The sequence below is a fragment of the Mobula hypostoma genome, chromosome X1 (assembly GCF_963921235.1).
Source record: "Mobula hypostoma chromosome X1, sMobHyp1.1, whole genome shotgun sequence".
NCBI lineage: Eukaryota > Metazoa > Chordata > Chondrichthyes > Myliobatiformes > Myliobatidae > Mobula > Mobula hypostoma.
This window is the reverse complement of record NC_086128.1, coordinates 31106383-31178471: the sequence shown is the minus strand read 5'-3', so window position 1 is coordinate 31178471 and position 72089 is coordinate 31106383. Positions and strand designations below refer to the sequence as shown.

At 42.3% G+C, this 72089-nt stretch overlaps 1 protein-coding gene across 4 annotated transcripts; it reads left to right on the top strand.

Annotated features, from left to right (window-relative positions):
• Positions 1-24168: 24168 nt before the first annotated feature.
• Positions 24169-71653, top strand: LOC134340105 (gasdermin-A-like). 4 transcript variants are annotated; one of them, XM_063036949.1, is made up of 11 exons: positions 24178-24242; positions 38908-39081; positions 46733-46949; positions 48477-48669; positions 53275-53428; positions 55007-55115; positions 56278-56340; positions 57612-57742; positions 60302-60476; positions 61981-62054; positions 70917-71653. In XM_063036949.1, exons 3-11 carry the CDS (start codon positions 46739-46741, stop codon positions 71133-71135), a joined length of 1329 nt encoding a protein of 442 aa, XP_062893019.1. In that variant the 5' UTR covers positions 24178-24242; positions 38908-39081; positions 46733-46738; the 3' UTR covers positions 71136-71653. The 4 variants fall into 4 exon arrangements, with proteins under 4 accessions (XP_062893022.1, XP_062893019.1, XP_062893021.1 ...); XM_063036951.1 differs by having other exon boundaries at positions 24179-24242; positions 38908-39009; XM_063036952.1 differs by lacking the exon at positions 38908-39081 and having other exon boundaries at positions 24169-24242.
• Positions 71654-72089: the final 436 nt, after the last annotated feature.

The window sequence follows — 72089 nt, the reverse complement described above, 5'->3', positions numbered from 1 at the left end:
TTTAGTCAGAGCATGAAGGGATGTGGGGAGAAGGCGGGAAATTGGGGCTGAGAGGGAAAATGGATCAGCCATCATGAAATTGCAGAGCAGACTTGATGGGCCAAATAGCCTAGTTCTGCTCCTATATCTTATGGTCTTATGATTGTATGTCCATGAAGTGATGTTAGGCACAGGAGTATCTGTACATAAGGTGATTCTGATAGGAAATGATAAATTAGTGGTGGTGTGGAGGGTTGGGTTAGTGGGTGAAGGTGTTGATCAGCATTACTGCTTGGTAAAAGTAACTGCTTTTGAACCTGGTGATCCTGGACGTAGATGCTACCTAGCATCCTCCCTGGCGGGAGGAGTGCATCAATTTGTAATTTACCTACCACCAATCAAGTCATTTTAGTGGCTTTCAATTTCTTTTCCATGTTTACCCCATTTAACCTGAGTTTAGACTCCAGCACCATGAATGATCTTCTCCCCCAGATACATTCTAATGGCTTCAAGCGATTTCATTTCCACTCTGATAATCACACAGCTCATCTCTTCTCACATCACACAAGGCACATTTTGCAATAATGTTAACAGCTCCAGACATTCACATGAATATTGAGCTAAAAATACATGCTGAAAAATTCTTGCAAGTTACCATTGCCTCAATAGAATCATTTGAGTCTCATTCATTCATTTCCTCCAGGGATCGTCAGTTTGTGCAGAGGATTGTGAGATCCTGAGATCCTGACTGTGATGCTGCATGGAGTTTAGCCATCATGGCACTTAGCTCCTGGTAGGGTCACCCACGCCAGGAGGTTCCGGACAAAGAGTGATCCAACCAAGACCTCAGCGGTGGAACTGGTAGGAGATGATGAGACATTGCAATGGCAGTGAAGCTGGAGGAAGGCTGCAGCAGTGAAGGATGCCCAGTTGTATTGCATTCCATGGCACTGGACCCTGAGCCTGACCTGTCAAGGGCCGTGTGGTGGCTGCCCGCGCATCAGCCTCCCCATGTTAAACAAAGTTTATGTACAACCAGTCTCCATTAAGGCAATCCCTCCTAACATCTTGGTTATGTGGCTCCCAGATCAGCCTTTACAACCACTTGTGAATCCACCAATAGACAACCCCTTAGGAGAATATCATATTCGACTCGAGTAATTGCACTACTACTACATTTTTTTTTAATATTAGAAGTGATAGTCCTGCATTAACTACTTAATTGATGCTCTTAAATATGTGATTCCACTCTGGTTATCATACAGTTCACATCATCTCACATCACATTTTGCAACAATTTTAACAGCTGTGGACATCCACACTTTATTCCGTTGATATTGTCCTTTAACAAGCTGAAAAATTCTTACCAATGCATTAACAGGATCTTTTGAGCTTTATTCTTTAATATTAGAAGTGATAGTCCTGCATTAACTATATCCTTGATGCTCTAAAAGATGTGACACGATTAGATGCAAAAGAGTTTTGTCAAATTTTCGCTGGAGCTGGAGAATTATGAGGAGGGATGGCCTAGACTGTGAATATTTTCAAAGGACTGAAGGAAAAATGAGGGGAGATACAGGATGAATAATGATTTATTGCCCTTAATAGAGAAGATGATAACAAGATACATGGATTTAAATTAGCTTGAGGTAAAATGGGTGGGAGTAAAAGTGAAAGTGTTTCTAACTCAAAGGGACCTGATAGCTGAAGGAATGGTGGAGGCTAAAGCACTTATCACTTCAAGTAACTAAGATGATTGATGAAACCAAGGCGGTGGACATTGTCGACGTCAAGAAGGCTAAAGAAGGCAGGGCAGTAGACTTTGTTTACATGCACCTTAGTGAGGCATTTGACAAGTCCCCACTTGGTAGCCTGATCCATAAGATTAACAATAATGGGTTTAAAGCACCTCACACTTGCTGGAATTTAATTCCCTTTGCCAACATTCCACCCAACGCTTTAACTGCTCCACATCCTGTGTGGCCTTTAATTTTCCTCACTATCCACAATTTTCATGTCATCTGCTAACTTATTAATTGTTCCTCCCACATTCACATCCATCACAACAATGGGACTTTGCATTGATACTCCGGTCCCACCAGGCTCAAGGACAGCTTTTGCTCTGCTGTTAGCAGAAACCTGAATGGATTCTTGACCTCACTATCTACCTTATTATCATTCTGCAAGTTATCGTTTACCTGCACTGTACTCTTTCGGTCACTTTTAAACTCTATTCTGCATTGTTGCTGTTTTACGTTATTCTAGCTCAGTCCACTGTGTAATAATTGATCTGTATGAACATTATGAGAGGCAAGCTTTTCACTGTATCTCAGTACAAGTGACAATAATAAACCAACACCAATATTTAGGCAGGCACTTAATCAGATAAGGCTTTGAAAGATACAGATTTAACATTGATAGGTGGAATTAGTATTGTTGGGCTGAAAAGCCAGCAAGGTCATGCTGGGCCAGAGGGCACGTTCCTGTGATACTTATCTGGATGAGAACCTGAGCCATAAAGCACAGAGAGTGGCGGGAAGTAGAACCTCAACAGCTCCATTTTTAGCCAGTGTGGAAATAAAGATGAATGGCTTCTTTCTGTGCCATAGATTTTGATGATCCATTGGTGCCAGGGATGTGGAATTTCAGCAATGAGGAAAGACCTGACAAACTGGAATTATATTTCCACCAGTGAAAGGTATGACTTGATCGAAATTTTGAGGCGTTTCAAATGGACATGAAGGTGTTACTTGATCGGCACACTCGCAGCTGGAAGACACAAACTTAAGGTAAATAACAAAAGAGCACTTTAAACATGGCTGAATAAGGATGATTTTATTGGAAGTAATCCCTGACTGTATAACTCCACCTTCAGTCAGTACTAATTTAAAGTATCTTGTGGATGAAGACTGTTTGGAGACAGATATTTCAGATAAAAACAACGGCGCATGCGCACCAACTTTAATTGTTGCTCACGAGTGCATGTACAAGTATATCATAACATTCCCCCCTTTTATCAAAACAAAGAAAAGGAACAATTGTATTAACAATTTACCTCAATTTCTCTGAAGTCTGTTTTCCAGTGTATTTTCATGGAATTAACTTTCAAAGCCTTCATTAATCATGCCTTGTGTCTCTTATGCCTGTCACAAATACATACCATTCATTATTTCCGTTTGTATGAGCATATATACAAAATATAAGACATACTAAAATTCGACTTTAACTTCAAACTACAAACTACGCAACCTCAAATAGGACATGGTCCTTCTTTGAGTATAAACATGGCAATAAAATGCCAAATAGTGTCACAGACTTACTGTTCAATTGTTCATGCAATTATTCAATGTGGGACAAAGTCTTCTAGATATTGTGGCCTGTTCACTGTGCGGCCAGAATGAGTTTTTACTGTTTTGTCTGAATCCTGTTGTTTGTTATTTGCATGTTTCAATGTTTGTGTTAGTGTTTGTGTTGTGTCATTAGTCTCTGCTGGTGTTTGGCTGTGTGCATTTGATGTGGTAGGCACACTGTGGTCATCGATCTCAGTTGCTTGACCTAGTTTTGCCTGTTCAATGTGATTAGCTTTTCAGACGGTTCCTCAGCCGTCTTTCGTAGATGTGTGTGATTATGTCAGTAGATCCCAGAAGGGGTTTAAACTGCATATGAACGGTCATCAAGGCGCCGACACACAATTGCTTTCTCCCAATTCTTTTTACCTTGCACCAGGGGTTGCATGCACACGGTATCCCCTTCATCGAGTGGGGCAAGATCTTTGGCTGATTTGTTGTCATTGTCGGCCTGCTGCTGGATGTGTTGTTTCATACGCTCGCGTTCGCGTACAACTCTGGGTTCCAGTAAACTCGCTGTTGTAGGCAGGAGCGTGCATGTGTGGCGATTCATTAAACGCTGGGCAGGACACGTGCTGAGCCCTTGCGAAGGTGTGTTGCGATGGTCTAGAAGTGCGAGGTAGGGATCTGCTCGCGATTTGTTGCTCTTTGTGAGGATCCGCTTAGCTGTTTTGACTGCTGATTCAGTTTTTCCATTCGCTCTGATATTTCCCGGGCTCAAGAACCCATTCTCATGCAAATCTGTGAAACTCCGCTGACGTGTATTGTGGCCCATTATCACCAACCACTTGTATTGGGCTACCATATCTCGCAAAATGAGTCTTCAATTTGTGAATAAGGGCTGCGCTGGTCGTATTGCAAAGAAGATCTACCTCGAAGAAATTGCTGTAATAATCAACGAGGTACTCTTTTCCTTTGAATGTAAACAGGTCAGTACCTATCTTCTCTCATGGCCGAGCAGGTACCACATGGCTCATAAGCGATTCTTCCTGCTGACTCATTTCGTATGTGCGACAAATATCACATGTAGCAATATATTGCTTGATGTGCTGCTCATGTCTGGCCAAAAAAGACATTCACGTGTGTGTCTGAGGCATCCTTCTACGCCCAAGTGTGACGAATTACTTCTTTCCTTCATTTGCTTTGCGGTATGATGACATCCTCACCTTTGAAGATTAAACCATCTTGGACTGCGAGTCCATCCCTATAGCTATAGTAAGGTGTAAGTTGCTCTGGTAGCACGTCACGTTCGCTCGGCCATCCACTGATGACTATGCGTTTCAACATCTGTAGTGTGTCATCTTTCGCTGTTTCTATGCAAATCTGCTCTAGACGCTCATCGGAGATTGGCAGGTGCAATAGCATGTTGACTTCGTTGAAGCTGTTCTCCTGGCCTGGAGTACCGCTAACTGCTCGCGATAGCGTATCCGCGAGGTGCATGAGCTTTCCTTGACAGTAGGTGATGTCCAAGTCATAGCTCTGCAGGCGAAGAAGCATTCCCTGTAGGCGCTTTGGTGTCTTCACCAATGGCTTCTTAACTATCATTTTGAGCGGCTTGTGATCGCTGAGTACTCTCGTGAAGTGGCCAAAAGTGTATTGATGAAAACGCTCAAGTGCGAAAACAATTGCGAGCATTTCCTTTTCAATCGCTGTGTAACGCGTTTCTGTGTCTGTTAGCGCTCTGCTTGCATATGAGATCGGACATCCATTCTGGAGGAGTGTTGCCCCTAGGCCTTTGTTGCTGGCGTCACATTGGATGGTTAGCTCTTCCTTAGAATTATAGTATGCTAACACCGGTGCTTCGGATGTCATCCGCTTGATCTTGGAGAGAGCATTTTGCTGCTCAGCTGACCGCTCCCATGCTACATCTGGCTTTGTCAGCTGTCTTATTGGCTCAAGGGTATCTGAGAGACTTGGTAGAAAACGGCTCAGGTAGTTGACGAATCCGATCAATCGCTGCACTCCCTGCACATTCGTGGGTGCTGGCATGTTGAGGACGTCAGTGACCTTTTTAGGATCAGGCTGAAGTCCCTCACTTGTGATGAGTTGCCCCAAAAAGGGTATCTCTGTCGCTCTGAAGACAGATTTGTTCTTGTTGAGCCTGATACACAACGCTGTAATAGCTGCTCAAGTTTCACATCATGATCGGCGATTGCCTTTTCCTGCGTTTCCCCCTTTCCGTACACCAGAATGTCGTCTGCGACGCAGATCACTCCCGGTAGTCCTTCCAGTGCCTGGTGTAGCCTGTTCTGGAAGATCTCTGATGAAACACTGGTTCCAAACGAGAGTCTGATCCATCTATACCACCGGAAAGGTGTGTTGAATGTGGTTAGCACTCTTGATTCACTGTCCAGTTTCACTTGCCGGAGTGCAGAACTCATATCAAGCTTGCTGAAAACCTTAGCCTGGTCAAGATCTGGAAAAATGTCCTCTATCACTGGAAAGGGGGTAGTGTTCTCTCCTCAGCGCTTTGTTCAATGGTCGAAGGTCAATGCATATACGAAGATTGCCGTTCTTCTTCTCTGCGACCACTAACTGGCTGACCCACCTTGTAGGTTCATGGACTGGAGCTATCACCTTGCGGTCTACCAGTTGATCAAGATCAGCTTTCACTTTCTGCTTCATAGCGTGAGGCAGATGTCATGGGGGTAACACTGTGGGTTGAACTTCCTCATCAATCTGCAGGTGGGCTACACCTGGAAGCTCCTCGAGTGCATCATCAAACACCTCTGCATACTGTTCTTCTGGTGTGCATTGTTCTTCTTTAAGTGTAGATGCATGCACCCTGCGAAAGTTGTCATCGTTGACCGTAATCAGCTTCATTTGCTGGCTGGCCCTGCTTCCCAGCAATGGTGTAAAGTCGTCAGTGACCGCGACAAGTTCCACAGAATACTTGCGGTTCGTCATGGGGTTACGCAATTTCACTCTACACATCCCTTCTGCATCCATGGTGGTCTTGTTCCACATCATCAGCTTTTTTGTGCATTGTCTTAGTGTGTGGTCTACTCCCTCCAAGTATTTGCAGGGTAAAATATTAATCCTTGCCCCACTGTTGACTTGGAAGTCTGTAGGCTTTCCATTGATGAGCAGCTGTGCGAATACGTCATCCTTTGTCTTCAGACTGTTGGCTACCAGTATGACGTTGTCGATAAACTCGGTGCTGCTGTCACTGTTGGTTTGGTCATCGCTTTGTGCTTCCACCCCATGCACGGGCTTCTGCTTGCATACCTTTGCAAAGTGATTTCGAATGCCACACGCCTTGCACACCTGTCCGTATGCTGGGTATTGTTGCTTATCTCTTGCATGTTCCGTGCCACAGTACGTGCAAGGGTTCACTTTGCTTCTGTGGCTGTTCAAGGTGCCTTTTACTCTGCCTCCACCACCAGCACCAGCCTTCTGTCCAGGATGCTTTGAACCTTTCTTGTTAGTGCAGGTTTAATCCCATGGACAGTAGCGGACCCGCTATCTGCAGCTGTACTGAATGCTTGTAGGTGTGATTCAGCCATTTCTGTGCTTTTACAGATGTCAATGCAGTTATTGAGCGATAGCTTTCTCTCTTGTAACAAACGTTTTCTGGTTTGGGAGTCGTTAATGCACAGTACGATCTTGTCTCTCAGCAGACTGTCTGACATACACAAGCAAAAATTACGTGTCTTTGCAACAGATCTAAGGCTGGCAAGAAACAATTCAAAGGTCTCACCTTGTTCTTGTTGCCGCTTGTTGAACAAGTACTGTTCATATGTCTCATTTTTCTCACTGATAGCATATCTGTCAAATGCAGCTAAAATCTTTGTGAGGTCTTGGCCTTCAGCCTCATCTGCGCACACAGAACTGTTGTAGACCTCAAGTCCTGATGGTCCAATTGTATGTAAAAATAATGCCGTCTGGTATTTGTTTGTGCAGTTGTGCTACGACAATGTAGTTAGTCCACATCTGCCGCCATGTCTTCCATCCGTCTATCATTCCGAGGTTGACCGTCACAGCTGGTGGCGGGCGGATGCCGCTGACTGGGGGAGGACTTCTGCCCTGACCATGGTTCCCCGGCACGGGGTCACCCACGAGTGCTGGGTGCCGCTGAGATTCTGCTGTCTCACCTCCAGGCATTGCTACTGCACCCGTCTCTATTTGTGGCTGGTTGCTCATCTCAGTTGGCATTTTTCTGCTCTTACATTCACCCTCCGATGTTTTAGAGCTGCCAACTGCAAGTTGAAAAAATCGATTTTCCGAGCCCCACTGCTGCCACCATGTTTGGAGACAGATATTTCAGATAAAAACAACGGCGCATGCGCACCAACTTTAGTCGTCTGCTCACGAGTGCATGTACAAGTATATCATAACAAAGACTAAATCAGAAAGATGGCATAAATAAGTGAGGCTATGTTTATTTTGGGATAGAGCCCAATGAGCCCGTGCTGCCCAATCACATCTGTGTGACCAATTAACCCTCTAATTCGCACGTCTTCGGATTGCTGGGTGAAAACCAGAGTACCAGGAAGAAATGTAGAGAACTTACAAACTTCTTACAAGCAGTGGCAGAATTGAACCTGGGTAGCTGGTGCTGTAATAGCATTAAACGCTATGCTACCATGCCCAATTTTATTCACCCTTAACAGCAATAATCTTTTGAATTATTCCAGGACACTACAGGTATTGGGCACTTTTTTTGCCCTGTGACTCTAGTGCTGAACTAACCTTATACCCAGCCTGTATCTAAATCTATATAACTTGAGGCGATGATCTTCAACTCCATAGACGCTGCCTGACCTGCTGAGTTCCTCCAGCACTTTGTGATTTTGTGTACTGCTCCCTGTTACTTATTGGTCTTCAAACTCCACGTATCTCTGCAGGTCCCCAACATATTTTAGTCACAAGAGACTCTACAAATGCCAGAAATCTAGAGTAACGCACACAAAATGTTGGAGGAACACAGCAGGTCAGGCAGCATCTATGCAGGTGATTAAACAGTCAACGTTTTGGGCTGAGACTCTTCATTGGGACTAACAGAAGAGTTTGGAAATTTTGCTGAACCTTCTTTTCAACTCTATCTTTTACAGTGGGGTCAGAGTCAGGGCTCTTTCTATCCTGGGCCTTAATATTTCTACAGGTTCTGTTAAATTCAAGTATGTTGTGCTTTGTGTTGGTAGCTTTGTTTGTGTTTGCATTTACTTGCTTTACTGAGGCTGAAACTGTAACTATATAGGGCATAATCAAAAGTTGTTAAAACAGCTGCTCTGCAGAATGATAGATGCAAACGCTGATAACCTATACAGCATATTGTTCAGTGTGGCAGGATGTATCAGTGTGAGTTTCAAAGGGAAGAACATCGAAAGTAAACAGCTAAGAAACTTAAGACCTGAAGGAAGTGAGTAATAGAATTGTGAGCATGAAACTGCTCCAGAGATACAGGAACCATGTGGAAAGGGCCACCATACGATGAAAAGCCAAGGCAATAGTGATATGAAGTGACAACATCCTGAGGGGAATGAAAGAGACATTTAGAAGAGGAAGGTTGACTAAGATCCACTGAACATAACAAGAACAGAAGAGGTTGTCCAAAGGGGAATTGAAGCTAGAACCTTCAGAGCAAAATCTCACCATATACCCATTGCCTTTGTTTATCTCTGTTATACTCAATAAATTCTCCAAATTAATTGAGCCCGCATTATACAAGTCAAAACTTTTAACTGTAGAGCACTTTGAGAATTCCCAAAGTCATGAAAAGCACTGTACAAAAAGAAATGTTTCTTTTTTATATACGAGTATGGTTGACAAAATGGAACTTAGCCTAGAATACCTAGACAGCAAATGTAAGAACATTATACCTTCTATCAACTTGTAATCACTTTAGTTGAATGTAGGTTTACACGAATTTTTAATTTAAAAAGCACTTTTGCCATCCAAAGGAACTTCTTGGAACCAGGCAAAGGTGCATGTGGATCTCAAGGACAGGTGACCGATACTTTGGTCATGCAGCCAGGTTTGAAGCAGATCTTAAAGAGAGTTGAGAGACTACTGAAATTTGGCATCTGGGCAACTGAATGCATGAGACTATTGGGGAGGCCATGGGAGAATCTCAGATGGTGATGAGGAGGTGTAGAGGAGTGAGATAAATCAGTTGGTTGAGTGGTGTCACATCAACAACCACGCATTCAACATCAGTAAGCCCAAGGTATTGGTTGTGGACTTCAGAAGTAGAGATTGGGAGAACACACACCAGTTCTCACCAGATCAGCAGAGGAAAGGGTGCCTCAGTGATAGAGGTGACAATGCACAGAACTGGAAAAAGCTACAGAGGGTTGTAAACTTAGCTACAGGCACTGGACTCCTTACCATCGAGGACATCTTCAAAAGGCAATGTCCTAAGGAGGTGAACACCGTCATTAAGGACACTCACTATCCAGGAATGCCCTCTTCTCATTACTACCACCAGCAAGAGAGTACTGGACCCTGAAGACCCACACTTAACATTTTAGGAAGAGCTTCTTTCCCTCCACCATCAGATTTCTAAATGGTCCATGAACCCGTGAACACTACCTCACTATTCCTTTTTAGCACTACTTATTTTTTTAATTGTAAATGATGTCTTGCACTGTACTGCTGCCACAAAACAACAAATTTCATGGCATAGATCAGTGATAGTAAATTTGATTCTGATTCTGACTATGAGTTAGTCTAATGGGTATGTTTCCACACTCTTTTATTCCATGACACTAACTCCTCTCCTTTGTCCTGAATTATTACTGCTTAGCACATGTCTAATGCCACCAGATATTTACTCCTCTATCTTTTCAACTAAAGAAATGTCCCAGTGATGTAAAAATAAAAATGATTCATTTAAAACTTTATTTTGTTAATATTTCTAACATTGAAACATGGTTTTAAATGAATTTATTTTTATTAATATTCAGGATTACGTTTATTTCAATAGTTTCCTACCGATTTTAATCATCTGTGATGATCATATGGTAGGAAAGGGTGTCAGAATGCAGTCTCTATGCAAGGCCAAAAGTATGTGCCGCCAATTACCAAGTCACTGCTTGCAGATGACTTCAACTATATTATTCATCATTCATTTGAAGGATGAACATGCTTAAGGAAAAAAGAAGCTAATCTACGCTTCATTCAAAGTTGTTTTGATCAAACTCTCTGCCCTGGGTCTGCAAGTCCACTGGGGAAATTGGAGGCCCAGAGTCTGCGAACCTGCAAGTCCAGTGGAGACTGGAAGCCTGGAGGAGGACTGTCCTGGGGTTGATGGACTGGCTCTGTGTGTGAGTGGGTGGGTGGATGGGAGGGAAGTGAGTGGCTTGTTTCGCTGTTGTTCTGCTCAACATTGTGGGCAAACTAGGTCTGCAGCAGAATGTGTGGTGATACTTACACCCTGCACCCAGCACATTCTTAAGTTGTGGTGATTGTTAATGTAAGCAACATATTTCACAGCATGTTTCCATGTACATATGAAAAATAAATGAATCTGAATCTGACTCGTGAAATGGCCACAGCAGTAGCACGAGCTTCAGGACTCTGAAAGTCACACAGCATTAAGATGTATATGCAACCATAGACATCCAGTGAAAGGTGAATTCGAGTGCAATCTGGGTCACTAAATTTGTATTTAATCAGTGAAGGCACATAAAACCACCTCTGCCCACAGTAAATCAGAGATCTAATCTAACCTAGACATCCCACCTCTCCCAGAACTTCCGGGAGTCTCCCGCATATTAACAGTGGCTCCCTGATGCCCGCAAATTATATACAATATCACGGAAATCAGTTTTTTTGAGAACGAGCGAGAGAAAAGCAAGAGAGAGCGCGAGAGCGACCACGAGAGAGAGCGCACACGCGAGAGCGAAGGCAAGCGAGAGAGGGAGAGCGAGCGAGAGAGAAAGCAAGCGAGAGTGCTTGAGAGCGCGCGAGCGACCACGAGAGAGAGAGAGAGAGAGGGCGAGAGCACGAGTGAGAGTGTGCCATTGCAGAGTGTTCTGAAAAAAATTAACGTATGTCACCCCAGTCTACACTAAAGTGTACCCCTGCCTAATAGGGGTCAAAATAATGACAGTGTTGCTCGCTGCGCTGTTTGGAACAATGACTTTTCTATTGCCCATGGTGGGTTAAGACTGTAAAAGACATGTTGAAGTGAGTTTAACATGTATCATTCGTTCATTAGCATAGCTAACGTTACTTAAACTAGCTGGCTGGCTGCTGAGGAGCTACTCTATTGCAGACATCCCACCTCTCCCGGAAGTCTCCCGCAAATTGATGGTGCTACCTCCCTGAAATGAGTTTTTGCAGGGTGGGATGTCTGCTAACCCAAATGGCAACTTCTGGCATGAAACTGCAGCGCTTCAACAAATCAAAATGCAGCTGCAAACCAGACCAGAGAAATGACAGAAATAAAGACCAACTTAATACCAACAGTTGGTAAATCTGCTGCATGCTTAAGGCAGGACACTTCAGCATGCTGGGATCCATTAGTCATTCACAGTCCTTGGGTAAATGTTAGATCTTAAATAAAGATTAATAACAAAAAAAATCTGGATTTTTGTTAAAGCAAACAATTCCAGAGTTGGAACTCATGGCTCTGGCCCCTTCAAATATGGCTCCAAACTGTGAGATGAACAAGATAGTATATCTCTGGCAGCCTTAATCTGCACACAGCTGGTGCCCAAATTAAAGATTAAATTTAGAGATGAAAGATTCTTTATTTGTTACATTGAAGCATTGAAGCAAACAGTGAAATGTGCTGTTTGTGTCAGTGATCAATACAGCCAAGGATGTGATTGAGATAGCCATAAGTGTCGCCATGTTTCAGTGCCAACGCATGTAGCATGCCTATAATTTTTAATTACTTACCCAGTTACAGCGCGGAATAGACTCTTCCAGCCCTTCAAGCTGCGCTGCCCAGCAACCCTCGATTTAACCCGAGCCTAATTACGGGACAATTTACAATGACCTATTAACCTACTAACCATTACGTCTTTGGACTGTGGGAGGAAACCAGGGCATCCAGAGGAAACCTACACAGTGTTGGGGAGAACGTACTAACTCCTTACAGGCAGTGGCAGGAATTGAACCCGGGTCGCTGGTGCTGTAAAACGTTGTGCTAACCACTACACATTTGTCTTTGGAATGTGGGAGGAAATTGGAGCACCCAGAGGAAACCCACGAGGTCATACAAACACCCGACAGACAGCAGAGGTAGATGAACCTCAATTTCTGGCACTGAGCATTACACTAACCACTATGCTACCCTGCCACCCACCAGTTAACAAATCTGTAATATACCAGGTCACTGCTCAGAATAATGTATACCCTTTTACCTAAGGCTTTGAATGTTACACATAACCTGGAAAATGGTGGAATCAACTTCCATTGGAACTTTCAAAAGAAAGGAGATTGCTGAGTAAGTTGGAGACTTTATGTGTCAGTTTTAAAAAGCAAGTGGGACCTATTGGGACTTGTCTGCAGAATGCTAGCATGCTTGGGTTAGTAGTTACTTAGCAAGGGCCAATAAAAAGAAGTGAAGTTTAAGTGGAGCAGCCATTGTGGGAGTGGCCATTGGTGGAGTAGGCAGTGTTAGAGTGGTCAGAATTTGTCTCAACCCGCTTGAGCGAGAACAGGTGCAGGCTGGAACTTAACTTTGAGAAGTTAGAGGTATAACAAGCGTAGGCAAGATGGAAGTTCAGGCTGCTCCTGTGAGATGTGGGATTTCAGGATACCTAACAGTTACCCTGATGACTACATCTGCAGGAAGTGCATCCAGCTTCAGCTCCTAACTGACAAGGTCAGGGAACTGGAACTGGAGCTGGAGCTGGCTGTACTCAGGACCATTCGCAAGGCTGAAAACCTCATAGATGAGTCTTTTACTGAGGCGCTCACACCCAGAGTGCAGGTTTCAGATAGTAGGTGGCTGACTACCGGAAGTAAAGGGAGTAAGCAGTCAGTGAAGGGTTCTCCCATGGCTATTTCCCTCAGCAACAAGTATAACCCTTTGGATACTGCTGGGCACAGCAGCAGCAGCCAGGCCAGTGGCGCTGTGGCCAGCTCCGAAGCTGCTCTGAGGCTCAGCAGAGAAGCGTAAAGTCAGGAAGAGCGATAATGATAGGAGACTCGATAGCTAAAGGGATGGACAGCAGATTCTGTAGCCACAAGAGAGAGGCTGGGATGGTTTGCTGCCTCCCAGGTGCTAGGGTCAAGGATGTCTCAGAGCAGCTGCAGAAGGAAGGTGAGCAGCCAAAGGTCATTGTGCACATTGGCACTAATGACATAGGTAGAAAGGGGGAAGAGGTCCTGCACAGTGAATATGGGGAATTAGAGAAGAGGCTGAGGAGCAGGACCTGCAAGGTAGTGATCTCTGGATTACTCCCAGTACAACGTGCTAGTCAGGACAGGAATAGGATGATGGTACAGATGATAGAGTGGCTGAGGAAGTGGTGCACGGGGCAATGTTTCAGATTTCTGGATCTTTTGGGATCTCTTCTGGGGAAGGTATGACATGTACAGAAAGGGTGGGTTACACCTGAACCCAAGAGGGACCAATATCTTAGCGAGAAAGTTTGCTGTTGGGGAGGGTTTAAACAAAGTTGGCAGAGGGAATGGGAATGAGAGTGGTAGGGCTGAGGATGGTGCAGTTGGTATACAAGCCAATGCAGTGTGTAGTGAGACTGTGAGGAAGGACAGGCAAATGATAGAGCAAAATTGCAGTTCGCGAGAAGAGTTAAAGTGTAACATGGGGGCAAAATGGAAAAGAGTAATGAATACAGGACTGAAGGTGTCATATTTCAATGCACGCAGTATATGGAATAAGGTAGATGACCTCGTATTGCAGCTGGAGATTGGCAGGTATGATGTCGTGGGCATCACTGCGTTGCGGCTGAAAGAAGATTATAGCTGGGAGCTGAAGATCAAAGGATGTACATTGTAACATACAAGGATATATGGTGTATTGCTGTAATCCACATCCTGGCTGCTGTTTGGAGGCCTGTATACAACTGCCGTTAGGGTCTTTTTACCCTTGCCATTTCTTAACTCAACCCATAGAGACCCTACACCTTCCAATCCTATGCCATCCCTTTCTAATGATTTAATATTATTCCTTATACACAGGGCCACAGCACCCCCTCTGCCTACTAACCTATCTTTCCAATACACCATATATCATTGTAGGTTCAGTTCCCAATGGCACCTATCCTTTAGCCAAGTTTCGGAGATGGCCACATCATACTTGCCAATCTGTAGCTGAATTTGAAGATCGTCCATTTTATTTCTTATGCTGTGCGCATTTAGATATAACATTTTCAGTCCAGTATTTGCTTCTTTCTGTTTTAACTGCACCACGCCTCTATTGCCCTGTAACTCATCCCACTGACTGTGATTATACCTCATCTCCTGCCCGTCCTTTCTATCATTTATGTTGCACGCTATTTTTAATTTATTTCTGTTTTCCTCTTCCTCAGCCCTATCACTCCGGTTCCCATTCCCCTACCAAATTAGTTTAAACCCTCCCGAACAGCTCTATTAAACTTGCCTGCTAGGATTTTGGACCCCTTTGGGTTCAGGTGTAACCCATCCTTTTTGTACAGGTCGTACCTCCCCCAGAAGAGGCCCCAGTGATCCAGGAACCCAAATCCCTGCGCCCTACATCAGTCTCTCAGCCATGCATTAATATGCCTGATCATGCTATTCTTGCGCTCGTTAGCACATGGCGCAGGCAGCAATCCTCTGGGCTCAGTGATAGTCACACAGAGGGGAGCCCCTCTCTGACAGCAGATTGATACCACTAGCAATCAGAAGGCAGGCTGTTGGCGCTCGCCTTCCTCATTTGCCTTGATGTTTCAATCTCCCTCATTGCTTTAATCAGAGAATTGGTGAAATGGAGTCAAACATTGGCTCACTCCCATCGTCCCACAGCTTTTTCACCTCGAGGCTTGTGCTTGCTGCCTCCCAGAATCCTCTCAGAGACAGCCAAGGGCTGGATCACCCAAATGATCTCCAAACTGCAAATCACAGCCTCCAACAGTTCCAGAAACACATTCAAGATGAAAAACAAAAGAAGTGAAATAAATAGTTTTGTGGTCTATCTGCTCTGATAACGTTATACATATTATATATATTATGTATTATATTCAGGCGCCATCTACCTCATAATGTCCTTGCACCTTATTGTCTGCCTGCACTGCACATTCTCTGTAACTGTAACACTTTATTCTGCACTCTGTTATTGTTTTTCCCCTGTACTCCCTCAGTATACTGATGTGAAATGATCTCTATGGATGACATGCAGAACAAAAGTTTTTCACTTCGTGCAAAGCACATTTATTGTCAAAGAATGTAGAAATTATACATCTGAATAGTTATCTGTTATGGGCAGTCACCATGAAAGAAGCCCGAATTACCCAATTTTAAAAAAGACCAAAAACTACTGCACAGAGAAAGAGAGAGAGAGAAAAAACAGACATCATGCAAACAATGGAAGCAAGCCAACAGCATCGCAAACCAGACTAAGTCCCAGATCTGCAGCCGGAACAGGCCCAAGGCTCAGTCCCAGTCATCACACCAGCAGGGCAGAAATGCACAGCAGAACTTCAGTTCAGAGCTTCGGTGCCGCAGAGAAAGGAATAAATATATGACGATGGTAAACCAATTACCAGTCACACTTACCATTTCATGTCTCGATGCCAGATCCTCCATGATTTACATCATCAGGTTCTCCCAAAATTCACAAAACTATATTCCCTTAATATGCCCTCAAAACACAGATTGAGTGGCACAGTGACACAGCTAGAAGAGCTATCGTTGCATAGCTCCGGTGATCCTGGTCCACTTCTGATTATTTGTACTATCTGTGTGGAGTTTGCATGATCCCCTGTGACCATGTAGGTTTCCTCTGGATTCTCTGGTTTCTTTCCATATTCAGGTTGGTGGGTTATTTGACCACTGTAATTATCCCTAGTGTGTAGGTGCGGGGTAGAATATGGGCAGAGTTGATGGAAGCATGGGGAGAATAAATAAAATGGGATTCATGTAGATCATAAGACCACAATGAATAGGAGCAGAATTAGGCCATTCAGCCCATTGAGTCTGATCTAACATTCTATCATGGCTGATTTATTTTCCCACTCAACCCCATTTTCCTGTTTTCCCCCCATAACCTTTGATGCCTTTACTAATCAAGAACCCACCAATCCTGCTTTAAACATATGCAATGACTTGGCCTCCACAGCCATTTGTGGCAACGTATTCCACAATTTCACTACCCTCTGACAAAATAAATTCCTCCTTATCCCTGTTCTAAAGGGACGTCCTTCTATTTTGAGTCTGTGCCCTCTAGTCCTAGACTCATCCACTATAGAAAACATCCTCTCCATGCCCACTCTATCTAGGCCTTTCAATATTTTGTATATTTCAATGAGTTCCCTCCTCATTCTTCTAATCTCCAGTAAGTACAGGCCAGAGCCATCAAATGCTGCTCATCCATTAACCCTTGGATTCTTGGGATCATTCTCGTAAACCTCCTTTGGACTCTCTCCAATACCAGCATATCCTTTCTTTGATATGAAAATTGGCTGATGACAGGTCCTGACACAATGGGCCAAAGGGCCTGTTTCTATGCTGTATGACTTAGTCCTGATTATCACAGAATCAGCACACTTGTGACAGACTAGTGTGCTATCAGATTGATTATACGACTTATCCAGAGCCTGTTCTATTGATCTAAAGATGCGAGTTCACATTCCACAACAAAGTTTTAAAATTTAAGTTCGAGTACTTAAGTAAACTTAAAACTTTAAAAATGACAGCCATCTGCAAATATGACCATAAAACTACTAGATGTTATTCACTAATATCTCTCAGGAAAGGAAAACTGCCATTCTTAGGTAACCTGCCTGTGATGGGCTCTTAACCACAATCTAATGGACAGGAGATAGCAATGAGAGAAGATATTATTCCATGCAAAATTGCCCTCTGGTGATTTATAGTGTGACATCCCATCAGCCTTGCTTGGCTGACATGTCAAACCTTCGGGATTACTTGGTGAATTTCAGACTTCAACCTCATCAATATTGCAGGGCTCATGGACAGGAATTCTGCAGTGGAATACAGTCCTTCCTGAGAAGCAAACAAGAAGCCGTGGTGAGATCCAAAAGAGGTTGGATTACAGGAGCCAAGGACACATCCCTTTCAGGAGAAGGATATATTCTGAAAGACCTCTTCCCCACCTGGGACCATGGCACACATTTAATCTCAGCACTGAGCCCAAGTCTTAAATACTTCAACAAGCTGTTAATGGCGACAGAGAAGCAGAGGTGAGACTAATTTGAATCAAACCTGCCAACAGCTGTTTCGTTCAGTATGTGGAAAACATCCTGCCATCTGTCGCTGTCCAGGACTTTCTGCCTCAATTAAAGATTGATTCCCCACCTCTCGATGCAGTTTTCGAATTGCCCCTTTTCCAGAGCAGGAGATTAAAACTATTTGTTAACCCTTTGTATACAGGATTATTTTCAAACGGCAATGCCTCGAGAAGGCGGCATCATCCATCATTAAGGAGTTGCATCACTCAGGACAAGCCCTCTTGTCATTGCTACCATCAGTGAGGAGGTACAGGAGCTTGAAGAGCCACATTCAATGTTTTAGGAACAGCTTCTTCCCCTCCACCATCAGATTTCTAATGGACAATGAACCAACCCATGAATACTACCTCATTATTTTTGCTCTCTTTCATACTACTTATTTAATTTAAATACACACACACACACACACACACACACACACACACACATATATATAATTATAATTTATTGCTTCTTCATGTATTGCACTGTACTGCTGTTGCAGAACAACAGATTTGTCATTCTCTGGATTCAGTATGCCCTTCATCAGTAATCCTTTATACTGAGTGGGTATAGTCATCATACAGTTAGAATCACAGGGTACCATCTCTCTTGCTGTATTCATACCAATCACTGGCTAGTGAACCTTGCATCAGTAAATAGAAATAAAAACCTGCAGATGCTGGAAATCCAAAATAAAACAGAAATTGCTTGACTGACTGTATCTGTAGAGAGAGAAGCAAAGTTAACAGACAAAGAGTTTTTAATTTTGGTTCTCGCACTAGTGTTGACAATGTTACATAATTTTGTTTTAATTCAGTCACAGAATGTCATTGGAAGAACATATCGCCTGTCTACAATAGGACAGCATGGTAACATAGTGGTTAGCGCAACATTGTACAGCACACCAGCTCTAACATCGGGGTTCAATTCCCACTGCTGTCTGTGAGGAGTTTGTACGTACTCCCTGTGGCTGTGTGAGTTTCCTCCGGGTGCTCCAGTTTCCTCCCTCATTCCAAATGCGTATGGTTTGGGGTTAGTGAGTTGTGGGCATGCTATGTTGTCACTGGAAATAGGGCCACACTTGTGGGCTGCCCCCAGCACAACCTTTGGACTGTGTTTGTCATTGATTGTCATACATGTGACAAATAAAGGTAATCTTTAAAATCTTTTTTCCTTAATTGTGCAACCTTTTACAACCCTTTCAGGAATTAATGATAAAACAGTGGATGATCAACAGGCCAGCATTGAAGTTGCGTTGGGATCTTGAAGGGTTCGGGGCTGGAGGAGTTTCCAACAACTGGGAGCACGATACTGGGGAAGAATTTTCAAATGAGAGTGAGGAAAGTCAAAGTCAGATGAAGTAAGGTTTAGTGTCTGTGGCGGCTCTGATCTGGGAGAATGCATGGTTCTCTCTGTTCAGAGGAAAAGGACTAAAACAGAAAATGCTGGAAACTCTCAGCACGTCAGGCAGCATCTGTGGAAAGAGAAAAAGAGGACGTTTCTGATCAAACATCCTGTTTCAGAACTAACAAAGAGCCCTTGAGTTTAAACATTTCCTGTTTCCCTTTTCACAGATGCTACCTGACCTGCTGAATGTTTCCAGCATTTTCTGTTTTTATTTCAGATTTCCATCATCTGCAGTTTCTATAGTCCCAGAATAAGGACACCATTCTCAACCCTCACTGCCAAATGCAGTAAAAATGCTGACAGAAGGCAGCTTCAAAATTCGCAGAACCAACTAAAGAGAGTTCAAACAGAGAACAGCCCATCATCTTGAGCTAATTTCAGCTGCCTTATTATTTGAGACAGCTGCAATGTATTCATTTGAAGCAATCAATGGTACTTCTGATTGTTTTTTTAAAAAAAGGTCCCACTTTGGAATAAGTAATTTGTAAAACAGCAGGGAATAGATCTTATAATAGTTCTTTATAATCACTGGGATGTTGGAAGCACTTCAGGAATAACGCATAACAGTGGACAATCAGGATAATAAACTTTTTTTAAAGTTGTTCTTAATTTTATTTGTTGACATTATATTTGGCGGGTCATTACGAACAATGTCAGTACTGTGTGCTATCTGGGCTTACTGGCATTGGTGAACCACTGTGGTGGGATGGGTTTTGTCTACATGGAACGGTTTCTGACAGATTTTGTTTTTATGTTGAGCACCAACTTATTTTGCCACAGTCCTGCATTTCAGTCACCAGATGAAGCACTGAGAGAGATAGTAAACGTATGTCTTTGCTTCAAGTTCCAAGTTCAAAGTAAATTTATTATCAAAATACATTCTGTATGTCACCATATAGGTACTACCTTGAGATTCATTTTCTTGCAGTAAAGTGTGTCCCTTGCTGCACTAGAAGACTTGTTAAAAGTCTATAGTTTCAATGAAGCATGTTAACGAAACAGTGTTAAAGGTATATTGCCTACTGAAAGCTCATTAAAGAAGATATGTCAAAAACATATATGTTTATTATTCAACGCTACTTGAATCATAAGATGTAGTGGCAGAAGTAGGCCTTTCAACCCAATGAGTCTGCTCTGCCATTCAGTCATGGCTGATTTATTTCAATCCCATTGTCCTGCCTTCTTCCGGTAACCCTTAACCACCTCCAGCACTTACCATTCAGAAACCCATCAATTTGTGCCTTAAGTACACCTAATGTCTTGGCCTCCTCAGCCTTCGGTGACAATGACATTGGGTAGGACAGTGCCACTGTTAGTACAAACTCTGTACCACCAGAGGCCTGGGTTTGATCCTGACCTTCTGATTTTGATTGGTTTACAGGGTGGCACAGTAGTGTAGCAGGTAGCATAACGTTTTGCAGTGCCAGCAGTCGTGATTGGGGTTCAATCCTCACAACTGTCTGAAACTGGGTTTCCTCTGGGCACTCTGGTTTCCTCCCACATTCCATAGTAAGTTGTGGGCATGCCACGTTGGTATGTTGGTACCGGAAGTATGGCAACGTTTGCAAGCTTCCCCAGCACATCCTCAGACTGTGTTAGTTGTTGACACAAGTTATGTATTTCACTATATGTTTCGAAGTACATGTAACAAATAAACCTATTCTTTAATTAATCTATAATCAATGAATTCTATAGCTTTGCCATTCTCTGGCTGAAAAATTCCTCCTCAGCTCAGTTTTAAACCTTTATTCTGAGGCTGTGCCATTGAATCATAGACTCTCCTACTAAAGGAAGTGCCCTCTACATGTCAATTCTATCCAGCTCTTTCAGTATCTTTCAAAGGATCCAGATGTCATTGGCAAGGCTAAAATTTGGTTGCCATCTCTCAATTCCACTAAAGTGCAGGTCTTGGTAACCTATTTCAGAAGGCATTTAGGTCAAGCACACTGGTGAGTCTAGAGTCACTGGTAGATGTGATCAGGTAAGTTTGCAAATTTCTTCCCACGAAGGACATTAAAAGAATCTTGTGGGTTTGAGGACTACCTGCTAATTTTGCGGTTACCTTAAGCAACAGTTTGTTTTTTTTAACTTTGGATCATGTGTCTTACAGGAAGTTTGCAAAAAAATGTTAAAGGCATCACAAGACAGGAATTCAAGACATTTTAATAGATTCATACAGCACAGAAATGGGCCCTTTGGCCCAACTGGTCCATGCTGACCCAAGCTAATTCCATTGGCCCTTTTTTGGCCCATATCCTAAAACCTTCCTGTCCATGTACCTATCCAACTGTCTTGTAAGTATTATTGTACCTGCCACAACCACTTCCTCTAGCAGCACATTCCTTTTATGTATCATGCTCCATTTATACTGTTTATACAAATAAAATTGCCTCTCAGATTCCTAGTAGATCTTTCCCCTCTCGCATTAAACTTATGCTCTGTAGTTCTTGATTCCCTAACCCTAGGATAAAGACTGAGTGCATTCAGCCTATTGGTGTCCTTCATGATATTATACATCTCTATAAGGTCCCCTCTCAATCGTCTATACTACAAGAATAAAGTCCAGACTGTCCAAACTCTCCCTATAACCCCGTCCCTTGAGGTCTGGCAACATCTATGTAAATCTTTCCTATAGCAGGGTGACCAAAACTCAATATAGTGCTTGATGTGGCCTCACCAGTATCTTGTACAATTGCAACATAATATTACTTCAGTTTAAACTGACCACAAGGGATGGAGGGTGCTGTAGCTGTCGCAGCCAGACCCCAACTTCCTTACTGCTGCAACCACACAAAGTGACTGTTTTCTCACAGTTTAATGCCGACAACTGTGAGTTGTTGCACTTTGGGAGGACAAACCTAGGCAGGACTTACACAGTGAATGGTAGGATACTGAGGAATGTGGTAGAACAGAGCAATCTAGGAATACAGATCCATGCTTCCTTGAAAGTGGCATCACAGTTAGATAGGGCATTGCCCTTTATAAATCAAAATATATAAAGTAGTGGAGATAGGATACTATGTTGAAGTTGTATAAACATTGGTGAGGCAAAATTTGGAGTAGTGTGTGCAGTTCTGGTCACCTACTTACAGGAAAGAGATAAGATCAATAATATTAACACACATAATGCTGGAGGAACTCAGCTTGCCAGGCAGCATCTAGGAAAAGAGTATAGTTGACATTTCCTTCAGCATCTTGTGTGTGTTCCTCCGGTTTCCAGCATCTGCAGATTTTCTCTTTTTTTGAGATCAATAAGATCAAAAGAGTTCAGAGAAAAATGTTGCTGGGACTTGAAGACCTGAGTTATAGGCAAAGGTTGAACAGCTCAGAACTTTATTCCCTGGAATATAGCATCGCTTTAAGTGAGAAGCAAAAGAATTAAAAGGAATTGAGGGGCAACTTTTTCCATGCAGAGGGTGGAACATGGAATGTTCTGTCAAATGAAGTGGCAGAGGTGGTTACAATCGCATCATTTAAAAAAGATGCTTCAAGAGGTATATTGTCATTGTGGCTATCCCTCGAGGTCGAGGATGATGGTCTTCGTTCTGTACAGAGCGAAGACGCCTGTGCATGTATTTGTTTAACGTGTACTTGATGTTGCATTCCAAGAAGCACACGATACTTCACAAATCAACCAACTGATTCCAATGGCATGGAAACCACGACGATCGGAGCTCATGGATTTGTTGCAGCCTTCATCCGCCTTAACAGCCGTTGAGTTCAAAGTAACTTCATCCGCCTGTTCCACCGTTGAGGTCTTGGTTGGATTATTCTTTGTCAGGGACCTCACCCTCGACCTTACCGCCATGGGTGACCCTCCCAGGAGCATAGCTCCAGACGGCATTGCTCTCGGGATCTCAGGACCACACAAGCTTCTCCACCACGACAAGGTGACAATCCACAGAGAAGAGAGGTATATGGACAGGAAAGGCTTAGAAGAAATGAGAAATGGGTCAACACAGGCAAATGGGACTAGCTCAGGTAAGGCAACTTGATCAGCATGGACGATTTGGGCCAAAGGGCCTGTTTCTGTGTGGTATGAGTCTAGCACACTATTCTGGAGATTTTTTTTGTCCTAAAGTTGAATTAATAATTCAAGAGAGGTGAAACAAAAGAACTTTTTACCAGTGGCATTACATTGTTCTAATATGAGGAAAATGAGAAAATGTTTTATTGCATGGTGTTTGTAAAAGGCTGTAATTCCATTATTTGCTCATAACCCTTGCTGTTTGTCAGTCTTTGTGTGCAGTTTTTCATAAATTCCAGTGTATTTCTTTGTTTTACCGTGATTGGCTGCTAGCAAATGAATCTCAAGGTAGTATATGGTGACATATAAGATAATAAATGTACTTTGAACTTTGTTAAAGTGAATGTGTGGAAATTGAAGTAAAACATTTGGGTCTTTTCTAGTCTCCTCTAGCCAAGTAATCTGAAGTGTCCATTCCCTGGGCTAACAAGATGGGGGGGATAGAGGAATAGAACCATAGAGGAACATCACGGCACTGAATGAGGCAATTCGGTCCATCAAATCTGTGCTGATCCAGTCAGAGCATTCTTACCAAACCCTTTCTCCTCCTCTTTCTTTGTAACTCTGTAAATAACTCTGTGTAAATAGTGCTTATTCAATGTACTGAATGCATTGATTAATTTTGCTTTAACCACCCTGACTCTTTAGGGGTGGCACGGTGGTATAGGGCAGTTACAGCACCAGCCACCCAGGATCAATTCCCACCGCTGTCTGTAAGGACTTTGTACTTCTCCTCGTGACCACGTGGGTTTCCTCCCACATTCTAAAGACCGTACTTGGGAGGTGTGGGTTCATTGGGCCGGTAGGGCCTGTTACCATGCTATATCTCTAAATAAAAAAAACTATATATATAAAACAAAATTGCAATAGCTTTGGAAGGGAAAAAACATGGGACTATAAGATTCTTTTTCAAAGTTATGACACTTTGAAAAGTGTCAAATTACCTTTAGGGCCAAATTACTTTTTTTCTATTCTGTACAGTTCATATTATCGAAGCCATTGAACTAAAAGTTGCAATCTCCAGTCTGAATTTACACCTACCTTGCGTAAGTCATCTTAACCACTTCCGGTGGAACTTCTGTCTCTTTATGTGTGTTGAAAAGAATGTAAATTTTTATCCAAGAATTAGAATGCTTGTCTCCTGTCAAGGTAAGCCTCAACGTCTCTGTTTTAGTGTGATTTGTCCTTCAAATTCTGGCTTTGTTCAAGCAGTTTTTAACATTTTATGATAGATTCTTTTATAATAAAATGATGAATTGTTCTCAGACTGGGAGGGCTGCCCTGCCTGGATGATTAAATGGCTGTAATTTGTTGAGTACTGGTAGTTTATATAGAGTTACTTCTGTTCTTTGTCACAATATGTTAACCCTGATTTAAAACAGAGTCTGTGCTAAACTGCAGCCAGCCCCTAAGGAAGAAAAGCAGAACGATTAGCAGCATGGTTTGTAAATAGAACATAGAACATGGAACAGAATAGTACAGCACAGTACAGGCCCTTCGGCCCACAACGTTGTGCCGACCCTTAAACCCTGCCTCCCATATAACCCCCTACCTTAAATTCCTCCATATACCTGTCTAGTAGTCTCTTAAATTTCACTAGTGTATCTGCCTCCACCACTGACTCAGGCAGTGCATTCCATGCACCAACCACTCTCTGAGTCAAAAACCTTCCTCTAATATCCCCCTGGAACTTCCCACCCCTTACCTTAAAGCTACGTCCTCTTGTTTTGAGCAGTGGTGCCCTGGGGAAGAGGCGCTGGCTGCCCACTCTATCTATTCCTCTTAATATCTTGTACACCTCTATCATGTCTCCTCTCATCCTCCTTCTCTCCAAAGAGTAAAGCCCTAGTTCCCTTAATCTCTGATCATAATGCATACTCTCTAAACCAGGCAGCATCCTGGTAAATCTCCTCTGTACCCTTTCCAATGCTTCCACATCCTTCCTATAGTGAGGCGACCAGAACTGGACACAGTACTCCAAGTGTGGCCTAACCAGAGTTTTATAGAGCTGCATCATTACATCGCGACTCTTAAACTCTATCCTTCGACTTATGAAAGCCAACACCCCATAAGCTTTCTTAACTACCCTATCTACCTGCGAGGCAACTTTCAGGGATCTGTGGACATGTACCCCCAGATCCCCCTGCTCCTCCACACTACCAAGTATCCTGCCATTTACTTTGTACTCTGCCTTGGAGTTTGTCCTTCCAAAGTGTACCACCTCACACTTCTCCGGGTTGAACGCCATCTGCCACTTCTCAGCCCACTTCTGCATCCTATCAATGTCTCTCTGCAATCTTCGACAATCCTCTACACTATGCACAACACCACCAACCTTTGTGTCATCTGCAAACTTGCCAACCCACCCTTCTACCCCCACATCCAGGTCGTTAATAAAAATCACGAAAAGTAAGGTCCCAGAACCGATCCTTGTGGGACACCACTAGTCACAACCCTCTACTCCGAATGTACTCCCTCCAACACGACCCTCTGCTTTCTGCAGGCAAGCCAATTCTGAATCCACCTGGCCAAACTTCCCTGGATCTCATGCATTCTGACTTTCTGAATAAGCCTACCACGTGGAACCTTGTCAAATGCCTTACTAAAATCCATATAGATCACATCCACTGCACTACCCTCATCTATATGCCTGGTCACCTCCTCAAAGACTTCTATCAGGCTTGTTAGACACGATCTGCCCTTCACAAAGCCATGCTGACTGACCCTGATCAGACCATGATTCTCTAAATGCCTATAGATCCTATCTCCCACAAAAAACATCATCCCAATTGACACCTGCAAGTTCTAGCCTTATAGCCTCATAATTTGCCCTTCTCCAATCAAAAATTTTCCTGTCCTCTCTGATTCTGTCCTTATGATAATACTAAAGGCCAGGGAGTGGTGGTCACTGACCCCCAGATGCTCACCCACTGAGAGATCTGTGACCTGACCCGGTTCGTTACCTAATACTAGATCTAGTATGGCATTCCCCCTAGTCGGCCTGTCAGCATATTGTGACAGGAATCCGTCCTGGACACACTTAACAAACTCTGCCCCGTCTAAACCATTGGAACTAATCAGGTGCCAATCAATATTAGGGAAGTTAAAGTCACCCATGGTAACAACCTGTTACTTTTGCACCTTTCCAAAATCTGCCATCCAATCTGCTCCTCTGTATCTCTGCTGCTACCAGGGGGCCTATAGAATACTCCCAGTAGAGTAACTGCTCCCTTCCAGTTCCTGACTTCCACCCATATTGACTCAAAAGAGGATCCTGCTACATTACCCACCCTTTCTGTAGCTGTAATAGTATACCTGACCAGTAATGCCACCCCTCCTTCCCTTTTCCCCCCTCTCTATCCCTTTTAAAGCACTGAAATCCAGGAATATTGAGAATCCATTCCTGCCCTCGTGCCAGGCAAGTCTCTGTAATGGCCACTAAATCATAATTCCATGTATGTATCCAAGCTCTCAGTTCATCACCTTTGTTCCTGATGCTTCTTGCATTGAAGTACATGCACTTTAGCCCTTCTACCTTACTGTCTTTACACCCTGGGCTGCTTGTCTAACTAAATCTGGGTTGACTCATTCACCACTGAAGCTCCTGAGTAGATCTCACAAGTGCTTGTGTGAACTACGTCACCGTGATGAGAGGGTGGCATGGCCGCTTAGGGTAATGCCATACAGCACCAACAATCACAAGTCAGGGTAATCAGGTCTGTAAGGAGTTTGTAACCATATGGGTTTCCTCCCATATTCCAAAGACAAACGGTTTAGAGTCAGGAGACAGTGAGTTGTGAGAATGCCATGTTGGTACCAGAAGCATGCCAACACTGTGATTGCTCCCAACACAGTCCTTGCTGACTTAATTTGTCCCGAACGATGAGCTTCACTATCTGTTTTGATGTACATGTGACAAATAAAGTTAATTATAAAATTTATTATCAGGGTACATATATATTACCACATACAACCCAGAGATTCTTTTTCCTACAGACATACTCAGCAAATACTCAGTAACTATAAACAGGAACAATGAAAAGAGCGAGCGTATAGAAGACAAAACTGTGCAAATGCTTATGTAAATAAATAGCAATAAATAATGAGAGCGTGAAAATACAAGATAAAGAGTCCTTAAAATGTGATCATTGGCTGTGGAATGAAGTATTGCAATCACTTGTGTGAACTGCGTCACAGTGACTTTGATAAGGATAAGACCTTCAGATAAAGATAAGTTCTTTAATTTTAAAGAAGAAAAGCAAAATCTTCTTGAAAGATTAGTTTCTCGAAGGAAAGAAGGCTATGGGATTGCTTAGAGTCAGTGGACTGGGCCACATTCAAGGACTCATCAGAAAATCTGAATGAATACATCACGGCGGTCATGGACTTTATAAAGGCAGTTGAGTGTGTCCCTACAAAATCATTCAGAGTTTTCTCAAACCAGAAGTCCTGGATGAACCATGAGATCCGCAAACTGCTGAGGGCCAGATGATAGACATTCAGGTCTGGTGACCAGCTAAAATACAAGAGGTCCAGGTACAATCTCTGGAAAGACATCTCATGTGTGAAGTGTCAATTCTGGACCAAACTTGAATCAATGAGGGATGCTTGACAGCTGTGGCAGGGCTTGAATGCTAGCACCTCCTACAAAGTTAAATCATGCAACATGGGAGACAGGCTTCACTTCCAGATGTGCTCAATGCTCACTTTAACCATTAAACTATGGACGCACCATCCCGAACTCCCCCAGTCCCCAATAACCCTGAGACTTCTAATTCTGAGGCCAACATGAGAGCATGCTTTTGGAGTCCACTGAAAGCATCTGGCCCAGACAGGGTACCTGGCCAAGTACTAAAGACCTGTGCTGATCAACTGCTGGAGTGTTCACTGAGATCTTTCACCTCTCGCTTTGGCAGTCTGAGATACCTACCTGCTTCAAGCAGGCTTCGCTATACCAGTGCCTATGGGGAACGTGGTGACCTGCCTTAATGACTATCATCCAGCAGCACTTGTATCCACTGTGATGAAGTGCTTTGAGAGGTTGGTGATGAAACACATCAACTCCTGCCTGAGAAGTGACTTAGATCTGCTCCAGTTTGCCTACCGTCACGAAAGGTCAACAGCAGATGGTATTTCATTGGTTTTTGACTCAACCCTAGAACATCTGGACAGCGAAGAAGCATACATCAGGATACTCTTTGTCGACTACAGCTCGGCATTCATTACTATCGTCCTCTCAAAACTAATAAGCTTCAAGACCTTTGGCCTCAATACCTCCTTATGCAACTGAGTTCTCGATTTGCTCACTTGCAGACCCCAATCAGTTTGAATTGGCAAAAACACAATCCTCCACAACCTCCATCAGCACAGGTGCACCACAAGGCAGTGTGCTTGGCTCCCTGCTCTACTCGACTTACACCTATGATGGTGTGGCTAAGCACAGCTCCAATGCCATATTTAAGTTTGCTGAAGACACCACTGTCGTTGGCTGAATCAAAGGTGGTGATAAATCAGGATATAGGAGGGAGATTGAAAATCTGGCTGAGCGATGGCATAACAACAGCCTCTTTCTCAATGTCAGTAAGACCAAGGAGCTGATTATTGACTTTAGGAGGAGGAAACCAGAGATTACAAAGTATTGGCATGTCATCTGAAACTTTGATAAAATTTTGTTGATGTGTGGTGTCCTTGAACAGAAAAGCCTACAAAAAGTAGTGAATATGGCCCAGTCCATCACGGGTAAAGCCCTCCCCACCTCTGAGCACATCTACATGGAGCACTGTCACAGGAAAGAAGCATTCACATTAAGGACCTCCAACATCCAACCCATGCTCTCTTCTCATTGCTGCCATCAGGAAGAAGATACAGGAGCCTCAGGACCTACACCACCAGTTTGAGGAACAATTATCAGCCCTCAACCATCCTGCTCTTGAACCAGGGGGAATAACCATATAACCATATAGCCATATAACAATTACAGCACGGAAACAGGCCATCTTGGCCCTTCTAGTCCGTGCTGAAAGCTTATTCTCATCTAGTCCCACCAACCTGCACTCAGTCCATAACCCTCCATTCCTTTCCTGTCCATATAACTTCACTCATCTTCACTCATCCCATCACTGAACTGTTCCCACAACCTATGGACTCATATTCAAGGACACTTCTCATGTTTGATACTTATTGTGTATTTATTAATTATTATTAATATTATTTTTTTTCTTCCTTTTTGTATTTGCACAGTTTGTTGTCTTGTGCACATTGGTTGTTTGCCTGTCCTGTTGGGTGTGGTCTTTCATTGATTCTATTGTGTACTGCGAATGCCCGCAAGAAAATGAATCTCAGGACTGTATATGGTGACATATATGTACTTTGATAATAAATTTACTTTAACCTTTGAACCTTAAGCATGGTTTGTAAATTGACTGCTTGCCTAACTAAATCCAGATTAACTCATTCACCACTGAAGCTCCCGACTAAGTATCACAAGTGCTTGTGTGAACTGAGTCACAGGGACATAAGAGCTTAACAAAAGAAAAAAAAAATGAATTTTATGTCTGCTGAATGCACCATCAATCTACAGGCCATGATACTTAGGGACTTGGGCTATATTATTGTATTTTTTTGTATCTGTATGTTTTTCTGCTAAGATAATTGTATGTGCTATCTGTGCTGTGTGCTGTGTGTGACTGTTAGTTTTGTGCTTTACATCTTGGCCCCAGAGGAATGCTGTTTGTTTGGCTGTTTTCACATGTATGGTTGAATGACAAACTTGAACTTGAACTTGCTGTACCAGTGCTGATCTATCATCTCTGTGCTACATCCCTGCACTAACCTCACATACCTTGATTCCCTTAACATCTTGAAATCAAAGGATCTTTACCTTGAATGTACTCAGAGACCTGCCCTTCGTCAGTAAAGGTTTACAAAGATTCACTATCCACTGAGTGAGAAATTTCTTCCCAGCTTCGTCTTCCCTTTAGTTTGAGATCTGATGCCTGGTTACATGGAGTCCAGCCAAGGGAAGACATCAAATTCTCATCTGCCTTGTCAAATCCTTTAACAATGGTGGCCACACAGTGCTTGCAAAGGCAAGTGACTTGACAGAGGTGAAGAGAGTTCGTCAAGAGGAAATGCTGGAGGATATTTAGGCTGCTGTGCAATAGAAATTGATAAGGAAGATAGCTGTGAGGGCTGGTGTATTTAAAGTCATAGAACAATACAACACAGATATACTGTAGGCACTTCACCTAGCAGATTCATGACAATCACAGTGTGCACCCAGCTAGTTCCAGATTCCTGTGTTCGACCCATATCCCTCTAAGTCCCATTCCTCCATGTATCTGTCCAAATGTTTCTTAAATGATACTTTCAAACCTGCCTCAACCACTTCCTGTGGCAGCTCGTTCCATGTTCTCACCATCCTCGGCATGAAAAAGTTGCTCCTCAGATCACTTTTAAATCTTTCCCCTCTCACGTTAAACCAATTCCCTTTAGTTTTGTACTCCCCTACCCTGGGGAAAAGACTGTAACCATCCACTCATAATTTTAAACATCTCTATAACATCCGTTATTCTCCTATGTTGTAAGGAATAATGACGTAGCCTAACCAACCTCTCCCTATAATTCAGGCCCTCTATTCCTGACAACATTCTCATAAATCTTCTCTGTAGAAGTGTTGATGGTCAAAAAAGTTGGCATGAATGTAGTGGGCTGAAGGACCCATTTATGTGCTGTATGCTTCTGGTTCTAATTCACACCATTGGTTTTGTTAACTTACCCATCATTCGTAAACAATCCAAACCATATGAGTTTCCTAGATAATTACTTCCATTTAACTTGGCAGGAGATCCCACAACACACACCAAATCCTTCAGGAAATCAGCAGGTCGGGCAGTGTCTATGCAGGAAATTGAACAGCCAACATTTTGAGCTGAAACCCTGATGCTACCTGAGCTGCTGAGTTCTTGTTCTTGGGTTGCTTGTGGTGCTCAAGATTTCCTGCATCTGTAGAATCTCTTGTGTCTCCAGGATGCCACAAGGTATTTCTCAAGAGTGTAAACAAAGTAATGAAGATGTGATACCAAGCCTCACGTAGGTAATCAGAATGTGAATCAGAATCAAATTTATTATTACTGACATATGAAATTTGTTGTTTTGCAGCAGCAGTAATGTGCAATACATTGAAATCACTATGCTACAATAAGAAATATAAAAAATAAGTAGTGCAAAAAGAAAGCAAAATAATGAGGTTGGGTTCATGGACTGTTCAGAAATCTGATGGCAGAGGGAGGAAGTCGTTTCTAAAACACAGGGTATCCGTCTTCAGACTCCTGTACCTCCTCCCAGATGGTAGTAATGAGAATAGGGTATGTCCTGGATGGTGAGGGTTCTTTGTGATGGATGCCGCCTTCTTGAGGTATATCCTTTTGAAGATGTCCTTCATGGTGGAGAGGCTAGTGCCTACAATGGAGCTGGCTGGGTTTGCAACCCTCTGCAGGCTTTAACACTCCTGTGCATTTGCACCTCTTTCATCAAAGGCATGGTCAAAGGGGTAGGCTTTGTGTTTTCTGAAGAAGAAAAGCGAGTTGAGGTGGACTGGGGATGGAAGGACAGATAGAGTGTTTGGGTATCTGGAGCCATGCTGGCCAATATCAGGGTGACGGAAATGGGATGGCAAGTGAGCGGAACCAGAATGCAAAAATATCAAAAAAGGTGCAGAGATGGAGAAATGTACAGAGGTGAGACCAAAAACAAGGCAAAGACAAGAATAAACCAAGCAATTTCCAGTAAGCAGGTGTGGACAATTTCCAGTGGTGATTATATTAATCACTTTTAGTATAGCGCTCATAAGTATATTTTAGTGGGGTTGCTTCTGGGGCTAATATTTTATCCTTACCTAGACTAATAGCAATTTAAGGTTGATTAGAGCTTTTCAAATGCTTATCTGCTACTATCACTAATGAATTTCTTGACAATAGTATGAATATTCTAGTAAATAATACTAAATTTGAAATGTATCATAGAGTTATTAATTTTAAATGACACAGTTGCGTTTTCCTGCTGTATATGGAAAAGAAGTTTGGAATATGCAGGAATTCAAGAAGTGCACACACCTTCGTAAATTATAGGGTTGGAGTGTGGACTCAGAGACATGATTTGTCTCACCTGGGATCTCTGCAGATTACACATGAATCTCTTATTTAAAAAAAAATCTCCTGAGCAGAATTATTCAAAACAAGACCAATGGCACCTTTAAAGATTCAACAGTTCCAGTATGGTTTGTTCTAAATTTGTCCAAGGGAAAATCAAGAAGCTACAAGGCATGAATTCACACACAAAACCACAGATCCTCCAATGAACTAACATATTCTCCATAATGCCAATGTTGTAATCACAGCTACCAGGTTGGGATAATGAGTACCAGGAGTGGAACATGTCACAACCACGGATTCGGCAGCGCAGCAGATACAGCAATTGCGCTCGTGAATTTGCACATGCCGGCTAATTATTATGTCATTGTGATAGTATTTAACTCTATTCATTCCGTCTCCACAACCTACAGACTCGCTTTCAAGGAGTCTACAACTCATGTTCCCACTATTACAAATTTTATTTGCACGACTTGTCTTTTTTCGCACTTCGGTTGTTTGTCAGTCTTTGTTTATGGTTTGAACAGGTACGTAAGGAGAAGTCAGTTCCACTGCATAAGTTTTAGAAACCGAGAACATGGATTTAAGATGACTGGCAAAGAAACAGTTGATGACAGAAAGTATTATTTTTTTACAGAGTTATGATCTAGAATGTACCTTCATGTTATCAGATAGAAGTAGATTCAACAGTAACTTCCAAAAGTTAATTAAAGTACTCCAGAGAGAGAGAAAAAAAATAAGATAGTGCAGATCTTTGGTAAAAGAGCGTGGGACTAATTGGATGGTTTTATCAATGAGACTGCTTGGGCACAAGAGTTGATTGTCCTTCAGAGCAGTACTTTTCTGTGATTCTGGGACTCAGGGACAGGTTTCTGGCACAGTTACTCAATCAAGTATCAAAAGACATAGAGATTTTATTTATTTGTAGCGGACTTCCATTCATATCGCAAGAAAGCAGGATTTGCAAAAAATAAGAATCCAATTACCTTTATATTTGAATATACACCATGGGTTTTATTATAGGACTGAAGTCTGTGAGGTTCATAAATTCTCTTCTATTATACAGAGCTTATCTCCTCAAGCTTTTCTGCTAATGCCCTGTCAGACAAGGCTTGCACACTTTGCTGAATGTGGAGATGATGGATAGATGGTAGTCTTTTGAATGAGCATCTATTGTACATCAGAGTTATCAGCATGACACCTCCACGTAAACCTCTCAAGCAATCAGCTTGCTTGTTACATATACCTGTTAGGGTGCATTCTCCAGATACCTTTTTAGGTAACGGTAGCCTTCAGCCAGGAGCAGATGTCATCAGGTGGTTCCCAACCTTCACAGAGTGTTTCAACCCTTAACCACGACACTCTCCAGTTGGTGGGCTGGCAGTGGTGGCCAAATCACTGCCCATCTGCTCCTGGCTTTCAGCTCCCCTCCTCTTGCCTACTCCAAATCCAACAAGAAGCTCGTTCTGCCTCTTCCCACATCCTATGAGCTGCTTGTTTTTTTGCTCCTTTCGTCCAGGCCCAGATCTGACAACAACCGCCATGCTGACTTGGCTGGGAAACCTCTGCAGCCGATCTCCACAGGGAACAACCATGCCTACCATGCCTGCCATCCCTTGTCTTTACACTCCTGCACTAAGGGCTGGTACTTCAAAGACTTTCTCTCGTGGGCCTCTTCCCATTCCTCCTCCCACGGCACAGTCAGCTCAACCAGAACTATTTTCCTGTCTTCGGTTGACCACAGTACAATGTCCGGGCATAGGGTTGTGTGCACCACATCCAGGAACTGCAGCCTCCTTCACACGTCGATCCTCATCTCCCAGGATCTGGCCATTAGTAGCAGATTGGGCTTTGGTTGTTTGGTTACGAAACGCCTAGCTCCCTCTTTGATGAAGGTGATGGCCTTCCTCAAATCTGTGCCAGCCGTCCTCTTCTTGCATCTCTCTTGCTCTAGTGTGTCAGCAAGAGCCAGAAGCACCTTATCATGGTGCCACCTATACCGTCCTTGAGTTCGAGCTGTTTTACACCCGGACAGTATATGAGCCAGTGTCCCCTTTTGACCACAGAGCTTACAGTTCAGGTCCTCTCTCATCCCCCATGTGTACAGATGTAATGGTGAAGGAAGGGTGTCATACACGGATCGCAAGAGGAAGGGAATACGGAAGGGTTCCAGTCTCCATAACTCTGCCCATGAGATCTTGCACTTAGGCAGATCCCATTTTGTCCAGGCACCCTGGGACCCTTGTTCCACTGCCTTTGACATCCACTTCTCTTCCTCACTGATCCGTACTTCTGCCTGTACCATGTCTCGCCTGTTCCTTATGCTTGCGTTTCCCCACTGCTGAAAGTGAACTCAGCCGAGGCCTTGCCGCCCGACGCAGGGGTTGCCGATGATATATCCCATCTTCAGAGAACACACTGCCTGCTCCACAGCTGCACTGGCGCCCACTTGCGCCCAGATCTGGTTGTTACGCCTGATTGCTTTACCAAGACGTCATTGGAATCTCTCAAGCTTAATAATGTCTTTCTTATAATGAATCAATCCCAAGCCCTTTGACTTTGGAAGAACTTTGTAATTGGAGGTTATCTAGATAAGGGAGAAAGATGATTTGGTGGATGAGATGTGATGGGTGCTGGTGGTTTTTTTGGTAAGCATATACACTGGTATCTATTAGTAGGCTTAATGGCTTCTTTCTGCACCTTCACTTCAATGTGAAAGACGTTGATGTTCTTGCAAAATAAATTTACTGCATAATTAAAGACAGTATAGTGATTGATTCAAGGACAAGTTAAAGGCCCTGATTTCAATCATAATTAAAACAATTTGAAATAATGGACTGTGATCATCTTTCTATTGATATTAAGTAAGGGGACTTGGGGACCTACTGTATTTTCTGAGCTGCTGGCCTAGTAGTGACATCACTGCTTACAGGGCAAAAGCGAATAATGACATCACTGCTTACAGGGCAAAAGCGAATAATGAACTCCAAGGGCTGATGACAATCAAGTATCAAAAGACATAGAGATTTTATTTATTTGTAGCGGACTTCCATTCATATCGCAAGAAAGCAGGATTTGCAAAAAATAAGAATCCAATTACCTTTATATTTGAATATACACCATGGGTTTTATTATAGGACTGAGCGAACATTAAAAAAAACTCCATTGCAATTTCCACAAATTCACTAAAATTCAATGTATTGTAATTATCCTAATACAACCTTAATTCTCTCGGAATGAATTTACTTTGACCCTCTCAGAGAAACATCACCTCTACTGGCATAATTATCCAAGTAAACATTCCCTCGAGACATTGATTCCTTTAGTATGCCAACGTACTGAAGGGTTGAGGGAACTTGTTTTTATTGACTTGGCTAAAGCTTTTGACTCATTCAGTCCAATATTAATTGTCAAATTGTCATGTCGGCTTGGGATGAGCAAAGATTTTATTGTTAGTTGTTGACTTGTTTTCTCAATCATCGACTTTTATTGAAATTAGGCAGAGAGGCCACTCTCATTTTGTTCAAGCAGGGCCATCCAATCTGTCCAATTTCGTTTAATTGTACTATGGGTATTTTATTATGTTCATTCGAACAAAATGAGAAGAGTTATTTTTTATTATTGTCCCCAATGTCATTTGGTCTCTGGAACAGAGTTGTATGACCCATTTAGGTAGTATAGTGACTTGAAATGCATAAGCAATGAGTGCAAAAAGTTGGTAGGTATACAAGTTATGGGTTCTAACAGCAATGCTATTACTTCTAACAATGAAAACCTCAACTAGACAGACAAAGTGACAATTAGGCAATCAGTCAGAGTAAAATGTTTTAAATATGACATCTTGTCCTCAAGTCTATTTTCATATTTCAAGCTCTCTGGATTTCTATTGCCTGCCAGCTATGCTGTAAAGTGCTTTGACCATGTAGGTTATAGGATGCCAATTGCAACTTTGGGTATAAATAGGATATGTATGGTACAAGGTATTGGAACTTAGCATCAACCATTATAATCACTGATTATTAATTAAACCTCTGCTCTGTAGCCATTCAAAGAAGACAACCAGAAGTTTTACTTGCCCTTTTTCAGGGTTCAAGAACTGGAGAATCTGACACAGATTTTGAATGAGCAAGTCTGTCCCAATCCCAATATTCCAGCAATAAACACACTTTTCCTCAATGTGTTTCCACAAAAGAATTAATTACTTTATCCTTTCACTAATGAGAACAAGGCCATGGAAACAGTCAGGTAGCATCAAAGAGAAGCAGAGTTAATATTTCAACCTGGAGTCTATTTCTCTTCCCACAGCTGCTACCTGAACTGCCATATATTTCTAGTACATTTGCCCTCCCCTACAAATCACCACAGTCTCTCTATTATAGGAAACTACAGGGGTTCTCTGTAGGTCTTCGGCTCCTCTTATCCAATCAGAACACAGCTAATTTGTACACACACCTGCCTCTGCTCCACATTCCTTCATGGCTTTTGTGGACAGTGTCTGATTTAAAGCTGGAAAGTTCTAGCATCAGTTGCTATGGTTGCTAACTGTGTGCAGAAATGAGTCCAGATAGAAGGCTGAGGGGGTGACCTCAGAGGGAGCTTTAACATAGTTAAGAAATTGTATTGGATAGCTTAGGAAATGGTCTTTCCCCTTTGTGGGTTGAAAACAGGTTACAAGTGCAGTGTAGTCTCAAATTAGTCTAATAAGGCTGGTACAGTAGTGTAGCGGTTGGCATAACACGGTTACAGCGCCAGTGACCTTGGTTCAATTCTGCTGCTACCTGTAAGAAGTTTGTATGATCTCCCCATAAATGGCATGTGTTTCCTCTGGGTGCTCCAGTTTCCTCCCATATTCCAAAGACATAGGGGTTAGTAGGTTAATTGGTTACATAGGTATTGGACGGTGTGGGATCATTGGGCCAAAAAGGCCTGTTACCATACCATATCTCTAAATAAAAATAAAGACAAGAGAATTCTCATTTCAAGGTATAATTCAAAGTGGAACTTGCTTCCACACCACCATTAGATTAGATTAGATTCAACTTTATTCTCATTGTGCCGAGTACAGATACAAAGCCAATGAAATGCATGTAGCATCTGACCAGAAATGCAAAGAATAGTGTTATTTACAAAATAACTGTGAATAAAAGAAGTGCTACAGCACACAAATATAAAAGTACTGAGACAGTACAATATGGATGCAATACTGCTTAGCGCTGTGATGAGAGGTTCAGCAGGGTCACAGCCTCAGGGAAGAAGCTCTTCCTGTGCCTGCTGGTGCGGGAGCGGGGGCTCCTGTAGCGCCCACTGGATGGGAGGAGAGTAAAAAGTCCATGGTTAGGGTGAGATGCATCCTTGATAATGCTTTTTACCCTGCCCAGGCAGCATTTATGGTAGATGTTCTCAATGGTGGGCAATTGGGTGTCGATACTACCAGATTTCAGAAGTATTCTACTCGGAACTATAGATAACAGCAATACTTTCACAGCTCTTTCTGTAAATTAGGATGTTGTCACTCGCTAAGTGACTGTGATATACCATATTCTGGAATATTGAACTGTGTAATTACATTCGGTGGCTGGAGGTGTCAGTTATTCAGTTGGCAGGCATATTTGAACCTATGAAAAGGGGCAGAAGTCGGGCATTCAGCCCTTCAATTCTGCCCCAGCATTCAATGTGATCGTGGCTAATCTGCCCCAAGTCTCATCTCTTTTCTATGCCAGCTCTCTATAGGCTTCAATTCCTTGATCTTTCAAGGGTGGCACGGTAGTGTAGCAGCTAGTATAACACTTGGCAGCAGCAGCGATTGAAAGGGCAAGGTTCAGTTACTGCCGCTGTCTGTAAGAAGTTTTGTACATTCTTCCCGTGACTGCATGGGTTTCCTCTGGGTGCTCTGGTTTCCTCCCACATTCCAAAAGATGTATGGGCTAGGGTGAATAAGTTAAGGGCATGCTATGTTGGTGCCAGGAGCATGGCAATACTTGTGAGTGTGATGGTATCGGGTTTGCTGACCGCAAAGATTCTAAACTCAAAACAAAGACCTTAAGCCCTTTCGGTTATAAATACCCACTATTTGAGTGGTGAGTCCCTCCTCCCTACCTAGGAGAAGATGCTTCCAGCTAACAAAGTAGTTTAAAACATAATTCATTTATTTTCAGTGATACACATTTGAATCCACACCGCCTTAAAACACATTTAAAACTCACAGAGGATTTCTTTCTTAAACATTTATTTCCTAATCACAAACCATTTCTAAAACATAAAGTATTTCTTAAACCCAAAAGATAATCCAATAAACTAAAAAGACATACCATGATATGGACAAGCAAGTTGTCCATTGGAGAAACTAAAGCTAGAGGAATGGGTTCTGTTCACCCCCATCTTCTTATCACTCTTCTTGATGTTTTTCAACCACTCCTAATAACCCTGAACTGCTCTATATATTTATAACTTTTTTCAAACACTTGGGTGAATTCACACGCATACGATATTTCCTCAGGTCCTTTCAACACAAAGTCTAAAAGCATTTTGGAGACATATTTCTTCAGCAACCTACCATTAATACTGTAAAGCCATGAAGATAACTCCCTTAAACAGAAACAACTTTCCAACTGTAAACACTTTGTAATTATTGATATGCTAAATAATATTATCCATCTGTTCTGCAGGCTTTCTTGAACCAAGCAACTTAAGAGTCAGCTTGTCTGTTGAAACAACCTGAATGAAATGACCCATTGTCTTCTCCTGCATCTTGAGCAATAATAAAGCAGGTGTGCTGATATCAACCTTACTTCTCCCAGACAGATAATCTACTATCCACAAAGCTTGCTTGCAACATCAAGGTAATTAGTGCTTTCCATTTGCATTTCAAAAACTGAAGACTGACTTCCCTTTATGACCAGAAGTTAAACAACTGTTAGTTGGAGGTTTACTTACATCTGTTTGTGATCTTACAAGTAACAGATGCTGTGTTTAGAAAGCAAGATTAACAAACAGCGAAGAAAGAGAAAGAGGCCTACTGGCCAAGGAGTGAATATCCATCACACTAGCGCCCCCAACACATCCTCGGATTGTATTGATTGTTAAAACAAATGCCATATTTCACTGTATGTTTTGATGTTTTGATGTACATGTGACAAATAAAGCTAATTCTTTTCTTACTTTAAAACTATATTACTTCATACTTAATTACCCAACAATGATCTGGCCTCCAAAACCCTCCAGTCTACGGAACTCAAGTGATTCACATCTATGTTTATGAACCTTTGTGCAAAGGAGAATTTGGTAGAAGAGCTTTGCCTGAAATGAAGCAGCCAGATTGTCATTAGAAGCTATCTGGTTAACAAATGCTGGCACAAGAGAGTGCAGGTGCTGGAATCTGGAGCAACAAACAAGATGCTGGAGGAACTCAGTGGGTCAGACAGCATCATCCTAAAATATCACTATTTCCCTCAACAGAGGCTGCCTGGAGTTCTTCCAGCAATTCGTTTGTGGTTAACTGATGCAAATGAGGGAAATAGATTTGCTAACACCCATTCTATTTTGTATGTGATTCCAGATTCTATTTGGCTCCCAGCTGCCATCTAAGTGGGCCAACAAAGCACACAGTCCAAGGGCAATTAGAAATGGGTAACAAATAAACTAAAATGGCATACCATGATACGGACAAGTGGATGATGTGATCATGACCAATAAAGTATGATACGGTTTATTGGTCATGACCACGTCCTTGTAAGACTGGCTGTTCACAGGCAATTTTAAAAAGTTCAAAGTTCAAAGTAAACTTATTATCAAAGTACATACTGTGTATGTCACCATATACAACCTTGAGATTCATTTCTTGGCAGGCATTCACTGTGGAACAAAGAAATATTATAGAATCAATGAACAACTACATACAAACAAAAACTAACGGCCAACCAATGTGCAAAAGAAGACAAACTGTGCAAATAATAAATATTAAATAGATAGATAGAACTGAGAACATGAGTTGTAGAGTCCTTGAAAGTGAGTCCATAGGTTGTAGAATGTGTTCAGATTCGAGATGAGTGAAGTTATCCATGCTGATTCAGAAGTCTGATAGTTGAAGGGTAATAACTGTTCCTGAACTTGGTGGTGTGCGACATAAGGCTCTTGTACTGTACTTCCTTCCTGATGGCAGCAGCGAAAAGAGAGCATGGCCTGGATGGTGGGGGTCTTTGGTGATTGTTGTTGCTTAACACCGGAATCAAAAAATGTAAGAGATTAAAGAGTTGGTTTTAGATGGAGAATGATTAAGCACTTATTGTTGAGACCAGTGAAAGAGGTTATGTGTGACAAATGGTTGGGGGAAAGGGGCAATAAGCTTACATGTAATTGGAAACCATTGAGGATATCTTCTAAAGGCAGTGTCTCAAGAAGGAGCATCCATCATTAAAGACCCTAACCAACCAGGACATGCCCTCTTCACATCACTCTTATTACTGCCATCAAGAAGGAGATACAAGAGCCTGTGAATACACATTCAACGCTTGCGGAATAGGTTCGCACCCTCCACCATCTGATTTTGAACAGTCCATGAACCATGAACACTACCTCACCAATTTGCTCTTTTTTAGCACCATTTAATTATTAGTATATAAACATCTTACTGTAACGTATAGTAAAATTATGTATTGTATTGCACTGTTAAGTAAGGGAGATCATAAGTTAAAAAAAGATAACGGGAATGGAGCGAATGACCTCACTCCAAGAGCGCTCCCTGCAGAATCTGCATATTGCACTGTACTGCTGCTACAAAACAACAATTTTCACAACATATTTCAGTGATAATAAACCTGATTCTGAGGCTAAAATTGCTGGAATGCCTCTGAACAAATTCCACATGAGGAAAAGACAGCAATCAGAGGTGTTAGCTGTCTTTCTTCTCTTACTAATTCTTCCTGATCAACTTTTACATCATGCATTCAGTTTTCATTGTGTCTTTCCTGGATTCTGTTACAAGAAATCGGTTATATAATTAATCAAGTCTATTCTCCAGGTCAAATAAATGTGATGTTGTACACAGACCTGTAGACTGAGTTCTCTCAGCATTAATATAAGCCTATTTGCTGGATCTGATTTGAAAGTCTTCCTTTAGTCTTTTTTTTACGTGATCTGTAGGATACTTAATTAGCAATATATACCACTCAACATTAATTGGTACAATATCAATTCAACATCGTCACCTTGTCATGGTGGAGAGGCTGGTGAGTTCCTGAGATTCTGAGAAGGATTATGTCTGTAGCTTAGCCATCTGGTGCTTAGCTCCTGGTAGGGTCACCCATGGCAGTGAGGTCAAGGGAGAGGTTCCAGATAAAGAATGATCCAACTAAGACCTCAACAGTGGAGCTGGCAGAAGATGACGACACATCACAATGGCAGTGAAGGCAGAGGAAGTGGCCTTGCATTCTATACCACTGGACCCTAAGCCTGATCTGTCGAGGACCATGTGGTGGTTGCCCATGCATCAGCCTCCCCACGTTAAACAAAGTCATAAGGGAATCCACCCTGACGTGCCAGTTATGTGGATCCCGGATTGGCCTCTACAGCCACCTGAAGACCCACCAATAGACAACCCCTTAGGAGAACATTTTACTTGACTCGAGAGATTGTACTACTACTACAATATTTCTAAACAAGGAGAACATATAAAATAATCTTGACTCCTTTGCCTGTTGCCGGCATGATCTCCAATTCATTTCACTGATTTCAAAGTACCCTACTTTGTGAATCATAAACACAAGAAATTCTACAGGTGCTGGAAATCCAGTGTAACACCCAGAAAATGCAGGAGGAACTCAGCAGATCAGGTAGCATCTATGGAAGTGAATAAACAGTTGACATTTCGGGCTGAGACCCTTCAACAGGACTGAGGAGGAAGAGGGAAGATGCCAGAACAAAAAGGTATGAGAGGGGAAGGAGGACAAGCAAGAAGGTGATAGGTGAAGCCAGGCAGGTGAAAAAGGTAAAGGGCTGGAGAAGAAGAAATCTGATAGAAGAGGAGAGTGAACCATGGGAGAAAGGGAATAAGGAGGGTCACCAGGGGGAGATGATAGGCAGGTGAGGAGAAGAGGTAAGAGGCCAGAGTGGGGAACGGAAGCAGAGGGAAGGAGGAAAAAAAGTTACCAGAGGGAGAAATCATTGTTCATGCCATCAGCTTTGGAGGCTACCTAGACAGAATATGAGGTGTTGCTCATCCACCCTGAGAGTGGCCTCATCGTGGCAAAAGAGGAATGATGTCGGAATGAAATGTCAGAACGGGAATGAGGTATGGATTAAAATGGTTGGCCACCAGGAAATTCCACTTTTGGTGGATAGAATGAAGGTGCTCGATGGGGTTATGGAAATCCTGACTTAAAATAGTCAGACTTCACACAAATTCTCTGAGGCTGTAACCTTGGAATAGGACTCAGATCTCTTCAGCAGGAAACAATGCAGAGATCACCCAATCAAAAGCTTAAGAGCAAGTTATTGAGTATATTTAAAATAGAGGTTGATAGGTTCCTGGCTAATCAGGGCATCAAAGGTTACAGAGAGAAGGCAGGAGAATGGGGTTGAGAGAGATAATTCCAAGATGGAATGGATGGTGGAGCAGACTCGATGGGCTGAGTGTTCTAATTCTGCTCATATGTCTTATGGTTTTATGGTCTATTCATTGCACAATAAGGGAAATGACTAACGCTGGTCACTTTCAGAAATTTCTAACAAGATGGCAGCTGCTCTGCCAAAATCTCCACTTTGCAGCTTGTCTGAGAGCATGACTAACTCATTGTTATGGTTTTGTTTGAATGCCATTGTTGTTGGCTGCTCATTACCTTTGTAATTGCCAAGACTTGTGCTTTCAGGTAATGATGCAATGATTCTGTCTAATAGCCAAGTATTCATGATATCCAGATACCTCTACACTTGAAACTTAATGCAAAATTGTGGCAGTGGAATGGAATCCTACTACATCACCAAGGATTGGTGGGATTTGCTGCAGATCATCACATTGTATCAAACCAGTTTCTGTGTGAAGTGGAGGGGTAACATTTAACCAACTGAATTGCTCTAGTAGAAGCTAACATTTCTTTGATGGGCCAAATAGCCTCCTTCCTTACCCTCACAAGTCTATGGTTTCACAATTCCGATTTATTTTGGGAGTGGAGGCACATTTCATTTCACACCAGTTGCAAATCCATTTAAAAAAATCAAAATGAGGTAATTGTTTAAAATCTCAGTGCTCTGTGGGCTGCTTTGATTTTAATCAAAGATAGTCCTCCTGTTGGGTTCAGTATTCTTTGAGTTAACTCAGAACATCTTGGGGAAATTTATTAATTTCATCATATGTGCAAAAAAATGGAGCTGTATTCTCTCTGTTCACAGTTTATGAGCCATGATAAACATTACACAATATTTTTCTCCCAATGAACGTCTCTACTGACTAATAAGAGCTTGCAAAATAATGTTCCTTGAGCTGTAACACTGGGAGTTCCTCAATAATCTCATTTGTTCAGTTTCTGTGAAAATTTGAGAAGCAGCTCGCCATTTGACAGAATTACACAGGAAAGACAAGAGAAACACAAAGACAGTAAGTCTCTGGAATTGAGAATGGTATTTGCAACCCTTGTCACAGAACTGTCTGTATATTTGTGTGTGTTTCGTGTGTTGGTGGGGTGGTCTTTTGTGACAATTGTAGAATTGGTGGGTACAGTACATTAAATAAATGGTAGGAAGCACCTGGAGATTCAGAACATGCTAACTATTAACAAGAGTCAAACAACTAACTACAGCATGTGCTTACAACACATTTGTATATTTACTACAGTGCGTGGGTGAGTGAAACAGAAATTGGAAAGGAAGGGAGTGGTGGATCTGTGTTCTTGGCAATTGAGTAGAATGAGGCTTTAGAATATGAATTTAGAAGAACGTTGAAATATATAAGATTCTAAGGAGTCACGACAGGGGATGTTGTAATGTTTCCAATAATGGAAAAGTTTTGAAAGGAGGGGATAAGTTGTGAAATATGTGGAGCACTCATTTAAAATTGAAGTGGGTGAGAATTTCCTTTCACAGAGGGTGAGGAATTGCTGGAGTTCCCTGACCAGGAGAGCTGTGAGGCTAGATCATTGGATGATATTTGAAGAGAAGGCAAACATATTTTGAAAGACCTGGGAATTCAGGATAATTAGAGAACTACAGCAAAACAAAAAAAAACTGCTGAAAGAACTCAGTGAGTCGAGCAGCATCTGTGGAGGCAAAAAGATGGTTGAGTCCCTTTATCATGACCTAGGGTGACTTGCCTTCACATGACCCTAGGCCACGTTATGACACCTTAAATGCAAGGTGGTATTGAGTGGTGTGATACACATGATATAATTCCCTGTTTTCCTGGACTTGGAGAATTACAAACCAGGGTTAACCTGAACAAAGGAAGGAACGGAAAGTCAGATTTAGTCATCTCCTGCATTCTAACTCGATGTGGATGATTCATCTGATATACAGTGGTATGCAAAAGTTTGGGCACCCCGGTCAAAATTTCTGTTACTGTGAATAGCTAAGTGACTAAAAGATGAAATGATTTCCAAAAGGCATGAAGTTAAAGATGACACATTTCTTTAATATTCTAAGCAAAAAAAATTTTTATTTCCATCTTTTACAGTTTCAAAATAACAAAAAAGGAAAAGGGCCGAAGCAAAAGTTTGGACACCCTGCACGGCAGTACTTAGTAACACCCCCTTTGCAAGTATCACAGCTTGTAAATGCTTTTTGTAGCCAGCTAAGAGTCTTTCAATTCTTGTTTGGGGGATTTTCGCCCATTCTTCCTTGCAAAAGGCTTCTAGTTCTGTGAGATTCTTGGGCCGCCTTGCATGCACTGCTCTTTTGAGGTCTATCCACAGATTCTTGATGATGTTTAGGTCAGGGGACTGTGAGGGCCATGGCAAAACCTTCAGCTTGCGCCTCTTGAGGTCGTCCATTGTGTATTTTGAGGTGTGTTTAGGATCATTATCCTGTTGTAGAGGATATCCTCTTTTCCTCTTCGGCTTTTTTACAGACGGTGTGATGTTTGCTTCCAGAATTTGCTGGTATTTAATTGAATTCATTCTTCCCTCTACCAGTAAATGTTCCCCCTGCCACTGGCTGCAACAAAAGCCCAAAGCATGATCGATCCACCCCCGTGCTTATCAGTTGGAGAGGGGTTCATTATCCTGTTGTAGAAGCCATCCTCTTTTCCAAACATACCTTTGCTCATTGCGACCAAAAAGTTCTATTTTAACTTCATCAGTCCACAGGACTTGTTTCCAAAATGCACCAGGCTCGTTTAGATGTTCCTTTGAACCTTTTGAATAGAACTTTTTGGCTGCAATGAGCAAAGGTATGTTTGGAGAAAAAAGGGTGCAGAATTTCATGAAAAGAACCCCTCTCCAACTGTTAAGCACTGTTAAGCAACTGCTAACCGTTACACTACCCAGCAGCCAATGTATCGATTTTTACAGTTGTTACGTACCCCGTAACTGGGTTGCCAAACCAGCAGAAATGGATCACTCAGTTGGAGTCTGGAGTACTAGAACTAAGAAAGTTTTATTAAAGAAACAAGCAACACATTAATCGAAAGGATAATAAATGCAACAGTTCAGCGATGATAAACGCACATGTGCACAGAATTAAGATAACAGCATCAATCAAGCTCTATCGTTGTCTAGGGGTAAATGACCAATTTCAAAATGACTCAAAGTTCAGTCCAGTTAGTAGTTCAGTTCGCAGTAATCGTTGCCATGGCGATGGACAAGGTGGGGGAAGAGAGACAGAATAGGAACAACTGATCATTCAGAACACTGCTTCACTCACAGACCAGCGAGATGGCTCACAGACAGCTTTTGGGCGGGTCCTTGGTGATGTCACCTGAGGTCACCGACTGTGACCCCTCCTCCAGATGCGGTCGATCCTCTGCAGTGAACCCGGCACCCAGGCAAGGGCGGACACACACCGGGTTCCCGCTGATCGTACCTTTCCACCCTTGTCGTTGTCTGGTGCTTCTCACCCACTCGTGAGAGGCGCACCGCTTCCAGGGTCTCGTTACCTCGGGTGGCGTGTGTCCCTGTCTTAGCGAACCTGTCCCTTTTTATCCCCCTGCTGGGGTATCGCCTGTCCATCACTTCAAACAGTTCAGGGTTCAAAGGGGGGAGCCGCTCCAGACAGCTCTCTCTCCCACATCCCTTCATTACACATCTCCAGACGCTGCTCCATTGTTCCTTATCTCTCCTTCCCCTGAGGGCAGGTGGCAGACCAACTGCTGATGCCACTGATGCTAGCCCAGGCCAGCAAACATCTTAATTTTATGTGTATTCTCGTAACACAGTATTTCTTATACTGCAATAGTGACTACATTTCAAAACTATCTCAACAGGTGTACGGTGCTGGAGGATGATGTGACGCAGTGAAAGTGAGATATAATTGCTTTGTTTCTCTAATCAAATCTATCTGTTCTCTCAGTTAAGGATGTTTGGAAAAGCGATGCGGCAACTCATCAGGCAGATTGATTCTGGAGGAGATCTGATCCCAGCAACCAGTGTGTACGACTCGGAGAAGTTTAAACCCCTGTGCCTGGTCTGCAGGAGAACAGGAGGCCCCTTCTGGAGAAAGGCAAAGTACAATTGCACTGAGTTCAATCTGAAGCAGATTCTGATTGACGATGACAGCTTACCCACAGGTGGGTTTCCTCTTGTTAAGTGTAAACTCATTGACTGCAAAGTTCTATCCCTGAGCCATCCATTCATAACAGGTGAAAACGTGGCACCCAATGTTACATCAGCACCAACTATCATGGCTCATCTACGGTCTCCAAGTTACAGTGACTCCCAGATAAGCTTCACTTTAAAGCTCTTATTCTTGTTTACCAGTCTATCCAGAATTTCCTCCCCCCTTTTCTCTAACGTAGTATTTTCATGTTGATATGCTGTTACATAACTTGTCATGTTTTTGGATTAGACACGTGCAAACTTAAGCATCAGATCTGTACGGGGCTGCACGGTAGCGTCACGGTTAGCGTAATGCTATTGCAGAGCCAGCAACATGGGTTAAATTCCGCTGCTGTCGTTAAGGGGTTTGCATGTTTTCCCCATTGACCATGTGGGTTTCCTCTGGGTGCTCTGGTTTCCTCCCACGGATGTGAGATAGATCCTGAGTTAATATTTAACTGCAGGAAATCCCAATTTATTTTCAACCCTCAGGCAGTTGAAGCTTCAACCGTGACCCCTAACTCAACAATGACATTTGTGGAACCCACGACTTTCATTTGTAGTTTGAAAGGCCATAACAATGTTTGGCAGGGACCTAATGAGCCAAATAGCATCCTTCTCTGTCAATGATAATGATTGGTAGAATGCGGCAGAGAAATATTGGACAGAGTATTGTTCCAATGGGAATAGGAAGAGAGGCATGTGACAGGTGGGGTGGAAAGATAGCCAGTAAAATCTAAAGGAAAGCCAATCCTAGGCCTTCCCGTTTTTCAGGAATGGGCTGTGAGATGAACAGACATTCTTTCTTGATCAGGGTAGTAACTTAAAGAGAAGAAAGATTGAAGATTAGTTTTATTAGTCACATGTACCTGTACATCAAAACGGCAAACCGTACAGTGAAGTACATCATTTTGCATCAACGACCAACACAATCCATTGTGTTGGGCCAGTTCACAAGTGTTACCATACTTCTGGTGCTAACATAGCATCAATTTTAGAAAATCAGGAGCCTGATCTGAAAGTCAATGAGGTAAATTGTCATGAGACTAAATTGAGTGGTAACACACATCAAAGTTGCTGGTGAACGCAGCAGGCCAAGCAGCATCTGTAGGAAGAGGTGCAGTCGACGTTTCAGGCCGAGACCCTTCGTCAGGACTAAATTGAGTGGTAATTGCTCTTTGTGGGTTTGTGCTGGTTCGAGTTTATATGCGTGCAGGATAAGGGCTAGAGGGAGCAGAGAGCTGCTTTGTTTTATCCTTTTTAATGGTGGAATTTGCAATAGATAAATTCACCTTCTTTTCCTCTCTTCTTTCTCCTCATGTCTCTCTCTTTCTCTCAGGTTCTTCCTTGCATGGTCTCAATGCTGCTTTGTCATCAGTGTTAGTGGGAAAGAGTATCCAGCCAGCAATTCTTCCTTTTACTGCTGAAACAAGATTCAGAAATGGACATTTCTTCATCTTTTCCACATGTTCATAGATGTTTTATTTATTTTCATGCAGTTCAGCAGAATGACATGTCATTCCAGTTCTCAAAGTCCTTAGAGAGGCCAATGAAAGGGGTGGCAATAGTCAATACTGAACCAGTGATTGGAAATGCTGAGATTACAGATGAAGTGTGCACAATCGTTCAGTTGGAAGGAACAAAACAAGTGTACATCAGTGTCTCAGATCTAACTGAGAGCTTGGAAAACAGGTAATGTACAGTAATAAGAATATAGTTAATATAGTCATTTTTGCCAATGTTGCTAAAAAGATTATCAATTGTTTCTGAATTGTGGATAACTAAATATGATGGGTGGAAGATGTGGCGCACTGTATCAGCCACATACCCATTACAGCCCCAGTGTCATAGCTAACTACGTGGTGGCATAGCGGTTAGCGCAATAGCTTTACAGCGCCAGCGATCATCGATCGGGGTTCAATTCCCACCACTGTCTGTAAGGAGTACATTCTCTCTGTGACCATGTGGGTTTCCTCTGGGTGTTCAGGTTTCCTCCCACATTCCAAAGGTGTACAGTTAGATTTATAGAATTTTGGGCACCCTATGTTGGTGCCAGAGGAGTGGCGACACTTGCGGGCTGTCCCCAGCATGTTCTTGGACTGTGTTGGCCGTTGACGCAAAATAACGCATTTCTCTGTACGCTTCAATGTTTCTATATATACGTGACAAATAAAGCAGATCTTTAACTAGTTACAGTGGCACGCTGGTTACAGAGCTAGTATCTGGAGTTGTTGACCTGGAGACAAATGTTTGACTCCCATCACATCAGCTCAGGAATTAAAGTTTAACTAATTAAGTGAAAATGGATTATAAATGATGGTGATTTTAAACTACAGCACTATAGTCAAAGTCAGGTGGAAATCTACCAACATTCCTGGTCCAATCTATTTGTCAGCACAAATGAAGATCAAATGGCTCTTAATTAAGACCATAAGATACAAAAGCACAATTATGACATTTGGCCCACTGAGTCTGCTCCGCCATTTCATCATAGCTGATCCGTTTTCCCTCTCATCCCCAACCTCCCCATATCCCTTCATGCCCTGACCATCAAGAATCTATCGACCTCTGCCTTAAATATATATAAAGACTTGGCCTCCACATCTGCCTGTGGGAAAGAATTCCACTGATTCGCTACTCACTGGCTAAAGAAATTCCTCCTCAGCTCCATTCTGAAAGGATACCCCTCTATTCTGAGGCTGTGTCCTCTGGTCTTAGACACTCCCACCATAGGAAACATCCTCTCCACATCTACTCTCTCAAGGCCTTTCACCATTCGACAGGTTTCAATGAAGTCACCCTTCATTTTTCTGAATTCCAGTGAATACAGGCCTAGAGCTATCAAACACTCTTCATATGACAAGCCGTTTAATCCTGGAATAACTTTCATGAACCTCCTTTGAACCTTCTCCGGTTTCAGCACATCCTTTCTAAGATAAGGGGCCCAAAACTGCTCACAATACTCCAAGTGAGGCCTCACCCGTGCTTTATAAAGTCAACATTACATCCTTGCTTTATATTCTAGTCCTCTTGAAATAAATGTTAACATTGCATTTGCCTGCCTCACCACAGACTCAACTTGAAAATTAATCTTTAGGGAATCCTGCACAAGGGCTCCTAAATCCCTTTGTACCTCTGGCAGCCAACTAGAAAAGGCTCCCTTTATTCCCACTCTTTGTCTCCTGCCAGTCAACCACTGCTTTATCCATGTTAGAATCTTTCTTGTAATATCACGGACCTGTAGCTTGTTAAGCAGCCTCATCTGCCGCACCGTGTCCAAATACACAACATCCACCGATTCTCTTTTGTCTCTCCTGCTTGTTATTCCTCCAAAGAATTGCAACAGATTTGTCAGGCAAGATTGTCCTTTGAGGAAACCATGCTGACAAAGGCTTATCTTATCATGTACCTCCTTGCACTCTGAGACCTCAGCCTTAATCGACTCCAATCATTGAGGTCAGACTAACTGGCCTATAGTTTCCTTTCTTCTGCCTCTCTCCCTTCTTGAAGAGTGGAGTGACATCTGCATTTTTCCAGTCTTACAGAACCTTCCAGAATCCAGTGATTCTTGAAAGACCATTTACTAATGCCTCCACAATCTCTTCAGTCTCCTCTTTCCGATCTCTGGGGTGAACACCATCTTGTCCAGGTGACTTATCTACCTTCAGACCTTTCAGTTTCCCAAGGACCTTCTCTCTAGTAAAGGTAACTTCACATGCTCCATGACCCCTGACACCGGAACAGTGTCTTCCACATTGAAGGCTGATCCAGAATACTCGTTCAGTTCATCTGCTATTTCCTTGCTATTTCAGTTCATCTACTACTACCTCTCCAGCATTGTTTTCCAGTGGTCCACTATCCACTATCGGGCAAAAGTGCTGATCTAGCCCAGAAGCCCACATCCCAAGATTTAAATATTTTCAAAACAATCAACATCTGGGTAATTTTAGCTGAAATGTGCTGAAATAAAAGCAGAAAATGCTGGAAACAGTTAGCAAGTCAGGAAAGAGAAACAGATAACCTTTCAGGCTGAAGGCACTTTGTCAGAAAGTTGCACATATTAAATCGAGCTTTGTGGAATCCTTCAAGAGTTCCTTCTCGGGGGGGGGGAAGTATGAATAAATTTATTATCAAAGTACATACAGTATTTGTCACCATGGGAGAAATCAGTTTCTAAAAGCAGGTGCCAGTCACGATCTTTATAGAATGCTGGAGCAGTACAACACAGAAGCAGTTCATTCAACCTTTCATTCATTTAGAATGGAATTATGTTATTTCTTCTCTATATTCCCTCAACATTCTCTCATTAAATTTTTATTCATTTTTCTTTTAAGATCTTGTATCGAGACTGTGCTTTCCAAATCCAAACTACTTTCTGCATAAATTTTGTCTTTGCTTCTTTTATCAGCCTGCTCATTGGTATTTCGGGCATTGAAAACTTCATTATCAGCTTGGAGCCAACCAATTTTTTGTTCTGCATTGGCAAGATAAAATGTCATTAGATAACAGAATGTAGGTGCACAGGAGCCATCTGGTGGTGTACTCTGTAATGGGCAATGATAAAGCCTGAAATTGTAACAGTAAGTAAGTAGATAGTGATCATATAACGACATTCTTTAGCATCAGTTTAAGCGGAACAGTGACGTGTTAGGTAGGCACGGTAGCGTAGTAATTAGTATAACATTGTTACAGTGCCGGCAACACAGGTTCAGTTCTCACCACTGTCAATTAGGTGCTTGTACGCTGTCCTCGTGACCACATGGGCTTCCTCTGGTTGTTCGGTTTTCCTCGCACAGGTGTATGGGTTAGCAGGTTAATTGAGCACATGGGTGTAATTTGATGGTGAGGGCTCATTGGGCCAGAAGGGCCTGTTACCGTGCTGTATCTCTAAATAAATAACGAAACAACCTGCTTCTTCACAGTCTCAGTGACCCAGGTGCAAACCTAACCCTAGTGACGTCTATGTGAGTTTGCAGATTGTCTCTAAGATGTCTGCTCAGTGAAGCAGGTTGTCAGAGACATCCTGGCTGGTAGGTAAACCCTATACTGTCAAATCACCACGAGTATAAGTGAATGATAGTTGGGTGCAGATGACTGATTTCTATGTAAGAAAATATAAGGAAATGTATCCTTATCTTTCAGAAGAAGGGCCTTAGTGTCGTAAACTTCTTTCAATCTATCCGATGCAAAGACACCACGTACTACGGTGAATGTAACTTTAACTCTATTTATTAGCAAGTTACCAGAGAGAACCCTCCTTAAGCACTCTCTTGGGCTGTTCCGGGGGTCTCTGGCTTCTGAAGCAAATACAGTGCTGTGTATACATATGCAGTTACGTACATAGATACAGGTGGGTTCACCCCCTTAGTTTCTGTACAAATGAGTATTGTTTAACTTATTAGCCATAAATTGTTTGTGTAACAGCTTAACTACGCTTATATCTGGGAACAGCCAGACATAGGCTTACCCCTCAGAGTTCCCCACCCTTGAAACGAGCATTCGTTATAATGCTTATCTAGCACGCGCTATGTTTCTTATAGCAGTTAAGCAAACAATGGTACAAATTGTCCTTAAGCAAGGACTGAAGTTACAGGGTCACATACCAAGAATAATATCACCTGCTCAGCTTATCTTGTAAGAAGCACTTGTGCTTCTATGCTTTTTGTCAAAGTCTTAGCCGCTATGACCCTTACAAAATAGCCAGGGTCACAAGAGGCCTGCAAGATGCTAACTTCTTAACATTATATTACATTAGCATTACAGTTGGTGATGGAGAAAAGAGGTGATGAAAATCATTTGTTCCAGAACCAAATTGTACATGGGGTTCATAAGCTCCAGGAAGGAACTAGGGATTCTGAACCACACGCACAAGCTGCAGGAGACAGGCCAAACCACTGGGAGATCTTGGACCCGTTTCTGCACCAAATGGACCCCACCATTAGTTGCAACCTTAACAAAGAAATGACAGTCATCCTGAAAAGACTGATAACTGCACAGTCATCGAAGAGCAATACTTCATCTCACACAGCCCACTGTGTCGATGTGGTATCCACTAAGCAGTGCCGCGTTTTAATTTGAAGATTCAGTCTTTGTTGTGTTCAGATGAAGGAATCTGGTCATTAAGAAATAACTAATAGACAATGATTCCCAGAGGTAGAAGGGTACATTCGGTATCGTCCGAAGAAAGATGAGTTGGTGCCCTTCAGTTGCACTGTACTTGGGGCACCAGGATTTTTGGCATATTAATGGACTGAAAGTTAAGAACTGTATTTGTTCACAATTTGTTTTTCCTTTCAGAAAAATTAGACGCTCTTGGGACCATATCAAGAACAATTACTCAGGAGACCTCTGCGTAGTGACTGAAGCATTAATATCTGTACAGTCCATCACACTGAAGAAAGTTAATAAAAGAGGATCAGAATTCTACATAACTTTGCCTCTCAACTCCTTGGTAGGAGCACTTACCATGGTTAATAAATTAGTTCCTTTCTAATTTGCTGTGAGATTTCTGCACTGTAGTTTAACAGGTAAAATTTTAGAAAATGTTTTCAGATATGAAAAATCTACCTCTCCACACAGCCTTTCTGTACAGTTGAATTATGCATCACACATTACAAGAGCACTTCATGGGAGCGTACTAATGTATCATGAAACTCTGAGACACTGATAGATAAAGGATATGATCAAAAGCTTGATTAAAGAATTGGATTTTAAGGAGGACTCGAAGGAAGGACTTGAGGGAGAGAGACTGAATTCTGTAGCTAAAGTGCAGCAAAATAAATCGAAGGTCTGCAGGCAGAGATGGGAAAGTAGGTCTGGTTGGAGCTGTGGTTGAATGGTGTACGTGAATGATTTCTGGATTAGATAAAGATTAGCCTTATGTGTCACATGTAAATCGAAACATCGAAATATACAGTGAATTGCATCGCTTGTGTCAGCGGCCAACACAGTCTGAATATGTGCTGGGGGCAGCCCACAAGTGAAACCATGTTTACGATGCCAACATAGCATACCCACAACTTACTAACCCTAATGTGGGAGGAAACCAGAGCACCTGGAGGAAAGCCACATGAGCACAAGGAGAATGTACAAACTCCTTATAGATAGTGGTGGGAATCGAGCTCCAATCACTGGTGCTGTAATAGCATTATGCTAACCAATACGCAACAGTACCGCCCTTGCAAATTCTCTTGCAAATGATTACTGAGATGGGGTGATCAAAATCAAATGGAGTTTATTATACGCACAAGTACATGTACGCACAGGTGGATAGCATCACATAAGCAGCATTCATAATAAAGACACATTAAACATAAATTATGCACAGCTTTGCAAGTAAGAACACAATTAGAACAAACAAAGATGAAGTCCATTTTAGTGCAGAGCAATCAAGGTGTTGGTTAGGGTTTTGCAGGTTGGTTCAAGAACAAAATGGCTGAAGGGAAGTAGCTGTTCCTGATGCTAGTGCTGTGGGACTTCAGGCTTCTGTACCTCCTGCCCCACAGCAGCTGCGAGAAGATGGTCCAGATGGTGGTGATCTTTGATGGTAGACATTGCTTTCTTGAGGCAACACCTCCCGTAGATACTACCGATGGTGGACAGGGATGTGCCTGTGATGTATTGGGCAGAGTCCACTACTCCCCACATCTTCTTATGTTCCTGTACAGCTGAATTGCATACCAATGAGAAGGTAACAAAGAATTTTGATATAAGTATAGATTTTTGTCCATCTCACTTGACACCACACAATTTCCTCAGACAAGTGACAAAGCGGATGTAAAATACCAGTGGAGAGAAATACCTGGAAAATTCTTCTTTGACAAAATTGAACCTAATCTAGAACATCACACTGAAAATAAATACCTGAAATAAGTTTAATACAAAAGATTTATTTTAAAGCAATGATTTCAAACAATTGAGCAAATCGTTTAACTCGCTGAGTTGTGCTCCCTTAGTTTCTGAGTTGTGGGATCCTCTCCTGCTACCTATCTCCCAAGTATTTCACTTCTAAAGACAATATCCTGTTTAGGTGGGTGGAGAATACAACCTTGAGACAGAAAGTACACTGTGCATTCCTGATGGAGCAGTCCTTGCTTACAAAGTGTGGGACATCACTGTTACTAATGAAGGCATGCTATGTAAGTAATTTTAGAATTGAAATGTTTTACCTTTCTCCCGTGTTCCTGTCTAAGGCCTACCTCGGTGACTTTGCACCAGTCCTCTCCTTCCGGGTGTCAGTAGATTGGCAGACCAATGCCTGGAGCCTTTGGCTGCTGAGAACTTTTGATTAATTTCTCTCTTTGCCATAATAAGAGCTGTAATTGCTATATTATTGTAAAAACAAGATATTATGCAGATGCTTGAGCAACACACACAAAATGCTGGAGGAACTCAGCAAGTCGGGCAGCATCAGCGAGGTGTGAGGTGTTGCACTTTGGGAGGCCCAACCAAGGTAGGTCTTACACATTGAATGGTAGGACACTGAGGAGTGTGGTAGGAAAAAGGGATCTGGGAACACAGGTCCATATTTCATTGAAAGTGGCGTCACAGGCAGATAGGGGCGTAAAAGAAAGTTTTTGGCACATTGGCCTTCATAAATCAAATTATTGAGTACAGGAATTGGGATGTTATGTTGAAGTTGTATTAGACATTGGTGAGGCCTAATTTGGAGTATTGTGTGCAATTTTGATCACCTACCTACAGGAAAGATGTAAATAAAGTTGAAAGAGTTCAGGGAAAATTTACAGAGATGTTGCCAGAACTGGAAGATATGAGTTATAAGGAAAGATTGAATAGTTTAGGTCTTTATTCCTTGGAACATAGAAGATTAAGGGGAGATTTGATAGAGGTATACAAAATTGTGAGGCTAAATGCAAGCAGACTTTTTCCATTGAGGTTGGGTGGAACTACAGCTAGGGGTCATGGGTTAAGGGTGAAAGGTGAAAGGTTGAAGGAGAACATGATGGGAAACTTCTTCGCTCAGAGGGTTGTGAGAGTGTGAAACAAGCTACCAGCACAAGCAGTGCATGTGAGCTCGATTTAAGAGCAGTTTGGATGGGTACATGGATGATAGGGATCTGAAGAGCCTGTTTCTATGCTATACTTTTCTATGACTCTATCTATGGAGGAGAATAAATAGTCAGTGTTTCGCTGGCCTGAAAATCCCAATACTACGAAGGGCTTGCATCAATTTAGGACTTCAACTTGTGGATTAGTCTTACCTTTGATAGCTCTGTTGCCTGAAGCATTTGTATGCTTTGTGTTTTCCTGCAATTCTGTGATTTTTCTTTTTCTTTTTAGGCCTGTCAAAAGCAAGTATGAAGCGTCAGACAAAGTCATGGATGTGCCTGGACAGCGCAAATGGTATAGTCTCTGATGGAGTCAGATGGAAATTCTTTAAAGGATAGGCAATGTTTCTGACAGGAGCAAGAATCATAGGTTCATAGTAAATTATAGCAAGGCCCTTCAGCCAATTATGTCACTACATCAACCACCGATTTACACTAAGCCTACGTTACATAGAACACAAAAGCACAGTACAGGTCCTTTGGCCCATGATGTTGTGCCGACCATTTAACCCTTCCCTCCTACATAGACCTCCATTTCTCTTTCATCCATGTGCTGATCTACAGAACATCCCTTTCTCCCTGCATTCAATAAATTCACCCTAAATTCTACCATTCAGTTGCACACGCTATGGGCAACTTGCAATGGCCAGTTAACCTGGGACTGAGAGAAAACCTGGCAGGACCAGGTCGGCAGTGCAGGAATTCCCTGAGTGATTCTTACCAAGGGACAGCAGGCTTTTGTATAATCATAGACGTGACCTTGGAATGTGGTGTTACCTCCCTGATTCTTATGTCAATGAAACCACTTTATCTATTCTATATAACATCTTTTAAAAAAACTCCCTTTAATCTTCTTGTGTAAAGAGAACACAAAAGAGCAGTAGATTTTTTTTAGTAATCCCATCAACAAGATTTGAAACTGGGCACTGGGGAAGGATCAATTAAAGCCCCTACTTCTGATTTCTCTTGTGGCACTGAAAAATGTGTGTACATGCCTGATTGCATTTTTCTTTCTGCTCCCAAGGGCAGAAATTCATTTGCTGATCCTGCAAATCGTAGAATATAGAACAGTACAGCCCAGTACTGGCTCTTTTCCCCAGGATGTTGTGCTGACCTTTTAACCTACTCCAAGATCAATCTAACACTTCCCTCCGATATAATTCTTCATTTTTCTTTCTTCCATGAGCCTCTCTAAGAGTGCCTTATATGCCTCGACCACCAGCTATGACAGCATGTTCCACGTACCTATGCTCTCTGTGTTAAAAAAAACTAACTCTGACATCCCTCCTATACTTTCTTCCAACCACTTTAAAATTATGCCCTTCTGTATGAGCCTTTCCCACCCTGGGATACATCGCTGGCTATCTATCTATGCCTCATATCATCTTATACACCTCTAACAATGACCATTTGCTTCACTAACTGGAATTTAGTGCACATCACGGCTACAGTCCTTGGATGGCTGAGACACTCATACAACCACAGTGCGGACAGAATGTTTAACAAAATGCCCGCACCACATGAGAACAGCTTCTCCAGAGTTTCACACACTTTTTATTTTTCCAGTTAGTATAGAAGAAGGGTTTGAAATCTGCCGCGAGCTGCAATGTCTCAATGATGGTTTGAAGCAACATCTCCTGGACCTAGTATGCCAAATCATTGAAGACTCCGAACTGCATTCTATTCTGAGTGACGTGGTAAGAGAAGGTTTTTGTTTCAGATATATGGAGTGTGCAGGCCTCTCCTTCACATGTTCTACCAATCTGTTGTTGCCAGTACAATCTTCTATGCGGTGGTGTGCTGGGGCAATGGCATCAACATGGGTGATGCCAACAGGCTCAATAAACTGATTAGACAGGCTGGCTCTGTTATAGGAGTCAAACTGGACATGCTGGAAATTGTGGAAGAACAAAGGACCCTGTGGAAAATCCTGGCAATTCTGGACAATGTCTCTCACCCTCTGCATGCCATCTTGGCTGAACAGAGGAGCACTTTCAATAATAGACTAAGACAACTGTGCTGCTCCAAAGAGCATTATATGGAGTTATTCTTACCCTTGGCCATTAGGCTCTATAATGAGTCAACGTATAGCTGGGGAAGTGATAACCCCCTCCTGTTAAACTGTTATTAACCTCTGTTTACCAGAGCTGTGTTTAAAATCTGTTTAGCTCCGTTTACAACACCCTGCTATCGCAGACACCCTCTGCAATACTAACATAACTTCTTATCCGGATGGTGTGTGTGTGTGCAGCCATTACTGTATAATATTACAGTAATTCTTGCACTACCACCTATCAATGTGAACTTGAAAATTTTGTAAATCTTTGACTTGAGAATCTTGTACATCTTATTTTTAAGGTAACTTATTTTATTCTTTCTTATTTATCTTCTAATATTTGGACAGCCCTTGTGATGCTGCTGTGACACTGTAATTTTCTTTGGGATCAATAAGGAATCTTTGGGATCTGTTTATCTAAGTATCAGCAAAGAAAGATTGACATTAGCTTTGATCCCTTTCCTGGTTTTCATTAATGGTTTATTTGTCCCAAGAGACACAGGAATAGGGAGGATATTAGGAAATACATCCAGTCACTGTCAGGTTGCTTCATGTGGAGAATCTATGAGTAGAGAACTTGTGTGTAGACAGGATTGGGTTTCTTTGCAATATCCCTCTGATAAGGTGTTGATTTTTCACTGGTCATGAAGAAACCCAGAGAAGAACAGAAGTGAGGCTTTTAAATGTGAGCTGAACTCAGCTGTAACAGGAAATCAAAAACTGCCAGTGCTGGAAACTGAAAATAAAAAACAGAGAATCTTGGATTCGCACACACAAAATGCTGGAGGAGCTCAGCATGTCAGGCAGCATCTATGGAAAGGATTAAAGGGTCGACATTAACGTCAGCTCTTTATTCCTTTCCATAGATGCTGCTTGACCTGCTGGGTTCCTTCAGCGTTTTGTGTGTTACACTGGATTCCCAGCATCTACAGAATCTCTTAGTGCGGAGAACCTCGGAAATGCTCAACGGGTCAGGTAGTTTCTCTGGAAAGAGAACCAGAGTTAACGTCTCAGATGAATGACCCTCTATCAGAAAATGGAAAGTGAGAAAACAAAGTAGTTTCAATCTGCAGTGTTAGGGAGGTGGGTAGACAGCACAGAGGGAGACGAGAGTTCCCTGGTGAATCTGGTGTTTACGGAGAAGTTGTTTAGTAGATTAATGAAAACAGTTTCAGAGAGTGACTATCAACATTGGGATACGTAAAGGCTGTGAAATGCAAATCACAACTGCTCTCGAGAGGCATGGTAGGGTCGCAGTTAGCGTAATGCTTTGAGGTGCCAGCAGTCTGGGTGTAATTCCTAGTGCTGTCTGTCAGGAATTTGTACCTTCTCCCCATGACCACGTGTGTTTTGTCTGGGCATTCTGGTTTCCTCCTGCACTCCAAAGATAAACGGGTTATGGTTAGTATGTTGTGGGCATGCTGTGGTGGTGCCAGAGGCATGGAGACACTAAGATGTCCATCCTTTGGAATATAGGGTATCTGATGAATCTGTTGGGACCTTCCCATCTGCACACCAGCAATTGATATAACCTCTCAGCTGTAGGTGAATTTTGATGTCAGTCTAGAACACCAAGTGAATTAGCTGTGTCTTTCATGAACATCTTCCCACATGTAATTTCTAAATGTGGTAATTAGTGCTGGGTGATGTCTCTCCATTCCCTTCCTGACTCAGTTGAGTTCAAAGCACAACCACTGTCTCTATGGAGTCAAGCTGATTATTAAACATAGAAGTGAAACTCCTCCTTTCAAAACACAGGCAGTTCAGAGTAAACATATGATGGAGAATTTAATGGATAGGCAGTGGTCACTCCACACCCAATGGAGTCAAACACAGAACTGAAGTTTCTCTTTCCAATTCATCACGGAATTTAGATCCCTCATATGGCCCAAACGAGCTTTCCCTGAATGGGACTAATTTGTCACTCCTTTTGCCCCTTCACTGATTCATGACTCTTGCGTTATCTGGGAACTGAGCTCGGCAGTTCCCCATCAGTCCCAGTCCTGATCCTCTTTACCACCCAATAAATTTAACTCTTCAGCCAGGCTGTCTGCATACGTGTGTGGGAGGGAGGGAGGAAAGGGGCTTGTCTTCTGTGAGTCGCCTTGGGATAATCTTTCTCAGTATACATACACTGTTTAATTAACAAAACTTTGTGGTGTTAATCACGTTTCCTCACTGTCCCTCTTTCAATTCCCAGTTCTCCGATGCTTGTGCTGGAATGGACTATAACCTCTCAGAACTGAACAAACTGGAGGAAGGTAGAAGGGAAATTGGAGAAAATCTCCTGTCAATCTGGAGTGAGGAGCAGTTGAAGAATGCAGCCAAAGACCAGCTTGTTAAGGCCGTCTCCTTTCTCTTAGCAGCTTTGGAAGGTAGGGAGTCAAACCCCATCCTTCTGTGTAGATCAACCTTCCAGCGAGTGAACTGTCCCTGTATGTACCAGAGTCTTTATCAAAGAGAGTATGGGAGTTGCATGTGGTGCTGTCATGAGTATGTTCTGAGACCAGAGGCCTGGACTGATCTCCCACAGAACGTGACCTCAAATCGTACCATGATAAATCAGGTTCAAAAATAAAAGCAGAACTGCTGAATTGGTATTAAGAATTCACTGAGGGGAAAACAACTTGTGACTACAATTATGCACCACTATAGTTGATATTTAACCGTCTGTTGAAGTATCCAAGCAAGCAGCCCAAATGTATGAAGGTGCTGCCACCCTTTGGTCATGAGATATTGTCAAAAGAAAGTAGCAGTTGACTTGCCCATGACTCTCCAGCCCATAAATAAATAAAAATACCTTTTAGATTATCCAATTTCCACAGCAATGACAATGTCCAATTAATATGTTTTTAGCTCAGTGATAAGTGTTAATCAGGACACCCAGGATGACTCCCCTGTTAATGAAAATATGACTGGATTTCATTGCATTTACACTGCCCTAGAGAGCAAGAATTTAGTGAAATGTGTTGAAAAATTCTGCATATCTACTTTAATGTACAGATCAGTCAGTAGGTTGTGGCTCTAACTGCTCAGTAATATACTCTGCCCTCGCATTATCTAGGAAAATGGTACTCCTCCTACCTTGAGATCTTGTAAGCCCTGCAATCTTATCTTCTGGTTGTGAACTCTGTTGTCCCCACTCAGTATCCACCCTCCATGAGCTCCTCCTTCCAATAGGCTTCTTTGGGCAAGTGATTTCCTATCCGACAGAGAAGCGATTAATGTCTCATCTGAAAGAAAGCACCTCTGGCAACATAATTCCCCACTCCCACATGTGGAGCAGATATTCTGCTCAAAGCTTTGAATGGGTGGGTTCAACTCCTGACTCAAGGCTGCATGACAATTTTTCTTAGAGTCATGAGGGTCATACAGTATCAAAGCAGGCTTTTCATCCAAATTCATCCATCCCAATCCCAACTGTGTTGGCTATTGAGCTGGTCCCATCGAAACTTGTCCTCTAAACTTCTCCTATCCATGCACATATCTAGATGCTTTTAAATGTTTCTAATCACTATTTCTGGCAACTCATTCCAAATATGCAACATCCTTTGAGTGAAGAAGAGGCCCTTGATGTCCCTTGTTTTTAGCATTTCCTCTCTGGGAAAAAGACTATGTGCTGTGCCTCTCATGATCTTATTACCTATATCGGGTTATCCTTTAAGCTCCTGCATTCCAGGAATGAAAATCCTTGTCTATGTGACCACTCTTTGCAACTCAGGCCCCCAAGTCCAGGAAACACCTTGGTAAATACTTTCTGCTCTCTTTCTAGTTTAATAACATCTTTCCTATTGCTAGGGTGATCAAAACCATACACAATATTCCAAGCGCAGCCTCACTAATGTCTTACATAACTGCTACATAAAATTCTTATTTCAGATCTGCCACCAGCAACATTGCGACTGTTAATGCAAAGTTTGAAGATACAGATTCTGTCTCAGCAACTCACATTGGTAAGATGGCTGCTAATACCGTAAAGGGATGGGGGTTTGAATAATGATACCTGGATAAAGGATAGAGCAAAGCTGGATTTTAATTGTACTGGAAAATCATCATAATTTATAAGGAATATTGGCAATTAAAACTGGAAATATTAGATATAAAAAGAAAATTAAGTTTGGGACATACACAGAGATGCTAGAAAGTCTTTGAATCCTGTAGCATTTTCTCTATTTCTGCATAAATATGGCCTAAAATGTAAGTCCTAAAACTAGATAAAGAGAACCCAATTAAATAAATAACACAAAAACATGAAACTTGTTCATTTATTTATTCATTGAGGAAAATGATCCAATATTACATATATTTGTTTGAAAAAGTATGTGAACCTTTGCTTTCAGTAACTGGTGTGACCCCCTTGTACAGCAATAACTTTGACCAAACATTTCTGGTAAATGTTGATCAGTCCTGCACATCAACTTGGAGGAATTTTAGGCCATTCCTCCTTACAAAACTGCTCCAATTCTGGTATATTAGTGGGCTTTCTTGCATGAACTGCTTGCTTCAGGTCCTTCCACAACATTTCTATACGATTAAGGTCAGGACTTTGACTCGGCCATTCCAAAACATGAATTTTCTTATTCATAAACCATTCTGATGTTGAATTACTCTTGTCTTTCGGATCATTGTCTTGTTGCATTATCCAATTTCTATTAAGCTTCAGGTGATGGACTGCTACCCTGATATTCTCCTGTAAAGTGCCTTGATATAATTGTGAATTCATTGTTCCCTCATTGATTGCAAGCTGTCCAGGCCCTGAGGCGGCAAAGCAGCCCCAAACCATGATGCTCCTTCCACCATGCTTCACAGTTGGGATGAGGCTTTGGTGTTGGTGTGTAGTGTCCTTTTTTCTCCAAACATAGCAATGTGCATTTCTACCAAAAAGTTCAACTTTTGTCTCATCTGCCCACAGAACATTGTCCCAGAAGTATTGTAGAACATCCAGGGACCAGGTCATATTTATGCAGAAATAGATAAAATTCTACAGGGTTCACAAACTTTCTAGCACTACTATATACAGAAAAGTGCTGGGAAAAAGCCTGCAATGTCATGATGGATCCCACCCACCTTGCTCAAGGACTGGTTGTCCCACTCCCACTGTTTGCCCTACGGAGGAGGGTACACAGCATCCATGCCAGGACCATTAGACTCAAAAGCAGTTACTTTCCCCAAGCAGTAAAGCTGGGCAACACCTCCACCCACTAACCCACCTTTCCACACCCCTAACCACTACTACTTAATCATTTCCTGTCAGTCACCTTATGTACCAACACTCCTGTGCCAAGTGTCACTTTATGGACATACAATCAATCAATATATATAAGCTATCTTATGTATTTATATTTAATTTTTTTTTATTATTGTGCTTGTTATCTTATTGTCTTTTTTTGCGCTCCATCGGATCGGGAGTAATAATCATTTCATTCTCCTTTATACGCGGGTACTGAAAAATGACAACAAACATCTTGAATCTTGAATTGATTCCAGAATTGCAGTTTAAGGAACTTCTATAAAATCTGAATTAGTCATGTTGAGGAGAACAGAATCAGTGAATGAATTCCATCTGGATATCTGATTATCTGGGAATGCAGTTTCAAGGAAAACGTGGGCTGGGCGGAATTAAACTGTAACTAATAAAATAAGCATTATTAGTATTTATGATTAGTAATATTTTAACATTGCTATTAAAATTTATTTAGTATATTGAAAATATTTAAATATTTTAGTTAAATAATTTTGCTTTTTTAACTAAATATTTTATGTTTGGTTAAATATTTTCAGTTTTAATCATTGATATTCCCTTTAAATAATAATGATTTTCAATACCATTAAAACAATTAAGATTGAAATCAATCTTATTGGAATCAATGTGAAAGGTGAGGGGAGTAATGGATTAAAAGTATTATATATGAATGCACGGAGTATAAGAAATAAGGTGGATGAGTTTGAGGCTCAGTTGGAAATTGACAAGTATGATGTTGTGGGAATAATAGAGACATGGCTGCAAGAGGACCAGGGCTGGGAAATGAATATTCAGGGATATACATCCTATCGAAAGGACAGGCAGTTGGGCAGAGGGGGTGGGTGGTTCTGTTGGTGAGAATGAAATTCAGTCCCTTGCGAGGGGCGACTTAGAATCAGGAGATGTAGGGTAAGTATGGATAGAACTGAGAAATTGTAAGGGCAAAAAGACTCTAATGGGAGTTATCTACAGGCCCCCAAACAGTAGCCTGGATATAGGGTGCAAATTGAATCAAGAGTTAAAATTGGCATGTCGCAAAGGTTGTTATGGGGGATTTCAACATGCAGGTAGACTGGGAAAATCAGGTTGGTACTGGACCTCAAGAAAGGGAGTTTGTGGAGTGCCTCCGAAATTGATTCTTAGAGCAGCTTGTACTGGAACCTACCAGGGAGAAGGCAATTCTGGATTTAGTGTTGTGTAATGAACCGGATTTGATAAGGGAACTCGAGGTAAAAGAGCCATTAGGAGGTAGTGACCATAATATGATAAGTTTTAATCTACAATTTGAGAGGGAGAAGGGAAACTCAGAAGTGTCAGTATTACAGTTGAACAAAGGGAACTATGGAGCTATGAGGGAGGAGCTGGCCAAAGTTGACTGGAAAGATACCCTAGCAGGGATGACAGTGGAACAGCAATGGCAAGTGTTTCTGGGAATAATGTGGAAGGTGCAGGATCAGTTCATTCCAAAGAGGAAGAAAGATTCTAAGGGGAGTAAAGGGCGACTGTGGCTGACAAGGGAAGTCAAGGACAGTATAAAAATAAAAGAGAAGAAGTATAACATAGCAAAGATGAGCGGGAAGCCAGAGGATTGGGAAATTTTTAAAGAGCAATAGAGGATAACTAAAATGGCAATACAGGGAGAAAAGATGAGATATGAAGGCAATCTAGCCAAGAATATAAAGGAGGATAGTAAAAGCTTCTTTAGGTATGTGAAGAGGAAAAAATTAGTTAAGACCAAAGTTGGGCCCTTGAAGACAGAAACGGGTGAATTTATTATGGGGAACAAGGAAATGGCAGACGAGTTGAACAGGTACTTTGGATCTGTCTTCACTAGGGAAGACACAAACAATCTCCCAGATGTAATAGTGGCCGGAAGACCTAGGGTAATGGAGGAACTGAAGGAGATTCACATTAGGCAGAAAATGGTGTTGGATAGACTGATGGGACTGAAGGCTGATAAATCCCCAGGGCCTGATGGTCTGCACCCCAGGGTACTTAAGGAGGTGGCTCTAGAAATTGTGGACGCATTGGTAATCATTTTCCAATGTTCTATAGATTCAGGATCAGTTCCTGAGGACTGGAGGGTAGCTAATGTTATCCCACTTTTTAAGAAAGGAGGGAGAGAGAAAACAGGGAATTATAGACCAGTTAGCCTGACATCAGTGGTGGGGAAGATGCTGGAGTCAATTATAAAGGATGAAATAGTGGCACATTTGGATAGCAGTAACAGGATTGGTCCAAGTCAGCATGGATTTACGAAGGAGAAATCATGCTTGACTAATCTTCTGGAAGTTTTTGAGAATGTGACTATGAAAATGGACATGGGAAAGCCAGTGGATGTAGTGTACCTGGACTTTCAGAAAGCCTTTGATAAAGTCCCACATAGGAGGTTAGTGGGCAAAATTATAGCACATAGTATTGGGGGTAGGGTATTGACATGGATAGAAAATTGGTTGGCAGACAGGAAACAGAGAGTAGGGATTAATGGGTCCCTTTCAGAATGGCAGGTGGTGACTAGTGGGGTACCACAAGGCTTGGTGCTGGGACCGCAGCTATTTACAATATACATTAACGATTGAGATGAGAGATTAAAAGAAACATTAGCAAATTTGCTGATGACACAAAGCTGGGTGGCAGTGTGAAATGTGAGGAGGATGTTGTGATAATGCAGGATGACCTGGACAGGTTGGGTGAGTGGGCAGATGCATGGCAGATGCAGTTTAATGTGGATAAATGTGAGGTTATCCACTTTGGTGGCAAGAACAGGAAGGCAGATTACTATTTGAATGCTGTCAAGTTAGGAAAAGGGGAAGTACAACAAGTTCTAGATATCCTTGTTCATCAGTCACTGAAAGTAAACATGCAGCTACAGCAGGCAGTAAAGAAAGCTAATGGCACGTTGGCCTTCATAACAAGGGGAGTTGAGTATAGGAGCAAAGAGGTCCTTCTGCAGTTGTACAGGGCCCTGGTGAGACCACACCTGGAGTATTGTGTGCAGTTTTGGTCTCCAAATTTGAGGAAGGACATTCCTGCTACTGAGGGAGTGCAGCGTAGGTTCACGAGGTTAATTCCCAGGATGGCGGGACTGTCATATGTTGAAAGGTTGGAGAGACTGGGCTTGTATACACTGGAATTTAGAAGAATGAGAGGGGATCTGATTGAAACATATAAGATTATTAAGGGATTGGACACGCTAGAGGCAGGAAACATATTCCCAATGTTGGAGGAATCCAGAACCAAAGGCCACAATTTGAGAATAAGGGGTAGGCCTTTAAGAACAGAGTTGAGGAAAAACTTTTTCACCCAGAGAGTTGTGGATCTGTGGAATGCTCTGCCTCAGAAGGCAGTGGAGGCCAATTCTCTGGATGCTTTCAAGAAAGTGTTAGGTAGAGCTCTTAATGATAGCGGAGTCAAGGGATATGGGGAGAAGGCAGGAACAGGGTACTGATTGTGGATGATCAGCCATGATCACAGTGAATGGCAGTGCTGGCTCGAAGGGCCGAATGGCCTACTCCTGTACCTAAGCCAGAGGTCCTGGTACATATAGGTACCAATGACATAGGTAGGAAAAGGGATGAGGTCCTGAAAGAAGAATATAGGGAGCTAGGAAGGGAATTGAGAAAAAGGACCGCAAAGGTAGTAATCTCGGGATTACTGCCTGTGCCACGCGACAGTGAGAGTAGGAATGCGATGAGGTGGAGGATAAATGCGTGGCTGAGGGATTGGAGCAGGGGGCAGGGATTCAAGTTTTTGGATCATTGGGACCTCTTTTGGCGCAGGTGTGACCTGTACAAAAAGGACGGGTTACACTTAAATCCTCGGGGGACCAATATCCTGGCAGGGAGATTAGCGGGGGCTACTGAGGTGACTTTAAACTAGAATGGTTGGGGGGTGGGAATCAAATTAAAGCGGCTAGGTGTGAGGAGGTTAGTTCACAACAGAGGGATGGGAACCAGTGCAGAGAGACAGAGGGGTGTAAAGTGAGCGTAGAAGCAAAAAGTACAAAGGGGAAAAGTAAAAGTGGCAGGCCGACAAATCCAGGGCAAGCATTAAAAAGGGCTAAGAGAGTTGTAAAAGAGTGCCTGAAGGCTTTATGTGTCAATGCAAGGAGCATTCGTAATAAGGTGGATGAATTGAAAGTGCAGATTGTTATTAATGATTATGATATAGTTGGGATCACAGAGACATGGCTCCAGGGTGACCAGGGATGGGAGCTCAACGTTCAGGGATATTCAATATTCAGGAGGGATAGACACGAAGGAAGGGGAGGTGGGGTGGCGTTAATTCAGAAACAAAGGTTCTGAACTTAAAGAGGGGTAACTTTGAAGGTATGAGACATGAATTAGCTAAGATAGACTGGCAAATGACACTTCAAGGATTGACGGTGGATATGCAATGGCAGGCATTTAAAGGTTGCATGGATGAACTACAACAATTGTTCATCCCAGTTTGGCAAAAGAATAAATCAAGGAAGGTAGTGCACCCGTGGCTGACAAGAGAAATTAGGGATAGTATCAATTCCAAAGAAGTAGCATACAAATTAGCCAGAGAAAGTGGCTCACCTGAGGACTGGGAGAAATTCAGAGTTCAGCAGAGGAGGACAAAGGGCTTAATTAGGAAGGGGAAAAAAGATTATGAGAGAAAACTGGCAGAGAACATAAAAACGGACTGTAAAAGCTTTTATAGATATGTAAAAAGGAAAAGACTGATAAAGACAAATGTAGGTCCCCTGCAAACAGAAACAGGTGAATTGATTATGGGGAGCAAGGACATGGCAGACCAATTGAATAATTACTTTGGTTCTGTCTTCACTAAGGAGGACATAAATAATCTTCCAGAAATAGTAAGGGACAGAGGGTCCAGTGAGATGGAGGAACTGAGCGAAATACATGTTAGTAGGGAAGTGGTGTTAGGTAAATTGAAGGGATTGAAGGCAGATAAATCCCCAGGGCCAGATGGTCTGCATCCCAGAGTGCTTAAGGAAGTGGCCCAAGAAATAGTGGATGCATTAGTGATAATTTTTCAAAACTCGTTAGATTCTGGACTAGTTCCTGAGGATTGGAGGGTGGCTAATGTAACCCCACTTTTTAAAAAAGGAGGGAGAGAGAAACCGGGGAATTATAGGCCGGTTAGCCTAACGTCGGTGGTGGGGAAACTGCTGGAGTCAGTTATCAAGGATGTGATAACAGCACATTTGGAAAGCGGTGAAATGATCGGACAAAGTCAGCATGGATTTGTGAAAGGAAAATCATGTCTGACGAATCTCATAGAATTTTTTGAGGATGTAACTAGTAGAGTGGATAGGGGAGAACCAGTGGATGTGGTATATTTGGATTTTCAAAAGGCTTTTGACAAGGTCCCACATAGGAGATTAGTGTGCAAACTTAAAGCACACGGTATTGGGGGTAAGGTATTGGTGTGGGTGGAGAATTGGTTAGCAGACAGGAAGCAAAGAGTGGGAATAAACGGGACCTTTTCAGAATGGCAGGCGGTGACTAGTGGGGTACCGCAAGGCTCAGTGCTGGGACCCCAGTTGTTTACAATATATATTAATGACTTGGATGAGGGAATTAAATGCAGCATCTCCAAGTTTGCGGATGACACGAAGCTGGGTGGCAGTGTTAGCAGTGAGGAGGATGCTAAGAGGATGCAGGGTGACTTGGATAGGTTGGGTGAGTGGGCAAACTCATGGCAGATGCAATTTAATGTGGATAAATGTGAAGTTATCCACTTTGGTGGCAAAAATAGGAAAACAGATTATTATCTGAATGGTGGCCGATTAGGAAAAGGGGAGGTGCAACGAGACCTGGGTGTCATTATACACCAGTCATTGAAAGTGGGCATGCAGGTACAGCAGGCGGTGAAAAAGGCGAACGGTATGCTGGCATTTATAGCGAGAGGATTCGAGTACAGGAGCAGGGAGGTACTACTGCAGTTGTACAAGGCCTTGGTGAGACCACACCTGGAGTATTGTGTGCAGTTTTGGTCCCCTAATCTGAGGAAAGACATCTTTGCCATAGAGGGAGTACAAAGAAGGTTCACCAGATTGATTCCTGGGATGGCAGGTCTTTCATATGAAGAAAGACTGGATGAACTGGGCTTGTACTCGTTGGAATTTAGAAGATTGAGGGGGGATCTGATTGAAACGTATAAGATCCTAAAGGGATTGGACAGGCTAGATGCAGGAAGATTGTTCCCGATGTTGGGGAGGTCTAGAACGAGGGGTCACAGTTTGAGGATAGAGGGGAAGCCTTTTAGGACCGAGGTTAGGAAAAACTTCTTCACACAGAGAGTGGTGAATCTGTGGAATTCTCTGCCACAGCAAACTGTTGAGGCCAGTTCATTAGCTATGTTTAAAAGGAAGTTAGATATGGCCCTTGTGGCTACAGGGGTCAGGGGGTATGGAGGGAAGGCTGGGTTCTGAGTTGGATGATCAGCCATGATCATAATAAATGGCGGTGCAGGCTCGAAGGGCCGAATGGCCTACTCCTGCACCTATTTTCTATGTTTCTATGTTTCTAATGTCTATTGTCAATTGAATCTAAAATTTGGGCTGGAATGATATCCTGGAAATTTAAATTCAACAGCTTGAGTAGTTTTATAACCATGAATTGAGTCTGCTCACAGCATGTAATCCTGAATGATGTATGATCAGGAGCTAACTTCTAACCTCTAAAAGCAAGCAGCAATGGCATCTCTCACACAAAGATCTAAACTGGTATTTGGCTGTGGCGAGGTTCAGTGTGTACAGTTTTTGTGAAGGGAGAGGTACTTGTTTGCATCCTTAATTGATTCTAATGCAGTCTCCCAGTGCTGCAGCCTGTCATTCCTTTATATGGAACAAAAAAGGTAATATGCTTTCACTTATTTGCTCCATGATTTTGCCTGTACAATCGTTATAACCTCCTCAAGCCTCACAACCCTCCAGCATTTCTGTGCAACTCCATTTAAAGGTTAGTTTTCTTTGTTGCATGTACATCGAAACATACAGTGAAGTATGTTGCTTTGCATCAACACAGTCTAAGATAAGCTGGGGGGGGAGGGGGTGCCCAGCCCGCAAGTGTCGCCATGCTTATGGTGCCAGCATAGCACGCCCACAACTTGTTAACACTAACTCGTACTGTATGTCTTTGAAATGTGGGAGCACCCGGACAAAACACACAGTGACAGGGAAGAATGTACAAACTTTTTACAGACAGCAGTGGGAATTGAACCCTGATCTTAGAGCTGCCACTCTAAAGCATTACCCTCACTCCTACACTACCATGCCTCCCCTCCATCGCTACTTTATTCCCAGCATCACTACATCCCTGCATTGCCGCATCCCTACTTTAACCACTGGTGTCCAAGCCTTCAGCTCCCAAGATCCCTTCCTGAACTCCTCCATTTCTTTAACTTAACATCCTCTTTTAGGACATTTCTTAAACAGCTTACTGCCATTAGTCCTAACATCTTCTTGATTGGTCTCAAATTTTGCTTGATGGTTCTTCATTATAGCACCTTGAGATAGTTTATTCTGTTAAAGTTGCTATGCAAATCCAACTTATTGTTGTACCTGGTTGTATTTCTGAAGGTCACCGCTATCCTCAAGGGTCTAGAACACAGCCAAGCTGACCAGATAATGAAAGTAGAGACTGAAAGTTTCACGGAAGATGCGTTTGGAATAACGGCAGACTTACTGAATGAAATTGGGCTTCACCTGGAGAGAGACAACGTCCAGGAGAAGGGGGAACCGTATCTCTGTGAACTGTCCATTGCTTTGTGCTGTCTTGATTTACTGAACAGCCGATGAGGGAACGAGTCACATCCAAACAACATTGAATAATCTGTCTCACATCAGTATTTTATCCAAGATCAAGTATGATCATAAACTTCTGGGTTAATTTTTACTTCATTCACCAAATACTAGAAATATCCAAAAATAATAAAGAAGAGTGAAAAAGACAGATCAAATTTTCTAGTTAATCTTCAGAAAGATTTATCTGAATGTCAATTGTGTTTGCCACACAATGCTGCTTTGCTTATAAATTCCTCATTATCAATTGATTTGTATGGTATGACCAACAACTCTTATGCTATAATGCTAACTTTAAACCACTTGTAGATTTGTTATAATGCCTGTGTGACATTTTCACTTCATTCTTCCAATGTATGTACATAACTATTATAAGAATGGCACTGAGGAGTTCTCCCTATGACAACACATGACTGCTCAGAACAATCCTCACTGATTTGAATTGACGCAAATGATACCTTTCACTGTGTGTTTCAATGTTTCAATGTACATGTGGCAAATAAAGCTAATCTTTAAGCAGGCGTTGAACTTACAGATCTGAATGGATGGTAACAAAACAACATACCTCTGACCCTCTGTTTGATTTTTACTACACTACTGAAGTTCTATTTTATAATGCTAACTATTAAGTTGAAATTCAGATTCAAATTCAAGTTTATCATCACCCGCTTGTACTGTACGTACTGTATATACAACCAATGAAATAGTGTTCCTCCAGACTCACAGCACAGGTAAACAGTAAACAGCTCACTGTCCCAGTGATGAGACTTCTGTAGTGGCAGGGTATTCATTAGTCTCACAGCCTGAGGAAAGTAACTATTACCCAGTCTGGCAGTCCTAGTCCTGCTGCTTCTCTATGTACTTCCTGACTGTAGTGGGTCAAAGAGATTGTGGGACGGGTGGTGAGGACCCTCAGCAATGCTTTGGGCGCTCTATCTGCAACGCTCCCAG

Excerpts from the sequence above, each read along its gene's own strand:
- LOC134340105 (XM_063036952.1), top strand. The coding sequence starts at position 46,739 with ATGTTTGGAAAAGCGATGCGGCAACTCATCAGGCAGATTGATTCTGGA. Across the intron at positions 53,429-55,006 it reads CTTTGCCTCTCAACTCCTTG|GTGGGTGGAGAATACAACCT; the intron begins GTAGGAGCACTT and ends TATCCTGTTTAG. Across the intron at positions 57,743-60,301 it reads ATTCTATTCTGAGTGACGTG|TTCTCCGATGCTTGTGCTGG; the intron begins GTAAGAGAAGGT and ends TTCAATTCCCAG.